This window comes from Pinus tabuliformis, chromosome 4_1 (assembly GCF_031772625.1).
Source record: "Pinus tabuliformis cultivar Carrire ecotype Pingquan chromosome 4_1, CPIR1, whole genome shotgun sequence".
NCBI lineage: Eukaryota > Viridiplantae > Streptophyta > Pinopsida > Pinales > Pinaceae > Pinus > Pinus tabuliformis.
This window is the reverse complement of record NC_142303.1, coordinates 955,756,764-955,828,852: the sequence shown is the minus strand read 5'-3', so window position 1 is coordinate 955,828,852 and position 72,089 is coordinate 955,756,764. Positions and strand designations below refer to the sequence as shown.

At 36.5% G+C, this 72,089-nt stretch overlaps 1 protein-coding gene and 1 long non-coding RNA gene across 9 annotated transcripts; both read right to left on the bottom strand.

Annotated features, from left to right (window-relative positions):
• Positions 1-13,165: 13,165 nt before the first annotated feature.
• Positions 13,166-14,776, bottom strand: LOC149179326 (uncharacterized). Its single transcript, XR_016258913.1, has 3 exons — positions 14,077-14,776; positions 13,893-13,988; positions 13,166-13,506 (listed from the first exon to the last, which is right to left on the bottom strand). It is a non-coding gene; the product is annotated as an uncharacterized LOC149179326 (long non-coding RNA).
• Positions 14,777-30,457: 15,681 nt separating this feature from the next.
• LOC149179325 (protein DETOXIFICATION 16-like) lies at positions 30,458-59,182 on the bottom strand. Of its 8 annotated transcripts, XR_016258264.1 has the most exons (11): positions 58,843-59,017; positions 58,090-58,458; positions 44,338-44,882; positions 44,025-44,111; positions 43,861-43,917; positions 43,511-43,749; positions 43,250-43,368; positions 31,722-31,808; positions 31,428-31,493; positions 30,897-30,979; positions 30,458-30,802 (listed from the first exon to the last, which is right to left on the bottom strand). XR_016258264.1 is itself a non-coding variant. In XM_089420595.1 (10 exons), exons 2-10 carry the CDS (start codon positions 58,408-58,410, stop codon positions 30,950-30,952), a joined length of 1,551 nt encoding a protein of 516 aa, XP_089276721.1. In that variant the 5' UTR covers positions 58,411-58,458; positions 59,024-59,182; the 3' UTR covers positions 30,458-30,949. The 8 variants fall into 8 exon arrangements, 7 of the variants coding, with proteins under 7 accessions (XP_089276721.1, XP_089276726.1, XP_089276720.1 ...); XM_089420595.1 differs by lacking the exon at positions 58,843-59,017 and adding an exon at positions 59,024-59,182 and having other exon boundaries at positions 30,458-30,979; XM_089420600.1 differs by lacking the exon at positions 58,843-59,017 and adding an exon at positions 59,024-59,180 and having other exon boundaries at positions 30,458-30,979; positions 58,090-58,355.
• Between the last annotated feature and the right edge of the window lie 12,907 nt (positions 59,183-72,089).

Sequence of the window (72,089 nt, the reverse complement as noted above, 5' to 3'; positions counted from 1 at the left end):
GATCAAGTTGCAGTATCAAGTTGCTGGAAGAAAAATACTTTGTTTTGACCTCCTTGGCCTTGGAAGGAACTATCTTGCTCAAAGGAGGATCCCTTGAAGAGAAGAATTAGGTTTTTTGTAGAAACTACAGGGATGAAGTTGCAGGGTCGAAGCTGGGGACAAAGTTGAAGCTGGAAGACTGGTTGAAGCAATATTGAGCCTTGTTGATTTGACATATTTGGAAGGACTTCTTGAAAGTTTTACTTAGTACTTGGAGGAGGAATTGGTCTAGGGTTTGGGTCTTAATTGTCTCATTTGAAGCAAATTCTATAAGAAAATATATTTTCTGGGTTTTCCCCTTGGAGGGGTTTTGCCCTGGCTTAAGAGCCTAATTTTTGTATCCACTGTCTTTACTATTTTTCTCTTGATAATTATTTGATGAAGAAGATATAATAAATAAAACACAAAAAGATAAATAAATTTCACAAACAATTATTAAGGTTAAGGAAAATCTGAATTAATCGCTTCCATACTGCATTTTCCAACAAGGTAGTGAAATGTTCTAAGGGTCGTAAATTTGTATCTAGAACTAGAAATTTGATCAAATTTATATTTTTGGAGAGCTCTTAATGAGAGAAGATGATTATGACCTTAAAAGGGAGGTTTCATATGGTTTAAGGAGGAATAAATTTGATATTCCTATTTCCTTAAGGTAGCCATGAGGATTGAGGTTGCAACAAAGAAAAGAAATGAGTCTTTAGTAAAGGAATTATGGATCAAGTTGTGTATATTGTCCTCTCATTATCTTAATTTTATATTTTCAATTTTTTATATAAATCTAGTGTGTTACAAATCAAATCTTTATCCTCTAATAGGTCAAATTCAACTATAAATATTATTTTGGAAGATAGATAAATTATGGCTTCATCCTTTATATACAATTTTCCCATATCATTGGTGATCTATTTATGTAGATCTCCTAAGTTTGGCTAAAGCCCATTTAAAAAGAAAGCTATACCATTTTCCTTGGAGTAGTTTGACTAATCCATTACAACTTCTACCACAAGGATGGGGTTGGAGATTTGTGCATTATTCAAACTCAAGAAATATTAGGTTTATACTATTAGAACCTCAACATGTTATCTTTGAGTCACACCTCTTTGAAAGAGGGACCTCAATCTATTGTTGGGTTGGATACAAAGACTAGTGTAATTGTGTTCTTTACAGGGGGGTCTTTCTAACCAAGGATTTGTTGCCAAGAGAGAGAGGTAGAAAAATATGGAATTTGGATGCTTGATGGGCCTGAGATATTCACTGAGTAGAAAGGATGAGAATATGAACACCCATAAGATTAATTCAGGTTGACTTAAAAGGCTAGGAATGATATCCTTACTAGTAAGCAGTAAAATAGGAGGAGGCATTGAGTTGGATGGAATCAAATAGGTCATATGTTTATGAAGAACATACCCAATAGAGGATAAAATATCACACGAGGAGCCTAGGAAGGATTATCATGCTACTTTCTTACCATTATTTTAAATACATGTGCTGGGAGGTAGAATAGACTAGTTTCATGGAGGAGAGGGAAGTTAATGGCTTAGATGGAGTAGAGGAGGCAACCATAAAGGCCTTGTCTAAGGTGGTGGTGTAGGTAGAGAATGCACCATAACTCCACATCTCTTGAAAAAATGGCAATATCATGTCTTAATAACATCTTTGAGTATTATCTCATAAGTCCATGTTAAAATTTTGGCCATAGTCAAAAAATGTTTAGCTTTGTGATAATAAAGGGTGGGCTTTGATCCACTAAATTGTTCATGGGTGACAAGTGAAGAGTGTATTTGTTGGGAATACTCTTAAACATTAAAAAATATTAGTCCTTGTGCCTCCCAGGCTACTATATTTTATTTTTCATGAATGTAATGGATGTTTGTGCTTAAACTTATACCATCTCCTTGCTATGTATTGTGAAGAATATGGGATGATGATACATATTGAAAGTTCTTGTATTATTGGATGCAAAGGACTATATATATTCTTTAGATTGCAGATCAATAAATCTATTAAGTTGATAAATCTACATAGATTTCCATGAATCCAACTATAATTCCTCATCATTAAAAAAATGTATCTTAGCTCCAATTCTAGAAAAAAGGTTAAATTAAAGAATCTAGTTTTAGTTGACCATTGAAGCTATGTCAATTTGTTGTGTTGTAATTTATTGTGATAAAATGCCCTTAATGGTCGTTAACTAATCATATATGAAATTAATGTGGGTATGATGATGTTTGTTGAAATTTATTAATTCCACCAAGAAAAGAAATATGTCTCTACAAACTAATTTGTGGCAGGTGAGTTTCTTATTCTCAATATTTCAAACCCTAAAGTGAATCCATCATTAGGAGAGATTTAGAAAGCTTCAAATTCCACCTCAATAAATGGATTTAATATATTAATAATCAATCAAATATACAATCTATTAATAATTCTATCAATTAAGTAGGTCATCCTAATTATAAAAAAATCCTCAACAGTTCATGGAAATGGGTTGTCATCATCCTTGAAAAATTATTTGAGAGGAGGCTAGGCTATTTTTTATGAGATGCACAATAGTTCTCCATGCTTCTTTTAGTTTTAGACCATTAGCACTACCGATGTTATTTGTAAATTTCTCAATTTCTAATGCTTCTCTTATTTTACTCTTGTAGTAATGTGGGATACTTGCCAACACTTTAGAATCCTTTATTCACATATGGTGATTGGTAGTATAGGAGTATTCAACAAAAATAAACTTCTTAATTCTTCCATCTTGAGTATCCACAATGTGTTCTTTTAACTTTATTTTGATTGAGTAACCAATTTCACCCATATATTTTTTTTCACAAAAGCATGGTATTGCCTAAATGTCTTGATGAAGCTTTGGTTCAATTAGATCCTTAGCTATATCCGACATATTTTAAAGGGAGTTCGCAAGGGAGAAAGTTTCTCTCATGTTCTTTTTCGTTAAAATATTGGCAATCTTGTCTATAGCACCATTGATGTAAGGAAGAGTAACCTTGAGAAAATAGTTATCTATACTTCAAACCTTAATTTTGTTACCCCATCCCTTCTAAATGGTTTCATTAATATGCTTTTCCTTATGTCCACTATTAATTGAGAATTTCTTGACATGTTCATCTTCTTGTTCCACATGGTATTTATCATAAACTCTTATGGCACAGGTTCCTAAGGTATTGATTATTCCAAAAAGAAATTGAGAGAAGCATTAGAAATCAAGAAATTTACAAACAACATCAACTATGGTGATGGTTTAAAGGTAAAATAAATATGGAGACCTATTGTGCAACTCATAAAATATAGCCTAGCCTCCTCACAAATAATATTTCAAGGATCAACCTATTTCTATGAATTGCTAAAAAAAATTAATCCTTAGGTTGACCTACTTCATTCATAAAATTATTGATGCATTATATGTTTGATTGATTAGTGATATTTTAAATCTATTTTTTCAAAAAAACTCTAAATCTTTCTAAGCTTCTCCTAATAATGAATTGGCTTTAAGTTAAACCTAGAGATTGAAAAACTAACCTACCGCATATTTCCTCCATTTGATAACTTAAAATATTGGAAAAATAAATATCATGTAATGTTCATAAACTCTAGAAAATAAAATTAGTGTGAATGATTAAAAAAATTAGAATTAAAATTAAAAAAAAAAATAAAAAAAAAAATCATCTTAACCTTTATATTATTTTTGTTTATATTATGTTTGCAAAAAGAGAAATGAGTTGCAAACTAGAACTCACAAGGGATGAGATGATGAGATGGATAACGTGATGACTATAATAATAATTATCTAAAATGAATAAAAATTTGAATCCAAACTATACAGATGAAAAATTATAACTTAATCTTTTAAGCATTGAAAGATTTGAACTCCATTTCATTTTTATCATTCTTAATAATTAATCAATGAGAAATTAAGATCAATCTTTATAAAACTAACTAGCACACCCCTTTAGGTTACATAATAAGTAACATTTTATGTAATTTAAAAAAATTGAAACTGCGTTATCATCCTCATGGTTAATTGCACCAAGAGAAAAAAGGTGCATCCTATGTAATTTTTGTATCTTAATTTTAAGTGACGTGTTGTAAATGGATCCAATATAGTACTTAAAATTTACATAAATAAATAACACGCTACTATGCATAAGATGTCGCCAATAATTTTTTTTGAGATGCGTAATATTTGTGCCTAATGTTGAGGTCACATGTCGCATGATCAACCTAATACGATATTTAAAATAAATAAATAAATAACACCTTATTATAAATAAGATATGGTTTATAAATCAAAATAAAATGCATAATGTAATACGAAGGAAAAAATAAATATCAATCACTAATTAATGTTTATATTCACATCATTCGGATCCATCTTAATTAAAATACTGCACACATTTCATCTCCATTTTTTTTTGTCTCTTGTACTTGTATGTCTCTAGAAAATTGTAAATATTTTATTTTACCACAGTAAGAGACAAAACTAGATATTATTATTCTTATTTTTAAATTAAGTGTTAATGTTGTTAATTATTAAAGAAAGGAAATGGTTTGAATATTAACAGACCTTGTAACTTCTCATAACAAGGAAGTTAGGAAAGACAGTTGCTAGAAACCCTAACTACCTCCCTAATTATGAATGCTCCAAAGAAAAGCCTGAGGGGAGGCAGGGAGCGGCGAGGAGGGAACCGTGCTGAGAGGTCACACGGGGATTAGCTAAGTTTGGTGGTGACCAGATAGCAACAACACTTGGTGCAAAACTTGCAGAAGACATTAGTCTTGTGGGCAAGCTTGGGGGGAGACTTGGACCTGATGGCAAGTCTCATGGTTGGGAAGATTGAAATGTTGCTAGTAATAAAAGTAGCATCTTCATTGAATTTTTATTCTTTATCAGGTTCACGTAAGTAACAACCCTAGAATAATCTGCTGACATAAACTGTTGTTGAATGTTAGATTTTGGTAATGAATAATTGTATTTAGTACCGTATAGGAATAATTTGTATCTTGTATGATATTGTGTATAATTTGTGACTTGTAATGATATTGTATATAATTTGTAACTTGTATTGATATTGTTAATCACTGAGAATAAATTGAACAAGAACATTCAGGGCATGTAGGTAGTTAATCCTACGTAAGAGCAGGGAACACCTAGATGCAGTCCCAGTATGTTAATTTGATTATGATCTTCTGTTACAAGTATAGGAAAAGAGAACTAAAACAAGCACCGCATGTCATACAGTAGATCCAAATGTGTATAGCATAATGAAGGAAGGTGTAAAGCTGCATAGTTTAGAATTTAAATGAAAAATCGAGATCGTAATCCTTCTCACACAACGAAAGGGAAAAACAGAGTAAAACTATATGAGAACACTATAGAAAACATTTAAAGATTAACTGTTCTAATTTCAATAAAAATTCCCTACAATCTCCTATTCTTAACATTGCCTGAGAACGGTATTATAAACCCAGAATTTGCATGTTATTACATCATACAGCCAAAGCATGAAAAACATGATTACCATGTGAGGCAAAAACCTGATGTGAAATAACAATAAAAGAAACCAACCACAGAGACCTACAAATTAAGTCGATAAATTCATCGAAAACAATAGGATTACATATCAAAATGATTGTTTCTCATATATATTATATATAAACTAACGACCCAGCTCAAAACAAAGAACTCGTAACTCAAATACTATGCAGATGATAGTCTAGAATGGAACAAGCATTCGGAACAGAGTCTTAGTTCTTTGCAATAACATTCCCACGCCTGCAAACTACCCGGCTCTGTGAGGGCATCACTACCTGAAGTCGAGCAGATAGAAATGGATTAACAAATCTACAAACAGAACTCCTTTAATTAACAAAGGACTAGAGGTAAATGAAGTAGCCGTAGCTATCATCCTTTTAAGGCCAGTTAATGGTACACCTGGAGGTGCCACAGAGAGAACTCAGATCTTCTTCCGAAATTTCCAAAACATATACGAACAAACCCTGAAATGTTTGCAGAAGAATAGAATGAGTAAAAACCCCAATGCTTTAAGGCTGTCACCGAAGGATTCACAACCATGAAAGTTTTGTTAAGATCATGCACTACTCAGACAGAGGTGTTCTTCTGTCTACATATGAAATCCCTATGATAAGCTGGAGACAAAACCCTCGCCCAGAATCTAAATAGCCTTTGGAATTGGAAAACCCTCGCCTAGAATCTAAATAGCCTTTGGAATTGGAAAACCCTCGCCCAAAAATCTAATTAGCATTTAAAAAGAACTAGAACCCTTGACAGTATACCCAACTAACTGAAAGCGCCAAGTAATAATCCAACCATGAAATTTCCTTTGCTACCTACATTCTTCAGGTGTGGTTAGCAAGAACTTACCTGATAACCAGTTGACGATAGAGCCGAGGCAAGGATCGCGAAGACCTTTGCCGAAAATTTAGTGCAATTCATGCCTGCCCCTGCAACACCTGCAACCTGAAACGGACAACAGAAAGTTAGAATGAAACAACAACAATGAACTCTAAAAAGAATGAAATCGTAGAGACTGTGACCTTACTCTCACCTAGACCTTGCTGCACTTGTGAAACGATACCGCCTATACCCGCCATGGCATCCTCAGCCCTCAGCAAACCCTTGTGAGATGAAACCCTGGTTGCAGAGCCGAGCTTGCCCCAAGCAAAACCCTGGCAGCAGTAGCGAGCATCGAGGAACAAGGTTGCATAATGAGACATTTCACCCGCAAGTAATGTGTAGAGGAATTCCATGACAAAGCACAACCGTTGGATCATCGACCAAGCCTCCACACCGTAGATGCAGCGATAGGAACGAGGGAAGCTAAATAGGTGGTGGGAAGCTGGATAAAGGGACGGAGCCTACTCATGCCACGTCTCCGTGGTAGAGCATTTCATTATTGTCGAATTAAAGAGTAAATCCATATGCAATACGACTAATCTAGAAGCGTAATACCAAAGTACAGGTGTAATTAAACTCTAACAAAAAATCAATAAAACTATGGTTGTATTGTTACGGTTCTGATAAGCCTTTGACCTGAATATTAAACTAACATAAGTCTAACGACTATGGAAATTAAAATGTAATCATGTTGTAATCGAACTATGTGATTAGTGGTAATTTTTTTTTATTTGATGTGGTTATGATAATGGAGGTGTGACAAGTGGTATCAAAGCCAAGGTTACCAAACTGGGGCCTCGGCGTTAAACTGGTAAGTACATTCAATTAGTGTTAACTCACTATTTTGTGCATGTTCAGAGACAGAGCAAAAGAGGAACATGAGAAGGACGGACATCACTCCACACATAAACATGGCAGGCCTAGGACCGACAACATTTCCTGAAACCAACCCTGAAGTATGGGTATAGTTAGGAGAAGAACCTCGCAACACTAATCCTACGATATTGGAGACGTTGCATGAATTAAAGAACGAGATGGCCCGACTACGAGCAGACAATGAAAGACTAATGTTGGAACAAGAAAAGATTATGAAAAGCATGTCTGATAAGCAGAATCAGCGTCAGCCGATTCCCAGTCCCGAACAAGGACATATGACAAGAGAACAAGAATAGCACACAGAGTATGTGGAAACAGAAGGGGGGGAAGAAAACCAAGAGGAAAAGTCAGATAATGCTTCCGAGCAACAAACACCAAAGAGGCAAAGGACAGAATTGCAAGGGTAGTTTCAAAAAATAAAACCGCCACTCTTCAACGGGGAGCTGGAGGAGGCAGCTGAAGCTTGGCTTATTAACATGAACAAATATTTTCAACTATACGAATATGACCACAACTTAAAAGCCCATTTGGCCATTTTCCAGCTACAAGGGAAGGCCACCTTATGGTGGGAGGAGGTCAAGACAGTACAAGGGGTAAGTGAACAAAATATAACCTGGGAAAAGTTTCAAAAATACTTTAAGGAAAGATATTTGACTGAACGATTTTACGACGAGAAGGCAAAAGAATTCCATGGCCTGCGGCTTTGACAGCAAACAATGGATGAGTTTATTACCTGATTTACCTCCTTACTTCGATATGTACCTTACATATGAGAAGAAAAGACAAAGGTACAACGGTTTGTCAGTAGTTTACCCTTGTCTATGAGAGAGCAAATTGAGTTCGATAACCGAAAAACGATGGATGAGGTCATACGAAAGGCCAGGATATGCTATCAACAAAGCAAGCAGAAAGGAGAAATTATGGGAAAGAAATGGACTGACAAGAAGGGCAATAAGTTTGCTATGGGCAATAAGGGAAATCGTGGCAATATCAACAAAGGATCTCCCAAGGGACAAATCAACAGAAATATGCATAGAAATCAGTCCAGATTTAGACCTTCCCATGAACCCAAACCCAGTGAGCAATCAGGCAGAACTGAAATCGAAGCGACAGCCAAACCTCCAGTACAATGTTGGGGATGTGGAGGGTCACATTATGTTAAGAACTGCCTTAACCGGAAATACACTAAATAGATTTCGCAGCTTCACGAAGCATCTATGGTAGGCGACGTAGCCCGGAGTATCCCGAAAATTAATGCTGCCCTTGAAGATCATCAGGCAGAATACCAGCCGACTATGGTAGAGTTTGAAGGTAAAATCTTTGATCATACTGTATCTGTTTTAATTGATCCTAGAGCTACGTTAAGTTATGTTAGTCCTAAGATAGTGGAGCAATGTAAATTAAAAACTGTCAATTTTAAAAACCCCTGGCTAGTACAGTTAGAAACAGGGGCAAAGAGACGTGTGTTGGCCAAGATCAATAATTGTCCTTTGGAAATAGCAAGTCAACCTTTGGTGGCAGATCTAAGCATACTTCTCCTAGGATCCTATGACATTTTGATAGGCATGGACTGGCTAGAAAAACGCTAGTCCATTATAAATTGTAAAACAAAAACTATCTGTTATAAGAATGAACAAGGAGACAAATAGGAAATGCAAGGCATCCTGAGATCATTACAATTACGGCCAATAACTGCCTCTCAACTAGCAAAGTGCATTAAGAAAAGATGTCAGATTTATGCTATTCAGGTTGGTTATGCCAATTCAAAGGACAAGTCTGTCACCCTGGAAAGTATCCCAGTGATTCTGAATTTCATAGATGTGTTCCCTGAAGAAATACCAGGACTACCACCCAAGAGAGACATAGATTTCACCATTGAACTGGTGCCAGGAGCAGCCCCGGTGTCCCGAGCTCCTTATCGAATGAGCACGCCAGAATTGACGGAACTAAAAATACAATTACAGGAGCTACTGGATAAAAACTACATCCACCCCAGTGTGTCGCCCTGGGGAGCCCCCGTGCTATTCGTCAAAAGGAAGGATGGAACCCCATGTATGTGTATGGACTATCGTCAACTCAATAAGTTGACTATAAAAAACAAGTACCCTTTGCCTCGCATAGATGAACTATTTGACCAAGTAAAAGGGGAAACGGTATTTTCAAAAATTGATTTACGATCCAGATACCACCAGATCAGAATCAAGGAGGAAGATATAGCTAAAACCACCTTTAGGACCCGTTATGGGCACTACGAGTTTGTAGTGTTACCATTTGGGCTAACCAATGCCCCCGCGACCTTTATGTGTCTAATGAACAATATATTTCATCAGTATTTAGATAAATTTGTGTTAATATTTATTGATGATATACTGATCTATTCTTGGAATATTGAAGAACATAAGGAACACCTCAGGATAGTGTTGCAGACTCTTCGGGAACATCAACTGTATGCTAAATTCAGAAAGTGTGATTTTTTCAAGGAACAAATTTAGTACTTAGGCCACATTATTACCAAGGATGGAATTGCAGTGGATCCAAAGAAGATAAATACCATAATGGAATGGTCAGTGCCAAAGGACGTAACTGATATAAGATCTTTCATGGGATTGGCAAGATACTATAGATGGTTTGTGGAAGGATTCTCTAGAGTGGCCTATTCTATTACCTCCCTACAGAAAAAGGGATTTTTTTTTTTAAATGGACAACGGAATGTCAAAAGAGTTTTGGGCAGCTTAAGCATCTGCTCACCACCGCGCCCATTTTAAGCATAGAAAATCCAAGTAAGGACTATGTGGTGTGTACAGATGCTAGCAATGAAGGGGTAGGTGGAGTATTAATGCAAGATGGGAAGGTAATCGCCTATGAGTCTAGGAAATTAAAGGAACACGAGCAGAAATATTCCGCTTATGCTTTAGAATTGACAGACGTCATTCACGCTTTAAAGATGTGGCATCACTATTTGATGGGTAAGAAGTTTCTGTTAATGACTGACCATCACAGTTTGACTAATTACTTCAATAAGCCTACTTTAAATTCTAGGCAGGCTCAGTGGGTAGATTTTCTAAGTGGATTTGATTTCGAGATCAAACATCTGAAGGGAAAAGAGAACCAAGTAGCAGATGCTTTAAGTCAAAAGGTACATTGTCTCTATGAAATTTCTTACAGTGAAGGGCAGGCTACCTTCGACGAATTAATTAAAAAAGTAGCGGAGCAGGACCAGAAATATCAGCAAATAGGACAACAAGCTCAAAACACAACCAGTCATGAATCTCAGCAAGGATATGTGATGGATTCTGTGGGTATGCTGAATTATAAGAAAAGACTATATGTACCCAACCAAAATAATATTAAAAATATGATTCTAGATGAATATCATAAAAGTCCCTATGTAGGACACCCTGGGTACCAAAAGCTAATTATAGCACTCCGAAAGGAGTACTATTGGCCCGGTATGAAAAAATATGTGGCAAAATATTTGACACGTTGCCTGGAATGTCAGCAAGTTAAAACAGAACATCAGCACCTTGTTGGGTTACTACAACCACTACCAATCTCGGAACGGAAGTGGGAGACCATCTCTCTGGATTTTATCACAGGACTACCCAAATCCAAAAAGCTAAATGACTCAATCATGGTGATGGTAGACAAATTAAGAAAATCAACAAATTTTATATTAGTACAGTCCACCTTCAAGGCGGTACAGATTGTCAATATCTTTATGCGAAATACTTTTAGGCTACATGGGCTGCCAAAAACTATAATTTATGACCGTGATGTAAAGTTTACATCAACATTCTGGAGAACCCTATTTGAAGGGTTAGGTACTCAATTAAATTTCAATACCGCCTATCATCCTCAAACAGACGGGCAGACAGAACGGGTGAATCAGGTAGTGGAAGATATGCTAAGAACATACGTAATGCAACAACCATCCAAATGGGAAGACTACTTGCACCTGGTTGAATTTGCTTATAATAATGGCTACCATACTTCCTTACAGATGAGCCCGTTTGAAGTGTTGTACAGACGTAAGTGCCGCACACCGTCTAGTTGGGGGGGACTAGAGGACAAGCTGATGTTGGGACTTGAAATGCTAAAAGAAATGGAAGAGATGGTTAAGAAGGTGTGTTCCAACTTAAAGGCGACCCAAGATAGGCAAAAGAATTTCGCTGATCGAAAAAGGAATTTCAGAGAATTCCAAGTAGGAGACCATGTATATGTGAGAGTACGAGCTAAGAAGAGTACGTTACAATGGAGCGGGTGTGCTAAGTTGGAACCCCGGTTTTGTGGTCCATTTCAAATTTTGGCAAGGGTCGGGCCAGTGGCATACCAACTCGCCTTACCAAGCCATATTCGGGTCCACAATGTTTTCCATGTGTCAGCATTGAAAAGATATGTTTATGATCCTAAGCACATAATCAGTTGGCTAGATATACAAGTAAGAAAGTTTCTTAGGTAAGCCAAATAAATTTTTATGATGAAAAACTGATTCAAATTACTGTTTTGTTTTAGGTCGAGCCACTGATTATAATCGATCGAAGAGAAGTAATGTTGTAGAAACGAGCTATCACCTAGGTTAAAGTGCAATGGTAGCACTTTGTGCCAGATGAGGCCACCTGGGAGGATGAACAACTCATGAAAGAAGCATTTCCAGGGTTGTTTGCGGCTGGAAAACATTGGGACAATGTTTGATTTCAGGGAGGGGAGATGTAATGTCCCCAAAAAACTATAAATAATTTATTTTACCACAGTAAGAAACAAAACTAGATATTATTATTCTTATTTTTGAATTAAGTGTTTATGTTGTTAATTATTAAAGAAAGGAAATGGTTTGAATATTAACAGACCTTGTAACTTCTCATACAAGGAAGTTAGGAAAGGCAGTTGCCAGAAACCCTAACTACCTCCCTGATTATGAATGGTCCAAAGAAAAGCCTGAGGGGAGGCAGGGAGGGGCGAGGAGGGAACCGTGCTGAGAGGTCAGACGGGAGATTAGCTAAGTCTGGTGGTGACCAGATAGCAACAACACTTGGTGCAAAACTTGCAGAAGACATTAGTCTTGTGAGCAAGCTTGGGGGGAGACTTGGACCTGATGGAAAGTCTCATGGTTGGGAGGATTGAAATATTGCAAGTAATAAAAGTAACATCTTCAGTTGAATTTTTATTCTTTATCAGGTTCAGGTAAGTAACAACCCTAGAATAATCTGTTGACATAAACTGTTATTGAATGTTAGATTCTGGTAATGAATAACTGTATTTAGTACCGTACAGGAATAATTTGTATCTTGTATGATACTGTGTATAATTTGTGACTTGTAATGATATTGTATATAATTTGTAACTTGTATTGATACTGTTAATTACTGAGATTAAATTGAACAAGAACATTCAGGACATGTAGGTAGCTAATCCTATGTCAGAGCATGGAACACCTAGATGCGGTCCCGGTAGGTTAATTTGATTATGATCTTCTGTTACAAGTATAGGAAAAGAGAACTAAAACAAGCACCGCATGTCATACAGTAGATCCAAATGTGCATAACATAATGAAGGAAGGCGTAAAACTGCATAGTTTAGAATTTAACTGAAAAATCGAGACTGTAATACTTCTCACACAGTGAAAGGGAATTATAAACCTAGAATTTGCATGTTGTTACATCATACAGCCGAAGCATGAAAAACACGATTACCATGCGAGGCAAAAACCTGATGTGAAATAACAATAAAAGAAACCAACCACAGAGACCTACAAATTAAGTTGATAAATTCATCAAAAACAGCAGGATTCCATATCAAAATGAGTGTTTCTCATATATATTATATATAAACCAACGACCCAGTTCAAAACAAAGAACTCGTAACTCAAATACTATGCATATGATAGTCTAGAATGGAACAAGCGTTCGGAACAGAGTCTTAGTCTTTTGCAATAACATTCCCACGCTTGCAGACTACCCAGCTTTGTGAGGGCATCACTACCCGAAGTCGAGCAAGCGGAAATGGAGTAACAAATCTACAAACAGAACTCCTTTAATTAACAAAGGACTAGAGGTAAATGAAGTAGTCGTAGCTACCAGCCTTTTAAGGCCAGTTAATGGTACACCTGGAGGTGCCACAGAGAGAACTCAGATCTTCTTCCAGACTTTCCAGAACATAAACGAACAAACCTTGAAACATTTGCAGAAGAATAGAATGAGTAAAAATGCTAATGCTTTAAGGTTATCACTGAAGGATTCACAAACATGTAAGTTCTGTTAAGATCATGCACTACTCAGACAGAGGTGTTCTTCTGTCTACATATGAAATCCCTATGATAAGCAGGAGACAAAACCCTCGCCCAGAATCTAAATAGCCTTTGGAATTGGAAAACCCTTGCCCATAATCTAAATAGCCTTTGGAATTGGAAAACCCTCGCCCAAAAATCTAATAAGCATTTAAAAAGAACTCGAACCCTTGACAGTATGCCCAACTAACTGAAAGTGCCAAGTAATAATCCAACCATGAAATTTCCTTTACTACCTACATTCTTCAGGGGCGGTTAGCAAGAACTTACCTGATAACTAGTTGACGATAAAGCCGAGGCAAGGATCGTGAAGCCCTCCGCGAAAAACTCAGTGCAACTCATGCCTGCCCCTACAACACCTGCAACCTGAAACGGACAGCAGAAAGTTAGAATGAAACAATGGCAATGAACTCTAAAAAGAATGAAATCGTAGAGACTGTGACCTTACTCTCACCTAGACCTTGTTGCACCTGTGAAAAGATACCGCTTATACCCACCATGGCATCCTCAGCCCTCAGCAAACCTTTGTGAGATGAAACCCTAGTTGCAGAGCCGAGCTTGCTTGAAGCTAAATCTTGGCAGCAGCAGCGAGCATCGAGGAACAGGGGCGCGTAATGAGACACTTCACCCGCAAGTAATGCGGAGAGGAATTCCAGGACAAAGCACAACTGTCGGATCATGGACCAAGCCTCCACACCATAGATGCAGCGATAGGAATGAGGGATGTTGAACAGCGGGTGGGAAGCTGGATGAAGGGACGAAGCCTGCTCATGCCACGTCTCCATGGTAGAACATTTCATTATTGCCTAATTAAAGAGTAAATCCATATGCAGTACGACTAATCCAGAAGCATAATACCAAAGTACAGGTGTAATTAAACTCTGACATAAAATCAATAAAACTATGGTTGTATTGTTACGGTTCTGATAAGCCATTGACCTGAATATTAAACTAACATAAGTCTAATGACTGTGGCAATTAAAATGTAATCATGTTGTAATCGAACTATGTGATTAGTGGTAATTTTTTTTTTATTTGATGCGGTTATGATAATGGAGGTGTGACAGTACTTAATTGATTAGAAGTTAAAATAGATAAATAATGGAATGATTTAATGCATAATTAAATATTCTTTAAAGGTGTTTTTGGCTTCTTTTTTTTTATTGTACTAGAGGGAGTATTTGGTAGATTATGATTAAAACATAAAAATTATTAATTAAATATTTAAGGGAAAATTTCATCTTTTATAAAATTGATTGTTTATTAAAAAATGATTGTTGAACCAAGAAGCTCATTCTACAATCCAGTATGAGGGGATGTGTAATTATGTGTGTGCTCAATTTGGAGTTGACATTTGTCCCTCTTAAAATAAAAATAAAATATTCTCAAAATAGAAAAGCAATATAACATAATTTCATATATAGTAATTAAAAAAGGAAAAAAAGTGTGAATAAGATGTGGGTAATCAATAAAATATTTTAATAACTATTAATATTTATGTATAGTTAAAAATATATTAATAAGAAAAAAAAATTAATGTGTCTAGATGTACATGTTATGTAAAATATTTTAATGTCAATTATATATTGTTTTATAAAAATTATATATATAAATTATATAAAACTATATAGCTTTCAAAAATATAATTTATGCAATAAATAATTTCATATTATATTTTGCACTCTAAAAAAGTTGCACTTAAAAAATTTTGATTCCTCCCCACTCACGATGAATCTATACTGATTTATTAAGAGGCTAATATTTTCCTCTTTGCTAATATTTAAATATATATGGCAAATAAGATAAGCTTATCATACATACGTTTTTTTTCCAAAAATAAATAAATAAATAAATACTCCAACAAGATTGAAATTTATATAATGTATTGTGTAATGGATTCTTACCTAAATTCATATATATATATATATATAGCATTGAGATTAAAATCTAGCCTAATAAAATTATCACTAACCCATAACCCAATTAAGTTACATTCTCTTCACATTTTACCAGTGAAATTTTTCATAATAATAATAGATAGGTCATGAATTTTCTTAATTTATAGAATTTATTTAATTTAAAAATATATATATATAATTTTTTTATATAACAAAATATATTTATATATATATATATATATAATGCTTACGATAGATTTGAAAAAAATATAATTTGACGTGTAATTAAAAGTTACTTAGAAAAATTTTAAATTAATATAAAAAATATAGACCTTTATAATGATAATTCATAATAAAGTTTTTTACTAAATTTTGTTTAATTTTGAAACGAATGGTAACTTTATAAAGTTCTTTACTAAATTTTGTTTAATTTTGAAAAGAATGGTAACTTTCCTCAAAATTTGTAGAATGTATCACATAATTTTTTTCTTACCAAAAGTGACATATATACAAAGTGTATTAAGACTTAAATCTAGGTTAATTATAATAATTTCTTATCAATCTATTTTGAATTAAATTTAATTAATTAAATAATTTAATAATTTTTATTATTATGTTTAGAGATGCATTCTACAACTGAGTATGAAAGAGATGTGTAAGTTTGTCCATCCTAACAAATAAATTAACATCAACTTAAATAAATAAAAAATGAAAATACAACAAATAAATTAATGTCGCCTTACATAAATAAATAAGATGAGAATAATTATATAAATAAAAAAACAATTCATATAACAATTATAAACCTTTCATCAAATTTTACAGTGTTAAAAGAATGTTTGCACCTTAAAATATTTGATCCTTGACGAGGCATGGTAGACCCAAAATTAGACAAATCTAAGTTGGTTTATAATAAAAAACACAATTTTTATTTTTTATTTGTTTATTTTAAATATATTTATTTATTTGAATTATAATAAAATATTAAAATTAGTTATCTATACATTTTTGAATAAAATATGATTGAATATATTGTTAAAGCATTAAGTTGTTTAATGTTAAAATCACCAATTCAAAATCTAAGGGTAATCTCACTTATCTGACGAATAAAAAAAATCAAAACTTATTAAATATGTGAGAAGAAAAAAAAAAAACAAAATGGATAAACTAGCCTAACTAAAAAAGTTAAATGTTCAAACTTAAAACAACAATGATGCAAAGAAGAAAGACAATTGTGGGAATAAAAAATTAATAAAAATTCAAATTTAGAGTAATCTTTTAATAACACATATAATCACAAATACCCATTTTAAATAACTTGATAAATTTAATTATAATCTTTCATTAAATAGTAATAATAAAAAATATTCTTTTAATTAAATCTATATATATATATATATATATATATATATATATATATATAATTTAAAACTCATTTTCAATAAAATAAAAGGCATAGTCTAACTTATAAACTAAATAGTTTTTTCATAGACAATGCAATTTCAAATAAGATTGTGATTTTTTGTTGTTTAAAATATATTTATGAATGCATAAATAGATTCAACACTCTGAAAAAAAATTTAAAACATAACAAAAAAATATAATGAAAAATACCATTTCATCTATTAATTAAGCTATATAAAAAACAAAATAAATTTCAACATAAATATATAAATTAAATAATTCTGTAGTTATACATTAAGATTAAAAACTTAATTTATACCATTATTCTTTTAATCTCAACTTACTTTCCTTATATATGATTGTATGTAAGAATTTCCCGAGCAACATATTTCACAAATTTTGATATTTTATTATTAAAAAAATTATAGTAGGTTTAAAAGTATTTTTAAAATAAAAAATTAGTAAAGTTGAGAAAGATATTAATTTTTGATGCAGCATTCAAATAGTTTTTTACACGTGGCAGCTTGATTTTGGTTACTTCAAAACAAGATGAAGCTTGATTTTGGTTTTGGGAACTTCATCGTTCTGAATTCTCTCCACTGGATTGATGCTTTGTGTATTTGAACAGTTAAAACTTTGTAATAAAAGGATTTCACTTTCCATGTACTGTTATATCAAGTAAAGTAATTGTGTTAGTGTTAATTTTGCCAACTTGTCATTCCAGTTGTTTAAGACCACTTTTTGAAATGGAAAATCTCATCGCATATGTTTAAGGACTGTGAATAACTACAGTGTATGGATATAGGAAGGTTTGTGAAGAGAGTCAAAGAGTTCTCTTCATCCACTCACAAAATGACTTTTTACTCTTATTTGCAATGGTGTCGATCTGCGACGATATTCTCCATTTAACAAATTGATATTGCATTTGTGCACCATGATGATTCTTTTGGTGTGGGCTTCTTAGAAAATGTCATAAGGAAATCTTCCATATAATATATGGTTGAATAAAACACCCACAAATGCCTTTTCCCTTAAAGATGTGAAGCATGTGAGACACATCTTAGCATATGTGAAGGCCGCAAAAGATTACTTGTATGGCAGGATAGTGTGAAAATTTACTCCATCCATCTAGGCCGAAAACTTTATTGATCATCTTGCTTTAATTGCACACATTTGTCATAGCACAAGATGTTAAACACTACATATTTTGATGCACCCAATTACTAGATTCATAATAGCTCTCTTGAGCCTTCCAAGGCCTCCCAACAACTTCGCTTGCTTTACTTCCTTGTCTAGGGCTAGAAGGTGACCTAGTAGACCCTTCTTCCAACAACTTTGATCCTTCTTCAGTGAATAGAGAATTTCAACCTTGACGTGGCAAACCCTAACCTTCCTTCTTCGCACGTGTGAGATAGAATTAGCCCATAAACTTCTTCCTTCATCCTCTTACTTCATCGCTAGCCTTTTTCTGCTCCTTCACTTGAATGAGATGAGAAGTGAATGTGTCTAAAGGAAGTCCAGTTCCCTCCTTTATATAGGCTTCTTAAGGTGGACGTGTCTCCTCAAAATAGGCCAACTTCTTAGTTGTTGGGCCAACTTGGTCTTGAAGGGTGTTTTGACACTTCTAATTACAAAAATATTTTCTTTACAAGTTACAATGTGCCCGAAGGAGTCTTCAACTTATGACAATGAATCTTTTGACTTCTTAACCTAGGAAAAACCCTAGAAGCACGCAATGGGTGCTTGACCTATAAAATAAAAGACCTTGAGCAAGAAACCCATGCTCCAAAAATAACAATAATAATTTTTCTTTCATTTTACAAAATACAAAAATCAAAAGTACATTTCATATTTATGAAGATCGAACCTAGTTACACATTTTTCAACACTCCCTCTTAACTAGGGAGATATTCATAACTGGTATATGGACATTCTCAATGTGAAGAGATCTCATAAGAAGGGTCAGATTGGCAACCCATCTCTTTAGAATCATAACAACCATCATTGTCACATAGCAAGGCCTTGACTAATAGCTCTATCTCTCCACAAGGTCAAAGCATAATGTTGGCCAGACCAATGATTTATAGACACCATCATCATTGTCTCTCAAGGCACATACCTCACCCAGGTGTTCACAGAGTATGTCCTTCTTGGACAATTCTTATCTTGGATAGCTAGTCCTCAAAGAATATCAGTCCTCCACTACCCTTATCTTAGATTCCCTACCTCATCCTCAAATAGTCTCGAATGTCAGAGGTTTACCCAATCCTCCATTTTGTCTTCCCAAGTGAAGACAAGAATGATGTGTCTATCTCTCCCTCTCAACTTAGAGAGGATATATCAACTAGACCAAGCTTGTCTCTCAAATACACAAGCTTCTTGTTAAGAAGATATTTTGTCAATATGTCAGTTACCTTCTCATCGGTGGAGATATATTGTAGCTACAACACACCATCTTGTAGTAGCTTCTGAATGCAGTGATACTTGTTATTTATATGCTTTGTCTTTCCATGAAAAACAGGTCTTCAGACAATCTTATACAACTGGTGTTATCACATTGTATCACTGTAGGGCCCATTGGCCCTTCAAACAAGTTAGACAACAACTTCCTCAACCAACCCGCTTCTCTACTTATTTCACATGTTGCAATATATTCAGCCTCAACACTACTTAAAGCAACTGATTCTTGATTCTTACTCATCCATGAGACCATGGAGGATCCAAAACTAAAGAATCCTCCTATAGTGCTTCTTCCATCCTATTCACTTCCTCCCCATTCAGAATTTGTATATCCAATCAAGTGGACATCATTCCTCCTATCATTTTTCAGGCAATAGTGGATTGTTCCTTGCAAATATCTCATAATGTGTTTGGTTTTTATCCAATGATCATGCTTCGAATCAACTTGGAATTGATTGAGAATATTTACTGCAAAACATATGTCTGGTCGAGTATTCACCAAGTACATTAATGAGTTAATCAATTGTCTATACCTGGTTGGATCCACTAGGCTCGATTCAGAACTCCTTAGTCTTTTCAAGTTTGTGATCGTCGGGGTTGTTATTGGTTTGTAATCCATCATATCAAACCTCTTCAACATCTCGATCACATACTTCCCTTGGCCTAGATAGATCTCGTCAAGTCCCTGCCAAACTTCTAGTCCCAAGTAGTAGTGCATCAGCCCAAGATCCTTCATATCGAATTATGTTGCTAGCTACTTCTTGCATTCTTGGATTTGACCTTCTACACTTGTTAAGAGAAGATCATCCACATTTAGAAGAATGATTATGTAACATCCCTCGTTAAAAATCCATGTAAATATAAAATATAAGACCACGGTCATGGGACACGTATTTCAAGCTGAATGGTGGGCAAAACATTCTAGTGGGTGTTCATTCGGTTATTATGGCTAAAGAAAAATGGCAAAGGCATTGGAAAGGCAAAGAGACATTATTTGGCATTTATTTATGAAAATAATGGAAATTAGGAGAAAAGGAAGGTGAAAGGTCACAGGTTGCATGTGAGGAGGAAACTGAAGGAAAATAATGGAAAATGAAGAAAATAGAGGCCTCATTAATAAAAAAGGTTTATGAGGATCAGTGGCAAGCTTTTGCTCAATTTTTTTGCTCAGCGTTGGATCAAGAAAGGCAACGAAGGCAAAGAGGAAGCAGAGATCAAGCAAGGAAGAGAAGGATCAAACAACTATAGCAGGATTCTTTGCAGGTATCAATTTGCATGTGTGATTTCCTTGCTAGATTTGGCATGCATGGTATTGCATGTGGTTCTTTCCTGTTATGGCATGGGTTTTGCAAGGTGTGACAGTGTTTTCAACCTAGCCTTGCCATTTTCAGATAGCCATGGTGTGATGGGGTTCTCATGTTTTGGTTGAGCTGGATTTCCAAATGGATTCGAAGCTTGGTGAGGTGGATATGCGAAAGGAATTACACATGGCCTAGTGATCCCTGAACTAGACTGTGGATTGTGATAAAGCCACTGGCCTAGTGACCCCTAAACCAGACTGTGGGTTGTGGTAAAGCCAGATATTGTGTGCCTCGGTGGGCCTAGGAATCCTCGATTGGTGAATGATGAGATATACGGTAAAGCCTAGAGTTGGTTTCCCTTGATTAGGCCTAGGAATCCTTGTCGGTGAATGGCAGGATATAATGTAAATCCTAGAGGGTAGTGTCTATGTTTAGGGCCTAGTGATCCCTGGATCGGACTGTGGATTACGGTAAAGCCTAGGAGACTAGGAGACAGGAAAATTCCTCACGGTGTAGGTGGCGAAATCCGGTGGCATCCATGCTTGTTTGGGCCTAGTGATCTAGTGGAAATCATCTTAAAGCGTGTTATTACATGTTTATTGTTTGGCTTAATGATTCAGGATGGATTGTGGTAAAAGATGGTTTCTATTGATGAGGGTGAGTTGGTTTAGCCTCGAGATGCCCCAGTTGGTTATTTTGGTTTGAATTCCACATTCATGCTTGGAATATGGCATGGGGGTGAATGGCTAAAGAGAGATTTGGCTCAACCATTCTATGGTTGGGTGGAACGTGGCAGTCCCACCCCGGGTTGGATTTTGCATTCATTAATAAGAGGTTCTTTCCTTGACATCTTGTGTGTAAATGTAATCGTTTATATGTGGATTCTATCGCTGATGTATCCTTGATATTTTTTTTGTTATTATGTTGGTTATAAGCATGTTTTATGACACTGATGATGTGTGGCTCTCCTCATGTTTCTATTTGTAAATGAATGAACAATGTATCTATGACCTAATAGATGATAATGCAGTTAATGATATAAGAGAACAATGCTTCTTAGCGATTCTCAGATAACTATGAGACCCCTATGCTTAAATCAGTTGTTTACACCTGTAGATTACATATTCGTGATATGTTTTATGAAATGCTTGTCATGGCTAGTAGGGGTCCAGTTAAAGGCTTGTTCAAGTGATTGCATTTGTATTGTCATTCCCTTGTTATATTTCTATTATGAAGGTGTCATTTAATTCTGGGCAGTGACCTAGGCTCTGCACCTGAAAAAGTGGCTCAAATCCCAAGGACACTGTCACAACACTGAGAAAAATAGTCTATGGACACTGGCATACCATGTTGTGGGAGCGTCCAGAGCCTTTTGGATGCATGCATGCCCATATCATGGGAGAATTTGGGGGTTAATTGGTCTAAAAATTCAGTGGGACGCAGGGGTTGGTTACCTGAGAGGTTGGAATGGTTCCTGAGAGTCCTATTGCTGATGTGGAAGGTCTTTGTAGTGTGTTTCAGTCAATTTCACTTCCTTAAGGTCACCTAGAAGGTTGAATCTCCTCATAGTAGTCTCTTGTCACATGTTTACCCTGGTTGACCGATTAGATGGGTAGATGTGGGAGGAGGGTGTTACAGATTACAGGCTCATCCTTCACGACCTTGATATAGAGATTCAGATCAACATAATTCTTTGTAAAGCCAAATATTTGTAGGTATGCATCCATCCTAGCATACCATGCCCTTGGTGCTTGCTTAAGACCATATAATGCCTTCAACTTGCAAACATAAGCCTCTCTATCTTTGACTTCAAATCCCAAGGTTTGATCTACATAGACTTCATCATTAATTGTGCCATTCGGGAATGCAATCTTGACATCCATTTGATGTAGATTTCATCCCATTGATGTTGCCAAAGAGACCAGTGAGCGTATAGTTGTATACCTTGTTGTTGGAGGAAATGTCTCTTCATAATCGATGCCTTCTTGTTGAGAGAAGCCCCTAGCCACAAATCTTATCGTCTACTTGTCAATACTTCCATCCACAACATGTTTAATCTATAAAGCCACTTGGAAGTTACCCCAAACTTATCTTCGGGCCTAGGTACGATCTCTCGTACCCCATTCTTCATTATCGATTGGTATTCTTTATTCATGGCATCTTTCCATTCTTGATGATTGATAACTTCTTCAAAAGTGGATGGTTCTACTTCTATTAACTTTGTCATGTATGTTGCATACCCTAAATATCTTTTGGGCTTCTTTCTTTCTCTAAATGTGCCTTTAGCTACTCCATGACCTTCTACATCTAATAGAGTAGATTTCAACCAGTTGGGTCTCTTTCTAGTCTCGAGGATTACCACAGGTTGTATAGGTTCATTGTGTAGTGGCCCCGCTCTAGTTGACTGACAGTGATATGACATTAACATTTATTTAGCCCTAAGGCCCACATTTTATTCTTTGAGGACTTTAGGTTGAGGATCCAGACACATGACTCTATTATTAGTGGTTGTGATGTTTATGTATGTTCTCCATTGATATTATGATGAAGATAACATTAATTGTCATGTATGTTATATATTGGTATTATGATTATTGTAGCATTAATGGTTATGCATGTTCTCTATTGATATTATGATGATTGTAGCCTAAATGGTTATGTTTGGTCTCTATTGAATTTGTGATGATGATAGCAGTAAAGGATATGTCTACTCTCTATTCAAATCATGATGATGATAACTTTGATGGATAGGTATGTTTTCTATTTATGTTACGATGTCGATAGCTTTGATGGATATGTATGTTTCCATTGATGTTATGATGATGATAACCATGATGGATGTGTCCCCTATGTTACCTACTTGTATTAGTTCTGGTTCACAATGAACAATGATGTGAATGACTAGGTGATATTGATGATGCTATTATGACAATGATTAACACAGAGAAACCTTGTTACTATTGATTATTGAGTATGGCAGGAAACCACCAAAGGCACTCGCATATGACGAGTTGACGACACCTAGTTTGATGAAAATTTATATTTGTCTTTGAAATTCTAAGTCAATTTTTGAAACCTACTATATATGTTTATCTATATTATGATGATATGTTAGTGGTTGCAGGCACATATTAGTTGCTTGGGTGAATGAATCACATATGGGTAATGGGGTTATACAAATGGATGGAACTGCATGGGAGGGGTGGGACAGTGTCCCTGATCTCACCCCACTAGCACTCCTGACGTGACTTGGGCTGGAAAGGTTGAAACACCATCGCCATGAAGATCACGACGTCATGGGGGTAGGTCCCAAAGTTGTGTCGCTCATGAGGATTTTACTAGGGGGCGCGCATCAAGGCAGATTCCTTGATCCCTCACACCATTAGTCCCACTATAGTAGGCAACATAAGAGATGATAGTGGTCTTTGTCGTTGCACCTATACTTTCCCCTCGTAGCCACTGAATGCTTGAAGGGCAAGTGGCGTGGCACCCTTGGAACTTCAAGGGAATTTTTTGAAGGGCACGACTAACTTGGCACCCTTGGCATCACAAATAAACTGTTAGGCGTGACATCCTTGGAACTTCAAGGGAAGTTCTTGAAGGGCACGACCAAACTTGGCACCCTTGGAATCATTAAAAATAAATAAATATAATCAAGATATGAAACCAGGTAAATTCACATCAAGGGTAAATGATGTTAGAAACCAAGGTAATTAAATCAAGAATAAAACTTGGGTTAAGGGGATCATAGGAAGAAATAAAATATTTTACCTTAAAAACTCTACCTTTCCCATGTTGGAACATATTAGGTAGATAATGCAGTTTAATTAGGTAAAAAGGGGAAAGATGGACATAAATTTAAGGATACATATTAATCCTAAAATAGTTAAACCTCATTAAGAGAAGTGGATGGAGAATTAAAATAATATTAATAAATTAAATTATAGAGAAATTTAGAGAACCTCCATGTGGCAACAACCAACATAAGAATATCCATTTAAGAGATAACTTGAGTTAAATTAGGGAGTAGATAGGGGATCAAATCTTGACTTATCAATTGACTTTAGTAATGAACACAAATTAAGGAGTAAAAAGGGGGATCAAGAGATAGTTAGTAGAAGAAGAAATAGGAATCTTGTTTAGGTGCGGAAAAATATTAGTTTTAAATTAAAATTTAAGTAAATAATTTTGGAGACCCTTGATGAGATAGTGACACATGGGTGGGTGAATAATCAAACTATTGGATTATCAAAAATAATTAATTATGCATGAAATTCCAAGTGTTACCTATGGGAATCCTATAAAAGAAGGGGCAGACCATGGGAGAAGGGACTTTCTTTTACCCTATTGTTGGATGGATGAGACTATGTCAGAGTAGTGACTACGAGCTATAGTGAGTTTGGTGAGGTAGAGGACTTTAGAGAGGGGACTCTTGAGCCAAGGAGTGCTCTCCTCTACCAGCTAATACATTCCTCCATTGTACAACCCCATTGCAGCTCGGGGGTCTGCAGGGAAGGAGAGTACCCAAGGAGTAGGCTGGGAGGTCAACCGGTGGGTCATTGCATTCAAATTAAGCACGACGACATTCAACACTTGGAGGTGACTGACAACAAAGGAGGGAAAATAACGGCAAGTCAAGTTTGAACCTCGTCTCCTGGTGAATGATACCTATGTTGTTATAATATTCTTTTGTATGACTTCATTATGGTTTTTTAGTTAATAACATGTAATTAGATGATATGTTCAATGAATTGAAATTCAAGAAAGTTTTATATAATGCTTAATAAGTTTTGAGTTCCTAATGTTATTTTCTTATGGTTGTATTTTTAGTATTTAAATTTTTTTTTATAGGGTTGGTCCCTACACATTGGGACCTTCATCTTCATGATTTGATTATTCTTCCTCCCTAGTAACTTCCTCTTCAAATACCTAAAGTTCTTCATCAAGAGTCCATAGGAAGATCCTTTGATTTCTTGAATGCAATACTTTCATCAAATATCACATCTTAACTAACTTCTACTCGGTGTCCTTTTATATAGATCCTCTAGGCCTTGGAAGAATTACTGTAGCCAACAAATTTCCCCTTCCTGCTTGATGGATCCAATTTCTTTCTCTTGTCCTTTGGTATATGAATATAGACAGGACAACCAAAAATTCGAAGATGATCCACGCTTGGTTTCTTCATAGTGAATGCTAGCCTCCTCACAAATAATATTTCAAGAAACAACATACTTCTATGAATTGTTGAGAATTTTTTATCCTTAGGTTGACCCACTTCATTGATAGAATTATTGATGCATTATATGTTTGATTGGTTATTGATATTTTTAAGCCATTTGTCACAAAGAACCCTAAATCTTTCTAAGCCTCTCATAATGATGGACTTGCTTTAGGGTTCAAAACCTAGAGAATGAGAAACTAACCTACCACATATTTCCTCCATTTGATAAGCTAAAATGTTGGAAAAATAAATGTCACGTAATGTTCATAAATTCTAAAAAATAAAATTGGCGTTAATGATTAAAAAAATTAAAATTAAATTTAAAAAATTAGCAAAGATCCATCTTAACCTTTATCTTATATTTGCAAGAAGAGAAATGAAATGCAAACTAAAGCTCACAAGGGATGAGATGGTAACCTGATACCTATAATGTTAATTATGAATAAAAATTTAGATCCAAACCATAAATATGAAAGATTGTAACTTGATCTTTTAAACATTGAAAGGTTTGAGCCTCCATTTTTTATTTTTATCCTTCTTAATACTTAATCAATAGAGATTAAGATAAATCTTTATAGAACTAACCAGCACACCCGTGGTAGCTTACATAATAATTAAACTTTTATGTAATTTAAAAAAATTCAAATTAAATTATCATCTTCATTATCAATTGCACCAAAGAGGAAAAAGTGCTTCATACGTAATTTTTGTGCCTTAATTTGAAGTGACGTGGTATAAATGGCCCTAATATAATACTTAATAAATAAATAAATAATACTCCACTATAGATAAGATGTGACTAATAATTTTTTTCCAAGGGATGTGTAATGTTTGTGCCTAATTTTGAAGTCATATGTGATATAATCGACTTAATTTAATATTTAAAATAAATAAATAAATAATATTTTAAATATGTCTTATCAATCAAACTAACTAATAAACCACATTAAAAATATTAATGTGTTTGATAGACTTCATAAATATAACCAAATTGTTTATTGCTCATATATAAATGAAAGTTATAAATAATAATGAACAACTTATCATGGAGGAACTTATTAAAATTGAAATAATCTCAAATCCCTTGAAAATTAGTGGACGGGAGCCATGTGACATGAATATAATTGTTTAAACACGTGGCATGAATATAATTTTTAAAATATATTAAAAGTGAATGCAACCTAACAAACTCTGTAACACTTATAAGCATTCAAACCAAGCATATGCTGAGCATATTCCCTTGAGAATCAATCTAGACCTTTAATTAAAAAAAAAGTCAACATATCCTCAAGCACCTTAAGTTGAAATAAAAAGCCTTCGGAAAAAATGCATAACGTAATGAGAAATAAAAGAATATAAAGCACTAATTAATGTTCATATTCACATCATCTACATCCATCTTAATTAGATATCTTTTAACTACAAACACATTTCATCTTAATTTCTCTTTTATATCTCTTAGTGCTTAATTGACTAAAAGTTAAAATAAATATATAATGGTATAATTTATTGCATAGCTCAATATTCCTTAAAGGTGTTTTGGGCTAACTAATATTTTATTTCTACTAAAGAGTGTATTTGCTAGATTATGATTAAAACATAAAAAATCTTTAAGGAAAACATCATCTTTTATAAAATCGATTCTTTATTAAGAAGCTAACTTTTTTTTACCAATGTTTAGATGTATATATGGCAATTGAGCTGCCCTAAAATTCTAATTTTTTACTCAAAAAGATTAAAATTTATGAAATATATTGTATAATGGATTCTTATTAATGTACTGAGATTAAAACTTAGTGTATATATATATATATATAAAATGTAAGTTCATATATATATAATGTATTGAGATTAAAACCTAGTATAATTATGGTAAACTTTAATGAAGTTATCACTAACCCAAAGCTGAATTAAGTTCCATTCTCTTCACATTTTACTAGAACAATAGGAGATTTTTTTTAATTTCAGATTAAAATTTTACATAATGATAATATATAGTTCATGAATTTTCTTAATTTATTGAATTTATTTGATTTTGAAAAATAATATAATTCTTTTATAAATTTTTTTTCTTAATTTAAAAAAAATTATAATTTACTAATTTTTTTTTTAAATTAATAAAAAAAAATTATAATTTGTTAATTATATTTTTTTTTAATTAATAAACAAATTATTAACTTTAATTTTTAAATTAATAAATTTTGTTTACTTTGGAAAAAAAATGTAACTTTGTTTTATAATAAAGTTCAAAATTTGTAAGATATATTGTATAAAGAAACTTTACCTAAAGTGACATGGGATTAAAATTTAGGTTAAGTATACTAACTTCTAATTAATTTTTATTTTTAAGAATTAAATTAATTAATTAAATTATTTATCAAAATTAATTATTTATAATAAAAAATAATTTTTTAATTTTTGTTTATTTATTTTAAATCTATTTATTTATTTGTTTTATAATAAAATCTTTTTTATTTTTAAGAATTAAATTAATTAATTAAATTATTTATCAAAATTAATTATTTATAATAAAAAAATAATTTTTTAATTTTTATTTATTTATTTTAAATCTATTTATTTATTTGTTTTATAATAAAATCTTTTTTATTTTTAAGAATTAAATTAATCAAATAAATTATTTATCAAAATTAATTATTTATAATAAAAAAATAATTTTTTAATTTTTATTTATTTATTTTAAATCTATTTATTTATTTGTTTTATAATAAAATCTTTTTTATTTTTAAGAATTAAATTAAATTATTTATCAAAATTAATTATTTATAATAAAAAAATAATTTTTTAATTTTTATTTATTTATTTTAAATATATTTATTTATTTGTTTTATAATAAAATCTTAAAATCAGTGAGTTGTAAAATTTTGAATAAATGATGATAGAATATATTGTTAAAGCATTGTTAATGTTAAAATCACTAATTTAAAATTCATGGATAGTCTTATTTATTTAAAAAAATCAAAACTTATGAAATATATATAGGAAGAAAAAAAATCAAAATGAATAAACTAGAAATGTTTATATTTAGAATAATAATGATGCAAGTAACTGAATAAATTTAATTATAATTTTTCATTAAATAATTAATAATAAAAATATTTTTTTAATTAAATTTATAATATTCATAATAAGAAAATATAAAATTTAATTAATTTTTTTTTTTTTAAATGCTTAATTTAATTTAGAAATGAAATAGTTTTTTCATTGAAAATGTGACAATACAATTTTCAACAATATTGTAATTTTTTGTTGTTTAAAATATATTTATGAATGCATAGATAGATTTCACACTCTCAAAAACCTATGGAACTTAAATTCTATAAATTAAACTCAAATTCAAGTTTTTAAAAATTTTTGCTAGATTTTGGTTAAAATTAACCAAAAAAGAAAAAACACTGTGAAAAAAATTATAAATTATATATAATTGTCAACCGCTGGTAGTTTGACTTGCAGTCGACCATCGATTGTAGTGATCTCTAGCATCCAATGAATTTCGAGCGGTTAAATGCTCAGAAGATAAACCTCCAAATGAACCCGAAATATCTCAAAGCAACAGTTAATGCCACTCATCGGGTCCGAATGGTTAAGTATCGAGAGGGCATGTTATCGGCCCGAAATTGGCTCAGGATCGTCGGATCTACAATGGATAGATCACACGGTTTTCGGTCCATCAAGTTCACTGACGATTAACCCTAATCCGGACCCGAAATTGTTTAGATTGGTGGTTCAGGCTTTTCATCGGGTCCATAAGAACTTATAAGGCGCCGGCTAGTTGGTAACCCGAAATCAGTTCTTAACCGTTAGATCTGCAAAGGCCGGATCGATCGGTTTTCTAGCTACTTTGTAAACCCAAGTTTAAGGCTTGTTTTAAGTCTTTTATTGTTGCACTATGGGCCATAGGATTTGTGGTCCCTCAACTTCAAAGGCTGTCGGGTTCGTGACCCGAAACTTTTGTCTTTGAGTGGTTCCGAAAAGACTTTAAAACCCCTTGTTTCTTCTATTTCGGGTTAAGAAGGTAGGTTCTTCAATGTTGCTTTGCTTGCTAGTTAAGTGAGTTAATCCTTGGGTAGGTTTTATTGAATTTGGTAAGGGGTTGTGCTGTCGTTCATAACCCCCTACTTTTTGTACATTATGTAATTTTCTCCATTAATAAAAGGTACCACTCTTACTAGATTAAAAACAAAATATATATGTAACAACATATTTCACAAATTTTAATATTTTATTATTAAAAAAATTATAATACTTTTTAAAAACTAATTTTAAAAGTAGAGTTGAAAAAGATATTAAAGTTTTGATGCAGAGTTCAAATGGTTTTTTACACGTGGCAACTTGATTTTGGTTACATCAAAACAAGATGAAGCATCACACCCTGGTTTTGGGAACTTCATCGTTCTGAATTCTCCCCACTAGATTGATGCTTCTCATTTGGACTCCAAGGAATTCAAGTCTTTACGCGAGCTTTGTCTATTTGAACAGTCAAAACTTTGTCATAAAAGGATTTCACTTTCCACGCAAGGTTATATCAGGTAATTGTGTTGTAAATTGATAGCTTTTATATATGAATTTTGCCGTTCCCAAACTTGTCATTCCAGTTGTTTAAGACCACTTCCAGCAACCACTTGAAGAAACGGAAAATCTCATAGCATTGTTTTCAAGGACTGTAAATAACAACGGTATATAGATATAAGAAGGTTTGTGAAGAGAGTCAAAGAGCTGTCTTTATCCACCCACAAAAGGACTTTCTACTCTTATTTGCAATGGTGCCGATCTGCAAGGATACTCTCCATTTAACAAATCAATTTTGCATTTATGCACCATGATTCTTTTGCCGCAGGATTCATAGAAAACGTCACAAGGAAATCTTCCAGGGAATATCTGGTTGAATAAAACACCCACAAATGCCTTTCCCCTTAAAGATGTGAAGCAGGTGAGACACATTTTAGCATATGTGAAGGCAGCAAAAGATTACCTTGTATGGCAGGATAGTCTGAAAATTGACTCCAGCCATCTAGGCCGAAAACTTTATTGCTCATCCTGCTTGATTGAACACATCTGTCACAGCACAAGATGTTAAATACTGCATATTTTGATGCACCCAATTACTAGATTCATAATAGTCCTCTTTAATATAGCCTTCACTGTTTCTGCTCTGTCCTACTACAGATACCCATAAAAGAGAAAATGATAAGAAGAGAAAACCGTAGTCCTGAAATTCTTGTATTGGACAACTCTAAGGCCTTAACAGAAACCAGGATGCTAAAACAGTATATTTGGTGTATGTCATTGCAAATTGTAACATTCAATCTGCCTTCAGATTTAGAGGGACAGTTTTGTATGGCATATTGTTTTTTTTTTCGGGTAAGGAATATGTGTTCATTCTTAATCCAAGTAGTGCACTTCACCCATTCTTGGCCTCAATAATACTCGATTAGTTAGTCTTGAAACCTAGGAAAGAGATTTCTTTTCAAATGCTCAAACTTGATACCTAAAAGATACATACCTCTATTATATTATCAGTAACAGTTGGCAATGCTGATGTATAAACTCTAGCACTTGCCTTTTTTGCCTGGTCATAAGACAACAGAGTCTTAAGCATCCATTCTCATAGACAGATATATTAAATATATAAAAAAATTCTATTCATTTTTAACTTTCTGCTTTTAATCGTCTCCAATCGTTCCTGCGAGCTACAGATTAAATTCCATTGGCTTATGTATGCTTTTATCATATAAGTTGTGTGTTTAGTTCGTATTTCTTCAGTTTTTGGAGGTGCAAGGATATTGAAGCAATTTACCTGCTCTTCCCAATTTGTACAAAACGTTATTATAGACAGTAAAATTGTTTGTGTAAATAGCCCACAAATAGCTCCTGCCCAAAGTCCCTGAAACATCCAACAAAATCAGGAATCAGATATAACGCACACACAGAAACAAGAATTTTCTTCTATTTATAGATCAGCGTTCTAGCTTTTCAACCTACTGAGAGACAAGTGCTTTTGCTACAGTCGCTGGCAAGCCCTGAAATTGTTAAACCAGCCCTTCAATTTCAGAGGCCAGAGGCCGTAAGCCTGATTGTAAAACATTCTCCTGATAATAAAATTCTTGCCTGTGGATATTTCTCGACAAATTGTCAAGATTTTACCACAAAATCTGGGGTGTCTTATTTCTTTCAGTCATTATGATGAAAACCAATAATTGGTATCAGAGCCAGCTTGAAGAGATCTAGCCACGTAGAAAGAGGTTGCACGCAGCTGCACAGAGCACAGATTCAACTATGTGAGGAAGAAAGCAACTGTGCGTGAGTCCTCAGGCGCGCAGAGGGAGAGCCTGAGCAAAATCTGTGGCAGCAGAGTGGTAGTTTTTCTGCTGTTGTGAAGGCCAGCCTATGTATGAAAGTGGTCGTTGGGTGGAAGGGCCAGAAGCCGCAAACGTGGAGGAGCCCGTGACAAGTTTCCAAGCCACACCCACTGGATAAAGTTACGTCAAGCAGAGACTCGAACAGAAAAGCCAACCTTCGAATGGGGCCGCTGGGTCGAACACATACTCAAGTAGAAGCCATCGAGTGAGACCAAGTGGGGAGCCGCAGATCTTAGAGGAGATTTGAGTGCAGGCTGCTAACTTCAAGTTGCACCGAAGAGAATTTTTTTCCTATTAGCATAACAAAGGCGAGTTATGTAGTGGAAACATACCACAGCCGGAATGAAATCGGGTCTGAGTCCTATTGAGAAGCTGCAAGCAAGAAACTAGGTACACTTATGTTTTTTTTGAATGAATGAAACTCTGGAGTTTGTTAAAAAAAAGTTAACCCTAATTTCTAAAAAATATATATATATATATATAAACCAAGCCTGAAATGAGAATTTTGGGGCTTTGAAAAATGTAGTTTCTAACAGGATTTCAAAACCAGATTTAAGGTTTGTGAGGTTGGGTGTGTATGTATTTTTTTAATTGTGTTGAGGACAATGGCAAAGGTGACAAATATTAAATTAAAAGTTAGAAATTTTTTATGGAAAAACAACTTTGAATTGTGGAAACTTAAAATAAGGGATTTGCTAGTACAACAAGGGTTCCAAAAGGCATTCAAAGGCAGCTTGAACAAACCCGCAACAATAACCGATGAAGAGTGGGAGACCTAGATACTAGAGCCTTCAGTACAATTCGGTTATGCCTCGCTGATGATATCTTCTTTAACATCATTGAAGAAATAACAGTAGCAGGCTTGTGGATCAACTTAGAAGGCATTCATATGATGAAGTCATAACAAATCAGATCTACTTGACGAAGTGGCTATACAAGCTGAAAATGAAAGAAGGTACGAAAATTGTAGATCACTTGAATGTGTTTAATACTCTTATTTGCCAATTGGATAGTATGGATGTTAAAATCAATGGTGAAGATAAGGCAGTTACATTGTTGTGTTCATTGCTTGAATCATGGGATCATTTAGTAACCTCCATTAAACTAAAACTCTTGAATTTGATTATGTTGTTGGAGCTTTGTTGTTTATGAGGAGGAAATCAAGTATTGAAACCTCCACACCAAAAGCAATGGTGGCTAGAGGTTAGTCCAAGGAAAGAGGAGAAAAGTCGCAAGATACATCAAGATCAAATTCCAAAGGCAAAAAAAGTAAAATAACATGTTGATACTATAACAAGATTGGGTATCTCAAGAAGGATTGTTGGAAGAGACAAGAATCCAAGGATGACTCCAAAAATGAGGCAAATCCGGTTAAATCAAGCTCAAGTATAATTAACAAAGTTTTATCTATTAATATTGCTCCTCAATACAATAAAGATTGGTTGTTAGATTATGGTGTTTCTCGTCATTTATGTCCACACAAAAATTTGTTTTCTTCATATGAAATTTTTGATGGTGGAATTGTTCTTATGGAAAATAACATTTCTTGTAAGATTGTTGGGGTGGGATGTATCAAAATTAAAATGTTTGATGGTATTATAAGAATATGAACATATGCTAAGATGTGCCTATTACACTAAAGAAGAATTCAATTTCTTTGGGAGCTTTGGATTCTAGAGGCCATAATTTTACAAGTCAAGATAGAGTATTGAAAGTGTCCAAGGGCACTTTAGTGGTCATGAAGGCTACTAAGACAACAAACATTTACAAGTTGGATGAATGTACTCAGATCAACGAAGAAGGGGTGCCATCTGAGGAGTTGGCTGAATCCACTCGTTTATGGCATCAACAACTGAGTATTGATGAACCGCAAATAACTTCCAAATTTGAAATCTCTGAATTTGAATTTTTGCAAACATTGTATCTTTGGAAAGCATTGTAGACAAAAGTTTAAAGCAGACAATCATGTTAGTAAAGGAATTCTTGATTATATTCATTCTGATGTTTGGGGACCATCCCTACTATTTCTTTTGGAGGATCGTCATATTTTGTAACATTTATAGATGATTTCTCTAGAAAAGTGTGGGTTTATGTTTTGAAAAGAAAATTTGATGTGTTTAATACATTTAAACAATTTAGATTAATGGTAGAAAAGAAAACTAGCAAAACAATCGAGTATAAGAATGGATAACAAAGGAAAGTTCACTTTAGAATTCGAAAAGTATTGCAAAGAAGCTGGGATCATAAAACAAAACCCCCTATATGTACTCCCTAGTGAAATGGCATAGCAGAATGTATGAACAAGATTTTTCTAGAAAGAGAAAGAAGCATGCTAAGCATTGCCGATTTGCAACAAGAGTTGTGGGCAGAAACAACCATTACTGTTTGTTATCTTGTGAATTGATCACCATCGATCACAATAAATTATAAAATCGGTGAAGAGGTTTGGACGGTTCATCCATGTGATTATTCAAATTTAAAAACTTCTGGTTGTGAAGTTTACACACTTACTCCTAAGAATCCGTGTTCTAAATTAGACCCTAGATCAAAGAAATATATCTTTGTTGCTGATGATGATGTTGCTAAGGGATATAAATTGTGGGATCCTACTACGCACAAAATCATCATCAACAAAGACATGATATTTGATGAATCTCCTCTCATTAATTCAAATAATGTAGAAGATGTTTTGAAATGTGAATGGGTATAGAAACAAGTATTATTACATCAACAAATTCAGTTGGAAACCCAACCATCTATAGACACAAGGAAGCAAGAGGAATCTTCTGATGATAAAGAAGTTGCAAGTGCGAAAAACATTTAGGAAAATGTGCAAATTCCATAGCCAACACCGAGAAGATCTACATGGCAAAAAAATCCTCCTGAAAGGTATACCGATTTTACTTCCTCTATTGATTTGGATATTGACGAGAGGGGACCTTCTTGTTATTAGGAAGCAATAGGTGATATCAATAATGCCAAATGAAAGGTGACAATGAAAGAAGAAATGAATACTTTAGAGAAGAATAGAACTTGGGACCTGGCAAAACTTCTTAAAGATAGAAAGATTCTTGGATGTAAATGAGTGTACAAATTGAAGAAAGGAGTTGATAGTAATGTTGAAAGGTATAAAGTTAGGTTGGTCACAAAAGGTTACTCTCAGATGAAAGGTATAAATTTCCATGAAACCTTTTCGCTAGTCATTAAGCTTGTATATGTTAATTTTGTGTGGGCACTAGTTGCTTTGCTTGATTTTGAGTTAGAGCAATTATATGTGAAAGCAACATTTCTACATGGATATTTGGGCAAGGAGATATACATGGAAAAACTAGAAGGTTTTGTGCAACATCGCAAAAAAAAGATTAGTTTGCAAGCTCAAGAAATCAGTGTATGGCCTGAAGTAGTCACCCAAGAAGTGGTATGAGAAGTTTGATTCCTTCATGATGAGCCAAATCTATGCTAGAAATGAGTATGACCATTGTATGTACTTCAAAAGTTTGAATGGTGTATTCATTATCTTAATATTACACGTTGACAATATTCCTGTTATAAGCAAAAGCATTGACAGGGTCAACAAATTGAAGGTTTTGATAGCTACAACCTTTGATATGAAATATCTAGGAGCAACAAAGCAAATCTTGGACATTGAAATACATAGCGACAGAAAAAATAGTAAGCTCAAGTTTTCACAACAGAAGTATGTTGATAAAGTACTTGTAAAATTCAGAATGAATATGTGAAACCTATAAATATCCCTTTGGCTTCACATTTTAAGCTTTATTTAGGTTTGTGTCCTAGTAGTAAGGAATAAAATGATTATATGTCTCATGTACCTTATGCTAATGCAATAGGAAGTTTGATGTATGTGATGGGATGTACCAGACTAGATATTTCACGTGTAGTGGGTGTTTTTAACAAGTAAGTGGAAAATCCGAGAAAAGAACATTGGAATGTAGTGAAATGGGTGCTTCTGTATCGTAGAGGCACCAATAATTATTGCATTACATTTAATGGTTGTAATGATTATGTCCATAGCTATGTTGATTCAGATTTTGTAGGTGATTTGAACAAGAGGAGGTCAACTTTAGGTTATGTCTTTACTCTTGTACGGGGGAGTGTAATGTGCTCTTCAAATTAAATTGCCCAAGGAAGTATGTAGTAGCCTATTTAACCCCATAGGCTATAGTCATCTAGAAAGGGGGAAATCATTATTTGATGTTACTTAGGTAACTTTAGATAATAATAGCTAATTTGAGGCAAATGGAGGGAAACTTGTTAGCCACTCAAAATTGAAATTAGGAGGGGAAAACCCCGAAGGGAATCTATAAAAAAGAGAGAGAAGATTCGTTATGATCATCATGGATTGTTATACCTTTTGATTTTGGGTTGAGGCTCTTGGAGGGTTTTAAGACCCCTTTTTCTAATTGGTTTCAGTTGTGAAATATTCCACCCTTGCCAATCTCTCCACCATTCTTTGCTATAGGACCGAATTATGATTGGAGGATCATCTTTTTGAGGCAAGGAAGAGGTTGGAATCTTAGTTTTTGAGGAAACAAGGGTTGGACTAATCATTATGAGGCAGCGAGTCATATTTTGTGGCAAGCAAAGGCTAGACTCTCAATTCTCTATGGTCGTGAGGGTTGGAATCAACCCTGTAAGGCATCAGACCATTGTTCTGAGGCAGCGAGGAGGTTGGAAATCAATTCTTTGTGGCAGAGAGGTTGGAGAATCCTCTGAGATAACGGAGGTTGTTATTCCCCTTCTTTCTGAGATAGCGGGGGGTTGTATCTAGCTTGTTGAGGTAGTGAGAGGCCAATACTGACCAACCTAAGGTAGTGGCCAATTGAGGATCAATTTCTTGTGGTAGTGGATGATCAAGAGGCTATCTTTGAGGCCGCAAGTAACAGGAGGGGTTACAAACATGACGTTGCAAGGGTTTAAGGGGTGTCGGCTAACTAGGATATGAAGCAACTAGGGAAATTAATATTGCGGTGCAGCTAGCGAGGCCATCTGGTGTAATTTGTGATAACAGGTTGAGACAGGACCCTAATCTGTGATGTTCAACTACAGTCTAGTAAGCTATGTTTATGCTGTTATTTGTGGATCTTTGTAAGTTTATAATTGCTTGTTGAATCAACCCTAGTTTATAAACGATTGTTTGTGGAATCAACTAATTGCTTAAAGTCTTCACACTATTGTGTATCCAATTAAGAGCATCGATGTTTCATAGATTAATGAGTACTGTAATGTTGTTATGAAATACAATTCTTTCTTGTATTCATTGAAAACCCTAGCTCAAAATTGCATCCCAATGGCAATCTCCCCAAGAGGAATGTTACAGTGGTATCAGAGCTATGCATCTTGCTAGCTTGTGAGCATATGATCTTTGGATGCTCTTGGAGAATAGGGAAAATGTTATAGTCAAGAAAAAGAAGGGCACCCACAATTTAGTCATAGAAGATAGAGAAGAGTAGCCACCATAAATTAACCCCATTGACAGCTTGGGGGAGCTAGGAAGAGGGTAGCAAATAGCCCAATTGATGGCAGAAGGGAAACAACAGATGGCACAAGGACCCATTCATTTTTGTCTAGCACACAGACACGAGGTGACCCAGTGGTTTGTATGGGATCCTCGTATCAGTGTGTAGATGCCTCTACAATGGACATATATGGATTGCTTGAGGGCAAGCAATCTTGCGGTGGGAGGACTTGTAATGTCCCCATTTTTCAGTTTTCTCTATAGTATAGATGGATTTCCATGGTACGTGATGGCTACGTCACAGGAGCAGGATTCTGTCCTCAAGGGTCCCAGAGGGGGTTTTTAGGAGTTTTATGGGGTCTGACGATGTTCGCTTATTATTTTTTGTAGCATCAGATGTGTTCTAGCCACAGAATTTGGTGGAGAGTCTAGAATACATGAGATCTCCAAAACCCATACAGTGTTTCTGGAAATTCCACCTAAAGATGACTTAATTAGATTATTAACCAATTTTTTTAATGTTTCCTAAGTCTAAACTTAGGAAAATTGGTTAATTAATCAAAATTAATTAAGTCAAGGTGAGAATTCTCTAGAAACTCACATGGATCGATCCAGAAATGATCTGAGCCATCGATTAAAATTTAATCTTGGTCGTTGGAGTCCCAACATGAAGATAAAAGAAGGGATCGATGTGGTGATGGAGAACACACCAAAGTCACTTGGAGAGTTCGATTTCCTAAAGTAGCAACAGTCAGTTGTCGGAGAGTTCAATTTTCAATGAGGAAGCAGAGACAGTGAGGGGTAGAGACAGTGATCCTGAGGAAGTTTTCTAGATCTGGAGAGGCATCAACAAGGAGGTTGAGTTATTCCCAGTGAGATAGCGCAGAGGACTGTGCAGTTGTTTCAGAAAAGCAATTCAATTTGGTTGGAGGAAAAATCGATTCAGCTTCCAAAGGCTGGGAAAGCCTTCCAGAGGGCTAGAGAATCAGTTTCCTCAGCAGAGACAAGAAAAGCGACTTCATTAGAGGCATTTATGGGCTTAGACATCCAAGGGTCTACGCAGAGGGTCCAAGAGGACGAATTTTCAGAAGGGAAGTTGTGTCAAGGTTGCTTGTGGAAGAAGGGAAATTGCCTTAAATAAATTTGGCCAAATTTTCTTGCTGTGGATTGCCAGTTTTAGGCATCCAAATTGTATTCAAAATTTCACTGCTGCTTAATAATAAAAACCCTCACTGTTGCATTGATTTTCCCAAGTTGGGTTTTTCCGAGGACATTTGTCCAAAAATAACAATGTCATTTTTTATTATGTGTGTGTCTAGATTTTCTCAGTTTCCAGCGCTATTTTCTTCCGTAGTTTTATTTGTGAAGGCTGCAGCATGATTTATTTGATGTTTGCCATAGCAAATAAGTTGTTAAAATAATTAACAATTTGAAAAATAAATTCCAGTTGCAACTATAGGATTTTAGTTTTTAAATTTTCACATCACTTGGCATATTCCATCATTAGGATCATTTCCGCACAACTTGTTTTGGTTTCGTTGCATTCCGATAATTCTTATAAAATGAGTTTATTATAGAGCATAACTAATTACGCTTAAGGTGGCATTCCTAGAGGAATATTTGATGGAACACCTTAGTATAATAACTCGTTGGAACTGGAACAAGAAGATATACAGGATGGGATGTTGAGAAGTGACTTCCAGCGGCCAGAGGAAGTATGGTGGGCAATTGATCATTTTCCCAAATTAAAAAGTGACTTTAATTAGTCACTTAATTAAATAAAAGAAAAGAGAAAAGATTAATTAAGGGGAAAGGGCCAAAAGTGACTTAAGTAAATTAGAAATAAATTAAAGTCACTTAAGATGAAGTTAAAGAGGAGATTCTAGAATAATAATAAAATAATAAAATAAAATACTTTTAGAAAATTGAGATCTATCTATCGGGTGTTTTGAAGGAGAACGAAAAATTCATTTGGGACATCTTGGATTTATGTATCTCTATTTGTGAGATTTTTTGAGAACTTGGTTCTCGGGATTCAGGTAGCCCTCGGATGGAAACCCTCGAGTGATTTAGTGAGAGTGGGCGAGAACCCATCTCTTCCCTTAGTGAATTCATTCAAAATTCACAGGTGCATTCATCAGATCAATTGTTATAAGGGTCGATGTGGCATTATTGTAGATCTCTTTGGGGCCATCACCTCAGCCATATTCCTGTTTCTTGTACCAACATATTTCCATATTAAATAAAATAAGGTTGAGATTCTCTACATGTTTATCTTGTTTATTCTTCGGTCGCAAATTATATTTTCCAGTTTTGGTTGTTAAGTCTTATGGTTCAATCTGCGTAAATTGTTTGTCAAATTGATGGTGTAAATTTTTGAAGCAATATCCATAGTAATCAACAAATTTATAACTTGGTATATTATAGCCTACTCAATCCAAGATAACTTCGCCTCTTTGCTAGTCTCGCTTTAGTTGGCTTGATGTAGCATTTTCTTGCTCTCACTACCAAATATTGTGCTCCACTAAATCCCAACTTGTGCCAATCAAAATTGTATCTCTCCTTTGGCTCAAACCTCCTATTAAAGAGATCAAACCCTACTCAAGCGAAATCCTTGATCTCAACGGTTGAGATTAGATCTCACTTTACTGAGATCAACGACTATGACTTAATCTATCATTGACTTTTCTTTTTTAATAAAAAGGTAACCAACATTTAAATTAAATTGTCATCTAAAGTCTTGACTTAGGAAATCCATTAATTAATTGTCGCGGGGGATAATTAAGGGGACTTGTTGCATGTCATGGCACCTGATCCATGCAAAATCACCTTTCAAGCTACGATATTAACATTTTTTTCCTCAAGAGTTTAGGAGTGGCCACCCTATTAGGGTTTTAATCCTCAAGAAATCAGGGGTGTCCTATGGGTGACTAGAATGTGGGGGAAGGCACTAGCATTCAGTTGTGTAGTGGAGGTGATGCATCTCTAGAGAATTGTGTACTCTTAGCTTGTTTTTGGCTTTTTGTCAATGGTGGATAAATTTGTGGTGTATCAGCTCTGTGGTGATTTTGTTCCCTAGGATCGCATCGCTATAATGCAAGAGAGTTTTTGCTAGATCTACTATTGCAAGAGAGGATGTGCTATATCTATTTCGACTATGATCATTATCTCCTTGTATATTTCGACGACAATCATTATTTGCTTGTATATTTCGATTATGATAATTATCTACTTGTTTATTGACATTGATTATGGTAAGGCTTCAACACTAGTTGCACCCTGTGTGTACCAACACTGATGGGGGTACTGGAAGCTAAAGGTTGAGCGGTGGACCACAATGGCTAGCATACTCACAAGATTGGATCTATTAGTGTATTGTTCTCTTGTGGTGGCTCAAAAGCATTGCCTCATTTACGATCGGTTGTTGCTAACTGTACATCCAGCTTTTGTGTGTGGATTGGTGGTTGGTTTTGCTGGTTCTCCTCCAGCTTTGGCCCTAGTTAGATTTTGGTGTCCTTTGTCTATGCCCTAGCCCTTGCATGGGATCCTAGGTTTTGTATCCAGCTCTTTGTATATGGCCTTAGGAGTATGCCATTCCCATACCCTCTATCCATTGTTATTAGGGGATTGATTATCTTCAGATGCATGCTGTTCCCTTGCATGTGGTTGGTGCTTTGTAAAAGAACAATTTCTTTGGTTTTGTTGCTTGCTCCTCTAGGGATACCTGTTGATAGCTTGCTTGTGCCTGTGAATGTTTGTTTTTTTAATGAAGTTTAAAGGAAGCATTTTCATAAAAAACAAAAGACAAGTATACCTAAAACTGTTGCTTCCCCTTTTAATTAACTATGGAATAGAAAAGGCATATCCATTAAGTCCTGGAGTAAAGAGGAATTAAATCTGCTGAATGAGAATCTTACTGGGAATTAAATCTGCTTACTGAGGAAGTAATATTAATGAGAATTTTGAATCTCTCCGAACCTCCACCATGTCTTTTATGATTGTGCTTTTGCTTGCTGCAAAAATTTTGAGAAAGATATTATCTGGTTCATTTCTTCAAATTGGCATCTTAAAATTGGAAGTGGCATCTACCGGTGTGGTATTGGACAACTAAAGCAAAAATTGTTCATTCTCCATTTCTTTCAAACCTTCAGTTTATGTTTACTATAAGGTTGCACATCATGGAAAAAAAGAAATGATTATCCTTCATGGGACAGTAGAGAGCTCCGTAACTTTGAGTTAAAAGGCATGGTTTCCTTTCTTGTTTTATAGGTATTTATCTGTAAGGACATGGATGAAGATGGACTAGAAATCTTTTGTTAGGCCTTGGTTGTTCAAGGACTGACATTTCAAGACTCCTCAAAAGACCAGTTTGGGATGGTTTTAACACTCTGGCATCAAGATCAATTGAAGCTAGATTAGGATGTTGAAGAAAATTAAAATGAGTTAACAGATGACAATGGCCAATTTCAGGGTGCATTCTGAATAGTCAATTTGGAAGAGAAACAACCTGAATCAGATTGTGGACCCTCCCCTTATTGGCAATAGAACCTAGACAAAGAACCCATTGGAGCAGATATATACCATAGAATACAGGGGTTGGAAATGAGACTCACATTTTTGATCCAGAAAAATAATTTGAATATTTAAACTTGGAGTTTCTCCTTCAGATATTCTCTTTCAAGACTGTTATAATGGAATGACAGTTGTTGTATAACAGCCCCCCGGGTTGGATTTTTTGTTCAGTTTCTGTACATGGACTTTGTAATGTTGATGTCATGAGTCTTTTAATGTTGATGACATGGTTGATTCTGCTAGCTATTAGAATTGTTACTCAAAATAGCTACTAGTTCTGTAACCTGTTTTGAGATCATTGATAATGCTGGATTTATGTATTGGCAGATGATAGTTTTGCAGCTTGCTCCTATCTTTGTACTGTTATTACTCATAGCTCTGAATGATCGTACTAGTGGAGTCAGATAATAGTTTTTCTCCTATCTTTGTACTGTTATTACTCATAGCTCTGAATGATCGTACTAGTGGAGTCAGATATTAATATTTTGACTGCTACTAGAGGGTCAGCATTTGATATTTATCCATCTCATCTCCTAGATTTTTTGTTATTTCCCTTTTCAAACAAGAAAAAATCAAATCATCCAGGCATATTAGTTGTCAGTTCTATGTGGGATCTTAAGCATCTATTTCAGAGACCCTTCTCAATGATGAGGAGCAACGGTTTTAGGCGGGAGGTGAAATATCAACAAATGTGTAATATATTATATCTATGGGCTATGAGAAAATGGAAATTTGATAAACATTGCAAGAACCACAGTATAAAACTAATGTTTCATTTGTTCTCCCATTCTTCTAAAGCATGAATTTGCTCATCTGAAAAGAGTTGAAAATTTGATTAAAAGTTGCCATCCATACCCTACTCCATATTTAAAGGACAAATTCAGTATCTTAAAATCAAGGAGAGAGATAACTGACCCTGGCACCAACATGTAGTACAAAGGCCAAAATGACAGCTACAGGAATTCCAACCACATAGAATGCCCCAAAATTTGCATAGGCACCCAACTCTTGCCATCCGCATCCTCTAGCAATACCTGGGGAAGTACTGAAGTTTCAGAAAAGTTGAAAACATGACCTCTGAAGGTGTGTTTCTGTTTTTAGAGAGATTACTTTTCTATCTAAACGATTCAAACATCATTTCCAGCTCTGATGAAATCTATGAGAAAGGTTATCTACCTGATAGAACAGCTTGAATGGCATCCAAAAGTGTTGAGGGCGCAAGCAGCGGCATCATCCCTGAAATGTAGTCAACTACCTCTACTTCATTGCTATAAACATAGCCCCATACATTTCTAACAGCCAATAAAATAGACCCTATCATGAGGGCCTCCATGGCTGCCATACAAACCCCAACACACACTGATAACTGGGCAGTGCGTGAGCGTCCAGCTCCTAGTTCATTGGAAACTCGTGTACTGCATTGCAAAAATGTTAATATGGAAAATAGACTAGAATACAATATTGGCAGCTTAATATCCTTGAAGATTTCTTTATTTTAAAGAGGATTTTGAATCAGTTGTACCAACCTTATAGCAGCACCCAGGCCAAAGGGGATCATATATGTAAGTGAAACAGTGCTAAGACTGCAAAGAATTAAAAGTGAGCTGTGAGAAAATAAAGTAACTACTGGCTCTAGAAAAGCAGTTGTCGTTATCTGCTTAATGTTTAGGAAATTTGTCAAATGACATACCAGATGGAGATAATGGAGATCTCAAGTTCAGGCTTAGGCAACAAACCGGAGAGGAGAACAAGCATTTCATAAGACCAGAACTCCAAGCTATTGACAAACATAGAAATATTAATTTAGGAACAGAATATAATAGCATAATTAACAATATCGAGTGTAGTATAATACATAAATTGATTCCTAATGGAGATTATTTCAAAAATTTGAACACGCTGAAGAAGAAGAACAAGAAAAATGGTACATGAGATTGAAAAAATGTCTAATTTCTTTTAATCAACCAAATTCTGCAGCCAAAGAGAAAAGGTTCATAATATACCAAAGCATTAATGCAGACGGGATAGCAAGCTTAAGAAAGTGTGTAATATCATATAAAGCTTCCCTTGAGAAGGATGTCCATGTCGTCTTGCATGCAGGGGAAAATATAACATAAAGTGATAGAATTGCCACATTCAGCCAATTGGAAATGCTGTTTGCCAGTGCAGCTCCTTTATTACCTAATCCAACTTTGAATACCAATGCCCAACAAACAGGGACATGAAAACAAAGAGTTATTGAACTGCTTAACATCATCGGTAAGACAACACCTTGTGATTGAAGAAATTTCACAAGGGGTTGAAGAACCGCAGAAGCAAACAAGCTAGGAATCGACCATCTTGCAAATTTCCCTGCTTCAAAAGATATTAAAGGGTCTTGGTCAAGGGCTACAAGAAGGTGTCCCATATATGCCCATAACACAGCAATTGGTATGCTCACGCAAAAGAGAACAAAAATTCCTCTCTGCAGTTGAATCCCAAGCAAATGATATTGCTTTGCTCCATATGCCTGTCCACAAAGTGTCTCCAATGCACCTGCCATCCCCATCTGTTCATAGACACGAGTAACAAAAGGATATCTGATCAGTCTAACGTTGAGGACTATTGAAATTTGAAAGATCCATTTCTCACTTCCAACCTAATGAAGTGTATTAACTTACATATCATTCTCCAAACAAAATATTGAACCTGATAAGCTTGTATTTAAAGCAACCATAGAGTTAAAACTGTATTAAGAACCACTTTTAACTGACAAGTGAATTGAGATGGATTTCATGCACACTTTTATGCAGGTTACCTTAGGAGCCTGTCAAGCATACGGCTATGTGCTAAACGTAATGTTTAGAAAAACTCCTTTTTTATGCCTCTATAAATGATTTTTCAACGATGCAGGGGCATCTAATTTGTGAAAGAAATATTAATGTTATTACTAGTTGCGCATGTAAAATGTAAAAGTATTGTTAACCTATCCTCATAGATAAGGAATAATAAGTGAGTAATCCAAGTGCAAGTTCCTGTATGTACCACTAGTGGTAAAAAAACGAAAGAATTTGTTTGAGAGCTTATCTCAAGGAGGTGGAATAGATGGGATTGCTAGTGCATAAGGGAACACCTCCATGTTAGTTTTCTAAAGTAGAAAAATTGTTAGAGAATCTTATCAATAAGGATTTTATATACATGGCCTTGTACTTCTTTTGTAATTATAATACAAATTTTAGATTTTTCTTCTATGTAGTTAAGAAACAAAGGAAATATTGGAATATTATAATTATTTCCGTTAATGAATCTAGAAGCTCTAGATCTAGTTTCCTTATGGACTCATAGTTTCAATAACCCATGATATTTGTTGTGATGAAACTTATATAAAGACTTGTGAACTCTATTTTCAATGGCTTCAAATGGCCAGGCTCAGCTTAAATGGCCAAGGATACAACGATGAAGTTGTGATGAGCTGTAGCTCATCCATGTGGTTGTTTTATTGTTATTGGTTAATATTTCTATCTTGCATCATTTTTAATCCTAACAACTGGTATTAGACTGTAGGATGTTTTGAGAGAGAGATTGCAAAAATTTTGAGCTAGAGAAGTTGTTTTCCCGTTGTGTCTGTGCAGGAGGAATATATTGTTGCTAGTTGCAGATGGTTCAGATCTTAGAAGAAAGCTGAATATTGTTGTGTTTTACAGGTGGTGCTAAGATCATGAAGGTGTTGCAGAAGTTTCTGTTCACGTCTGCTTCTATAGAGATCAGATCTATGATTGTGAGAAACAAGCGTGGATATGCTAGATTCTACATGCACAACTAATGATAACATTCATATTTTTTTCACAAATTAAATGCCCCTATATGGTTGAAAAATCATTTATAGAGGCACCAAAAAGGAGCTTTTCTAAACCTTACATTTAGCACATCTTTCTTTTGGCTTCTTTGTCCCTGATGATGTGTGGAGTGTACACCCAAGTAGGACACCACTTTTGCTCACACACCGTTTATATACAGAAGCAATATCCAGCCAAAATGTAGTGCTTTGTTTAATTGTTGGAGTTTCCCATTTGGCTAAAATCCAGTCCAGAGACTAACAGTATAAATATCTAGAGATGTTTGCAAACTTACTGGAGAAATCTCAGCTCGAAACAAATTCACGAGATCATGATCTGTGCTATTCAAAATTCAGAAGAGATTAAAGGGTCGACTCTTAGATCATGACAATAAGTCGTGTCATTATCATTAAAGAAGTTGTGTAGCTAGAAATTATCATTTGGACTTGCGTTTATTATTGCCATAAACCCTAGCCGAGAATAGAGAATTCACTTGTGAGTGTGTGGCTTTAGATCCATAGAGCGCATGAAATTGATCCGTGAAATGTAGTAGTGGATTCTGAATGAAGAGGAGATCACAGAGGTCGTGGAGTGAGTGCTTGTTTATGTTGGTGAAATAGAAGAAAAAGAGGAAAGAACTACACACATTCAGTTAATATTGACCAAGAAAACACCATAACTAACTGGAAACCAAACACACAAATAGACACAGGATTTACGTGGTAAAACCTCGACAATGTGTCAAGGAAACATCCACGGGGCAAGGGATTGGAATGTATTATTCAGCAATGATTCTCTTCACTTACATTTCATGGGCATTCACTAGTTTTATATCATCGACCTCCGTTACATAACTGACAATTCGGTATAAAACTGAATAATTACATTTTACCCAAAATTACTAATTCGTTGTCAAACTAACAAACTCCACCTTGACAACAATTTTCCTAATCCCTTGCCCATGCCCATTCATCATCTTTTCTGCAAGCCAAGAGAAGCTAAACACCACCGCAGCTTCTCTATTGTAACTGGCTTTGTGAACATGTCTGCACAATTCTCTCGCGTATGGACCTTTTGAAGAGCTACTTTTCTGCCATCGATCACATGTCTCAGAAAATGATACCTTACATCAATGTGCTTGGTTCTGCTGTGATAAGCAGGATTTGTAGCCAAGTGAATAGCGCTTTGACTGTCACAAAGTACATTCACTTTCTCTTGCGTCCTTCCAATCTCATCGAGCAGACCCTTTAACCAGATTGCTTCTTTACTGGCATCTGAAGCAGTTATATATTCAGCTTCGGTAGTGGACAACGCAACTGTTTCTTGAAGCTTTGACATCCAACTAATTGCTCCACCTGCAAGAGTAAAGACATAACCTGTAGTAGATCTTCTTTTGTCCAAATCACCTGCATAGTCAGCATCTACATATCTGCAGACTGATCCTTCACTACCATTAAAGACGATGCAATGGTCACTTGTGCCTCTTAGATATCGAAGCACCCATTTCACTGCTTGCCAATGTTCTTTACCTGGATTTGCCATGAACCTGTTGACAACCCCAACTGCATGTGAAATGTCAGGTCTTGTAGATACCATCGCATACATTAAGTTGCCTACAACATTTGCATATGGTACATGAGACATATATTGCTTTTCTTCATCAGCTCTAGGACTCAAAACCGAAGAAAGCTTAAAATGGGAAGTAAGTGGAACATTAACAGGTTCCACATTGTTCATAGAGAACTTTTCAAGTACTTTCTCCACATACTTCTGCTGTGATAACCAAAGCTTACCATTTTTCCTGTCTCTATGTATCTCCATGCCCAAGATATGTTTTGCTGCTCCAAGATCCTTCATATCAAACGTCCTAGAGAGTTGAGCCTTTAACCTGTTGATCTCTTCCATGCTTTTGCTTGCAATAAGCATATCGTCAACATACAAAGCTAAGATAATGAATATGCCATTGAAACTTTTGAAGTACACACAATGATCATACTCACTTCTTATAAAGTTCTGGCTCACCATGAAGGAATCAAACTTCTTGTACCATTGTCTAGGAGACTGCCTCAGACCATACAATGATTTCCTGAGCTTGCAAACTAATCTTCTGCTGCGACCTCGTACAAAACCTTCTGGTTGTTCCATATATATCTCTTCGTTCAAATCACCATGTAGAAAAGCTATTTTAACATCTAACTGTTCTAACTCAAGATTAAGCAACGCAGTTAGTGCCAACACAGTACGTATAGAAACAAGTTTTACAACTGGAGAAAAAATCTCATGAAAGTCTATACCTTCAACCTGAGAATACCCTTTTGCTACCAGTCGTGCCTTATACCTTTCGATACTTCCATCAACTTTCCGTTTGAGCTTGAAGACCCATTTACATCCAACAACACTTCTCCCTTCAGGAAGCTCTAGAAGATCCCAGGTATTGTTCTTGGCTAAGGAGTCCATTTCTTCTTCCATAGCCATTTTCCATTTCTCGCTATCTGTATCATCTACTGCTTCCAAGTTCCTGATAACAAGAGGGTTCCCCATCTTTAGTAATCAAAGCAAAAGATGAAGCAGAATCTTCATACCTTTTGGGAGTTTTCCTTTCCCTTGTAGACCTTCTCAGAGCGACTGGTTGCTGAACTGGTTCAGAAACTTGCACTGGTTCAGAAGCTTCAATGGCTTCCTTTGTGTCTTCAACACCTTTTTCTCCAGAAGTCTCTCCTTCCTTTCGACTGTTACCGAAAGGTCTAGCCTCCAATTGAACTTGTTGATTCGGCGATACCTGTTCCTGTTCAATTCTTTCAACACTTGATTTTAACAGAGAGGATTCATCAAATGTTACATCTCTACTAATGACTATCTTTCGCAATGTAGAATCCCACAACCTATATTCTTTCACTGCATAGTCATACCCAACAAAGACATAACATTTCGACTTTGGATCTAATTTTGAACGCTGATTTTTCGGAATATGAGAATAAGCATCACAGCCAAATATCCTCAAATGTGAATAGTCACAAGACTGACCTGTCCAAACTTCTTCAGGAATTTTACAATCAATTGCTACTGAAGGTGATCTATTAACTAAATAACAAGCAGTAGATACTGCTTCTGCCCACAACTCCTTTTGCAAGTTAGCATTGCTGATCATGCTTCTGGCTCTTTCCATAAGAGTCCGATTCATACGCTCAGCAACACCATTTTGCTGAGTATAAACAGCAGTTTTGTGTCTAACAATTCCCTCATCCTTATAGTATTGTTCAAATTCAACTGAAGTGAACTCACCACCATTGTCAGTTCTTAGACATTTAATAGATTTGCCTGTTCTTTTCTCTACCATTACTTTAAATTGTTTAAAGACATTTAATACATCAGCTTTCCTTTTTAGCATATAGACCCAAACTTTACGGGAGTAATCATCAATGAACGTTAAAAAATACAATGCACCTCCATATGACACAACAGGGGATGGCCCCCACAGATCAGAATGAATATAGTCTAAAACATCTTTACTATTATGATTTCCAACTTTAAATCTCTGTTTACACTGTTTTGCATACACACAATGTTTACAGAAATCTAACTTCAAGGATTTCAGACCGGGAAGAGATTTACGTTTCATCAGTATATGAAGACCTTTCTCGCTCATATGACCCAATCGCTGATGCCACAGACGAGTACCTGCTTCTTCCTTTTCTGACGCAACCGCTGCTTCACTGACCTGAGTACTTCCTTTTAACCTGTAAAGATTTCCGACCTTTTCTGCCTTCATAACCACAAGGGCTCCTTTAAAGACTTTCAAGACACCATCCTGACCTGTAAACTTATAACCATCTGAATCCAACACTCCCAAAGAAATCAAATTTTTCTTCAAATCAGGTACATGTCTAACACTAGTTAATGTCCTAACTGTGTTATCATACATCTTAATCCTGATATCTCCCATCCCAACAGTCTGACATGACACATTGTTACCCATAAACACAAAACTACCGTTTACATTTTTATACGAAGTAAACCAATTTCTATGTGGGCACATGTGATGCAAAGCACTAGAGTCTAACAGCCAGCTATCTAAACCCTGAGAGACATTACATTCAGGTGAAGTTTCATCTATCATACATAATTCTTCAGCAGATAAAACTTCGTCTATCATACCTGAATCGACCTGATTCGCTTCGTTCTTCGGGTTTTCGGATTCCTTTCGTTTCCAACAGTCCTTCTTCAAGTGTCCAATTTTATCGCAGTTCCAACATTTTGCCTTACACTTCTTTCCCTTCGATTTCGATCTGGAAGACCCCCTTGGTTTTTCTCCTCTTTCCTTTGAGCGTCCTCTAGCAACCATGGATTCTGATGCAGCTGTTTCAGTGCTGGATTTCCTTCGTACTTCTTCAGACAGGAGAGCTCCCACGACTGATTCAAACTTCAAAGAATCAGTAGTGCTGAAGCTGATTGAAGTTACGAAGTGATCCCACGATTCAGGCAGAGAACACAGCAAGGTTATGGCTTTATCTTCTTCCTGTATTTTGACTTCCATATCTGTTAATTGACATATTAGTGTATTAAAAACATTCAAATGTTCTGCAACGTTTGAACCTTCTTTCATTCGAAGACTGTATAACTGTCTTTTCAGATAAATTCTGTTGGTTAATGACTTTGTCATATAGAGTTTTTCAAGTTTTTCCCACAATCCTGACGCCGTAGTCTCTTCAACAATATTGAAGAGAACTTCATCCGCTAGGCATAACCGGATGGTACTGAGAACTCGGGCATCCAAGTCCTCCCAGTCTGAAGTAGTCATGGTTGCAGGTTTCTTAGTTGCCCCATCCAATGCCTTGTGCAACCCTTGTTGCACAAGCAGATCCCTAACCTTCAGTTTCCAAAGAGCAAAATTGCTCTTTCCAGTGAATTTCTCCACCTCGAATTTCGCATTCGACATCTTGGCCATTTTATTTTTCTCCTAGGGTCTCAGTCTTCTAGCTATCCTTTTCTTAAAAAAAAAACTTTGTTTCCCTTTTTCTTAAAAAAAACTGTCTCCCTTTCTTAAAAAAACTGAGCCCTCTTTTTTAAACAAACAAATTTTACAAATTTCTTTCTTGCAAACCCCTTTGTTATGTTTTTTTCTTTTAACAAACAAAGAAAAAACCCTTCCTTTTTTTTTCTCCAAAAAACCACAACTTGACTTGATTTCAATCTTCAGTCTTTGTTTAAAAAGAAAAAAAAAAAAAATTCTGCGGAAAATAAACAATTCTGGAAACTCTGATCAATACCCAGATTTAACAGTGACTCGGCCTGCCTTCAATGGCTCTGGCATGCAAGTCCTCATGCAGACTCTGCCTGGTTCTAGCAGGCAGCACGCAGGCACCTCAACGCGACGGCTTCAGCAACGATTCCAGCAGGTCCACGCAGAGCAGAGAACAGCTCTTCACGCAGGTCACACGGTTCCTTCACGCAGAAAACGCCCAGCAGGTCCACGCAGATCTCAGGGAGGTCGACGCAGGTCTCAACGCCTCCTTCACGCAGCAAATCCGCAGTTTGATTCAGTTTGATTCCCTCACGCAGGTACAGAAAACCTCACGCAGGTCTTCTCAGGTCGCCTTTCACGCCTCGCCGGTCTTCACATAGCTAAGAACCAACCGCCACGCAGCAATGAAATGCCTCACGCAGATCTCAGGGAGGTCTTGATTCCTTCTTCACGCAGACAGCATCAATTCTTCACGCCGGGTCTTCACACGGCTTCTCACGCGGACAGGCTCTTTCACGGAAAAAAAACGCCTCACAACTGATACAGCTTCACGCCCAATCGCTCGGCCCTCGGAGCTCTGATACCATTTGTTGGTGAAATAGAAGAAAAAGAGGAAAGAACTACACACATTCAGTTAATATTGACCAAGAAAACACCATAACTAACTGGAAACCAAACACACAAATAGACACAGGATTTACATGGTAAAACCTCGACAATGTGTCAAGGAAACATCCACGGGGCAAGGGATTGGAATGTATTATTCAGCAATGATTCTCTTCACTTACATTTCATGGGCATTCACTAGTTTTATATCATCGACCTCCGTTACATAACTAACAATTCGGTATAAAACTGAATAATTACATTTTACCCAAAATTACTAATTCGTTGTCAAACTAACAGTTTACTCGCAACTATTCATTGTGTGGTAAAGGTAGCCGCATATCCAAGGTTGAAGCCACAGATCAAAGGAAGCACCATTGGCTAAAGGTGCCGCAAAAGTTAACCTCCGCCGCAAGGATTTGAAGGTAGATCAAAGCAGCTTGAAATTAGCACCAGACAAATCAGTGGTGGTTTGGATTCCAGTGTCGGTTTCAATGTTCATTCTCCGAATTTTTCTTGAGCTCAACTTTGTGGGGTTTGGAGAAATATAAATGGATTTTTGGAAGATATTGTAATGGACACGTACGATCTAATTCTTAAGCAAGATCTGGACCATAGGCATTATATCCAAAATTGTATCATTATTCAGAGTTAGTGTGGAAGCTGAAAGGAATGAAATCTATCAACATTGGGGAGTAACCTTGTTAACAATTATATTTTTTTCCTATTCGCTCGTGTATTGGGTACATGGTAAGGTTAATATTGATGTTGTTGTAAAGTATTCAAAGGTTAATATTGATGTTGTTGTAAAACATTTAAATATTGATGTTGTTATAAAACATTTAAATATTTATTGTACTTGAGTTGAAATGATGTAATATTGTAGGGGGTTTATGATCATTTGTATTTATATTTCAAAGTTTTTGGTCCAAGTTGTAAAACTTACCTTTAGGTAAGTTTAGTTTCCCAAGTTTGTGTGAGCTCTATTATTTAGGCATACATGTTGTAGAGCAATTGCCCATAGAGTCATGAACCACTTGAATAGGTACGAGGGTGGCATGTGTACTTATATGCTACCTTGATTGTCAGGCCCACGAGTTGAAGCGGGCGTGCTTACGTGCGATGAGCGCCTGTGCAGATCGACTTGGGCACATTATGCGACAACGAGTGGACATTCGGTTAAACGCGACCAAGTTAAGTCGGGCGTGCCAATGTGCAACGGACACCCTTACTACATGACTCGGGCAAATGTCTGATGAGAACGTGTCGGTTAAAGGCGACGGGCGAGACCGGCGAGCACCCAGTGAGACGTGCAGAGGTTGTTCGACGGTGGAGGGCGACACGGGTGACCCGTGACCAGGACATGTGACGAGTTGGACGAAGTGCGACAAAGGCTGAGTTTATAGACCGGTTGGGTGTGCGACGATGGGTAGGTCGACGTAATAAAGAGCATGGGGCTACGTGTTGAGGTGTGTAGGCCAACGTGCGGAAGGTTGGGCCGACCATGGAGAAGGTCGAACAGACATGACGGTTGGGTGGCCCTCGACCCATATATATTAGAGAAGTGTGCGAGCACTTGGAGGCATAAGGAGATCCACGAACTTGCTCTGAACTTCGTAAGGATATGGGAAGAGCAAAGGAGGCATAAGGAGGTTGATATTTCTGGACAAGTTGTAGGCAGACCAACGGGCGCAGAACGGATAGTGTTACAGGGCACGAATAGAACTACGGGCAGAGTTGCAGGGAGTGGGCGGGCGACCTGACCCGAGGGTGTTGCACGACGCGGGCGGGTGTGCAGACCCGACCCGAGGGCGTCGTAGGGCGTGGGGGACTCGACCCGGTGGGCGCCCGACTTGAGGGCGTAGGCGCAGAGTTGGGCGGGCAACCCGACCCGAGGGCGTCCAGACCCAAGGTGACACGAACTCGTGCGCAGTGAATGGTGCGGACGGTGCAACGTGAGGTTTGGGCACGACAGGGTGTGCGACCAGGCAGCCAAATGATGGAAGTACCGATGCAACAGTTGAACTGCAGAAATTCTTCAAAGGCAAGAAAACTTGGGGTTTCCTCATAACTCGTGTGGGCAAGAGGCAACTGCAAGATTGTGACACGACACTTGGATAGATGTGACTGATTAAGATACAACACATCGACACCAACATCATGGACAACATGTTGCATATATGATGGAGACTACTTCATGGACTTGGGCATGACTTACATTACATTTGGATAGAGATGGGATGGATTCTTGATCGAGTTGATGTTGTGACAGGATGCTGGAGAAATGACTGACGATGGCATGAGGAGGTGCATTCTCATGGTTTGAGCGTTACAGTTGGATTGGTCATTCGACTAGTTCGAGTCATGGGGGCTATAACAGTGCACTGAGATATGTTTGAGTTGAGTTGGAGTATCATGGCAGCAGTTCACATGATGACGATATATGATGAGTCGACACGATATATGTTGCAGTGATAGCATGTGGAGATTGCGATGGATGTGGTTGACGACCATAGATTGAGGAGACTGTCCCGTTCATGGAGTCATGAGCCTTGATGGTTTGTGCGATGATGGAGCAGAGGTGGACAACATGGACATTTTGGAGATGTTGGAGCTAGCAACACTTTGCAATGATGTGATGGAGTTGTCGAGGACGAAAACCTTATTTAGAGTGGGGGAGGATGTCAGGCCCACGAGTTGAAGCGGGTGTGCTCAAGTGCGATGAGCGCCCGTGTGGACCGACTCGGGCACATTATGCGACGACAGGTGGATATTCAATTAAACGCGACCAAGTTAAGTCGAGCACACTCATGTGCGACGGGCGCCCATACTACATGACTTGGGGTGATGAGAGCGCGTCGGTTAAAGGTGACGGGTGGGCGTGCGCCCATAGTGGTGAACGAGACTGACGAGTGTCCAGTGAGACGTGCGGAGGTAGTGTAATGGTGGAGGGCAACGCAAGCAACCCACGACCCGAATGTGTGACGAGTTGGCTGAAGTGCGACGGAGGCCGAGTTTATACATTGGCTGGGCGTGCGACGATGGGTAGGCTAACATAATAAAGAGTGTGGGCCGACGTGTTGAACGAATGGGTCGACGTGTTGAGGTGTGTAGGCCGACGTGCAAAAGGTTGGGCCGACTATGGAGAAGGTCGAACAGACGCGACGGTTGGGTGGCACCTGACCCATATATATTGGAGAAGTGTGCGAGCACTTGGAGGCATAAGGAAATCAAAGAACTTGCTCTGAACTTCATAAGGATGTGGGATGAGCAAGGGAGGCATAAGGAGGTTGAGATTTCTGGACAAGTTTCAAGCAAATCGATGGGCACATAATGGACAGTGTTGCAGGGCGCAGACAAAACTATGGGCGGATTTGCAGGGCATGGGCGGGGACCCAACCCGAGGGCATCGCAGGGCGCGAGTAGGCGTGTAGACTTGACCCGGTGGGCGACCCAACCTGAGGGCATCACGGGGCATGGGCGACACGACCCAAGGGCGTCGCAGGGCGTGGGCGACCCGACCCGAGGGCGCAGGCACAGAGTTGGGTGGGTGGCCCGACTCGAGGGCGACACGAACTCGTGTGCAGTGAACGATGCAGATAGTGCGACGTGAGGTTTGGGCACAACAGGGCGTGCGACCGGGCAGCCAAATGACGGAAGTGTTGGTGTGACGGTTGAATTGCAGAGATTGTTCTAAGGCAAGGAAACTTGGGGTTTCCTCATAACTCGTGTGGGCAAGAGGCAACCGGGTAGCTGCAAGATTGTGACACGATACTTGGTATATTTGTGCAGGCCAAGGAAGTTGGTAGCACATGACTGTTGTAAACTTGTAATTGTAAGATATTGTACATTACAATTGTATATATATTTGGGCAAACTTTACGGGAGTTGCCCCTCCCAAGTATATGTGCATTATACTTGTATGGTTTATGATTTTCGTTGCATAATAATGATGATGAATTGTAATTGAAGTAAATGTTATTCTGCTGCATTGTTAACACTTGAAGAATTGGAAAATTGGCTAAGTGTTGGAGTTAGGCGTAGTCCATACACTCTAGTATTGGTGAAAAAAAAAGTGTAGTCACCAAAAAAAGTGTAGTGGTGCCGCAGCCGCTATACGTGGTTGAAAGAGTACCACAAGTATAGGGTCGTGACATTGATGGTGTCAAAGATGTCGAATCTTCAATTAAGGGGAAATGTACGAAGTAATTCTAGAATGTGAGATGGTTGGGAACAAGTTATGGTTAAGGAAGAATCTAACATGTTAATCAACCATGTGCATGAAATGATTTCTTAGAGAACTGGAGCAAGGGGAATGTACAAAGTAATTCTGGAATGTGAGGTGGTTGGGACCAAGTTATGGTTAAGGAAGAATCTAACATGTTAATCAACGATATGGGTGAAATGATTTCTTAAAGAATTAGAGCACTGGTAAGTACAACAGTTGGCACGATATAGGGCAAAGTGATTTCTTTTCATATGGACATCAATGATTAGATTTTGTAGGTACAAAAGGAAAGAGCAAGCAAGCCAAAGGATGGAAAACTTAAAAATGAGAACATGACTTAGATCAAGACGACAAATCAACAAGTAGAAGATTGGACATGAAGATAAACATTAAATGAGAGTATTGTAAATTCTTAGAGGTATTAATTAAGAAAGAGTGTTCCAATATTATAACTATTTCCACTAATGGATTTAAAAAGTTCTTGATCTAATTTTGTTATGGGCCTACTGTTTTGGTAACCCAATGTATGTTGTAATAAAGAATATATAAAGAAGCCAGAACTATACCGCCCCTCAAAATTATATCATTTAAATAAGCAGAGAGTATATCTCTTTGGACCTAATCAATTAATTTTGGGGACCTAAACCATTTTTACAGATTATATATATATATATATATATAAAAGAGACTTATTTCATTATAAAAATTTTATCAGTTAAGTTATTCATCTCTGTCCTGTCAGCGACATCAGGTTGTTTTTTATAATTCATGATTGGGAGCTGCTTCCTGTCTTCGAGGTTATGCTCCTGTTAACATTCTCGCTCCATTCTCTATGCTGATAAGGAGTTGGTCTGTTTTGGCTTCCTGCATTAGTGCCAGAGGCCTGGTGGGAAGGGATTGTAGAGATTCCTTAATAAATTCTGCTGATTGCTGGGGGATCGAGGGTGCAGAGCAAGTTCTGCTCTTCTCGGGTCAGTGAACGCTGAGTAACGACTCTAACACGAAGTCCCTAGATGTCTTCACGGGTCAGCTTTCCATGTCTAGATAACACTAATCTAACCGACCATTCGAGATTCTCAACTGTTGCATTTGCTGCTGTGAGAAAGACTGTTGGCTGAGCGCCTTGGTATCATATGTTGCAAATCTACAGAGGAAGATGAGAATGGATTAACTGGCCTAGCTTTTTGTTATCATAAGTTGTAAATCTAAGCTCACTGGGGCGTAGAGTAGACAGCAATAAGGTGTTGTAAATTTATGTCCACATGCGTAGAGCATAAGGTGAACTGGCAGTAACAGGGTGTTCTGTTAAGGTGTTATGTGGTGAAAATGTCACTGGTTAGAAATTTTGGTGGGTTAAAATCTAGCCATGCTCAGGGCTGGTGTGGTCCAGGCAGGGTGTGATCCTCTGGTGATTTCGATGTGGTGAAAAGGTCACCCTTCCAAATTTGGTGGGCAAAAATCGAAACATGGTGGGCAAAAATCCAGCCATGCTAAGGGCTGGTGTGGCCCAAACAGAGTGTAATCCCCTCTCTGGTATAATTTGTGCGATATTATCTAATTCCCAAAATCCTTGATAACCCAGCAGTGTCACAGTTGCCCTGACCACCAGCGATAACGGACCAGCCTTATCTAACAATGGTTTGCTTTACTGTTCATTACAATCTTTCCTATACCTTGGTGTGCTTACAGTTACACTAATGAAAGAGCAAAAACCACAAAAATAAGACAATGGTTTACTTTACCGTTCATTACAATCCCTCCTGTGTTTTGGGTTTTTGAACAAACTAAACCTCATAGATTAGTACACTGTAGAACACCAAATGCTAGCAAAGTAGACAACAATAGCAAAAGTTTGTAATCATACCAACACATGTAACCCGGTAACATTTGTAAAAGAAGTGGCCATAGAAACACTGGAAAGTGCAAGCTCTCCCAGATGCCCCACCATAATAACAGATATCACGCTCAAGCAATACTGAAGCAGATTCACTGCAATCATAGGTCCTGCTATCCAGCACAGCTTTTTGACTTCTTGCCATACAATCCTTGCAGTGACTTTCACATCATCAGAAGGCTCTACTTCATAAATACCAGACTTGTGTTCGTCCCCAGACGCGGAAAGCAACGCATCTGTGTCATTGCCATGAACCTGAGTTAAACCAGGTTTCTCCATGCCACTTTCCATGAAATATGCTCTACCAACGTAGGAATATGAACTTGAAAGAATCCGAAACTGTTTCAGGTTCAAAATTTTATATTAGAGCCTGTGCACACAATGGAAATTGTTTCCTACTTATTTTATGACAATAGTTGTGGCCCTGATGATTAGCCCATGCTTAATGATACTCCTCTTGAATCGTGAGGAAAATAAGTGGCAGAGCCATATAGATAAATAAACACAGGTGGAGACCAGTACTTATCAAAATAGCTTGTCTACGTACAAAAACACGTTTTCCAGAAAACACCAGCCTCAAATAATCCAGAGTCAAAAAGGGGACACAGTTTTGAATATCAAAATAGCTTGTCTACGTACAAATTCCAGAAAACACCAGCCTCAAATAATCCAGAGTCAAAAAGGGGACACAGTTTTGAATATCAAAATAGCTTGTCTACGTACAAAAACACGTTTTCCAGAAAACACCAGCCTCAAATAATCCAGAGTCAAAAAGGGGACACAGTTTTGAAGAAATGTTCTCATTCTGCGGATGAATTTTACCAGTCTAGATTTATCTAGACAAAGAAAGCAAAGTGTAAGGATAGACACTGTTGAAGAATATCTGAGGCTGTGTTTTACTAACCTAGATCCAATCTAGATCCATTTAACTTCAGATTTATCTACTGTGTAATGACAGAGTCTCATTTTAATAAGAATGACTTCAGATTTATCTACACTGTTGGAATGACTTCAGATTATCGACAGTTTAAGGACAGATAGCTGGTATGAATGATATCTTTATTATACGACTGAACTTTACCAACTTAAATCTATCTAACTCTAAATTTGTGAAATATAAAAAACAATTAAATCAATTAAATATCATGTTAGTTTCTTTTTAAAATTATCTTTAATCATTTTATACTTAAATGTTTTCTAATTAAATCAATTAAATATCATGTTAGTTTCTTTTTAAAATTATCTTTAATCATTTTATACTTAAATGTTTTCTATTAAAAAAATTTAGATTAAAAAATTCTTATTAACATACAAATAAAAATAGAGCATCTAAATAGGTTAATCATGACTCTATATTCATTTTACTTAAATGTTTTCTATTAAAAAAATTTAGATTAAAAAATTCTTATTAACATACAAATAAAAATAGAGCATCTAAATAGGTTAATCATGACTCTATAAATAATTATTTGCAAGCTAATTATTTGTATTTATTTACTATAAAAATATGCATTTCTTTACTTATTAACATAGAATATAAATATAAATAAAGCATTTAAATAGGTTAATGATGACGGTATAAATAATTATTTGCAACTTAATTATTTGTATTTATATATTATAAAATTGTGTGTTTTTTTACTTATTAACATAGAATAAAAATAAAAATAAAACGATTGTAAGTTAATTATATATATATATATTATAAAATGTATTTTTTTTTCATTTCACATAAATAAAAATATTTTATAAATTTTAATTTAAAAAGACATTTGTCAACTTTACTTTGAATATTGAGGAAATCACACATTGTCAAATTTCCTCACACATTGTCAAATATAGAATGTGCCAATAAAAATTATGTTACTTTTTGTTAAATAGAGACACATTTAATTGACTTTATTTAAACCAGTATAGGTGAATTAAATAGTATATATTGCATTTGGAATTGATCAATTTATGAAAGATACTATGAGTTTTGTAGTAGATGAGAAGATAACTCCTAATCAAGTTATTAAGGAATCTCTCTGTCCTCATAATAGGAGAGTATAGGTGAGGAAATTATCTACAAAAGTATAATATTATAAATAGTATGAATTTATGAGGTGTACACCAGTTCATTTGAGTAGGGTTTGAGTGTCCAAATGAAACTAAACTTCTTCACACAATGACGTGCAGAGATTAAAGATGGAACTTTTGAAAGAAATAAATTTAATCGGAAAGAGTGTACGAATGAAATTAAACTTCACACAGTCGCACCAACAACATCTCCCCCCCTCAGAGCATAAAAGAATTTGACCGTCTTTTGGGTTCAGAGTTCGATCCCCAGCGCAGTGAAGTGAAGTAAAATGAAATGAAAGATATCCTTGCTGTCTGTTCCTGACTTTGCATAACCCTCGAGAGCCGTGAGCTGCAAAGCTTCCTCCTTTTCCGCGTCGGCTTCTTTAAAACAGCTGACTGATTTTTCCAGGTGGCGTCAATCGCACCAATAACATCTCATTGAAGGTAAATTATTCAACCTAATTTTATATAATATATACAAGAGTTGACACATACATCATTCCATTGATTATTAGCCCAAAGATATCCTACGATTAATGATGTGTGCAATTTTGTGACGCTGTTGTTTTGAATGGAATCCAAGTCCCGCTGAAAGCGAAATTTATGATTTTTTTGTGAAGTAACAAAAGCCAAATTACGAAAGTCTTAAATATGTAGACATATTTACACGTCCCACTACCTTTAAGCAACACTAATTTAGATGTCAATGGTGGATTTCCAGCCACAAGTTCAACTCACCTCGCAACCCACGATAAATCTTTTGCAGCACTGTCAAAGATTTTGACACCACTGTGAGGCTCTTTCGCCTTTTGCGTTCCTTAAAACTTTTTGAATTAATTTTGAATGTCCTTGCATGCATCCTTTGAATAAGACAATGGTGCACTCCTATTTTTTTTTAAGGACACAGAGGCCGCGCGAGATCTTTATTATTTTTAGTTTTTTGATGTGATGGTGGCAAAATAAAAATATGTAGTGGTAGTGTCAGGGCCTCGCACCCATGTTCCAATCGGGTGCACGAGTGGTCCAAGGGCAGAACCAATGTAGAGAGTTGACGAGGGAAGTGGAGTGATACAACCCAACAAGTGGACCCGGTGACTCAATGGGTGTTGGAATTTAAGGTTCTCGGGTGAGGGTTGTTTTCTGACTTGAGTAACCCCAAGGGGTGTTGCATTATTGTAGCTAGGTATGGGTGTGACCTGAGCAGGTGAGGGTTGCTACACAATACTTTGTATATTTGATAGATATGAAATATTTGCGGGGTATTAGGTTATGAACCGTCTCGTGAAAACAAAAGATTGCACTCTATTCCTGTTTCTGATTATTGATGCAAGTTAATGTGTTGATGATAATGATGTGAAGAATTGTTGATGACGAAATTGTGAAGGTGTACTTAGGTTTTGGATTAAGACAAAAAAGTTTGTGTTACTATATAACTTAATCAAAACATTATTCAAGTGAAGTGTAGTCTGAGTGAAGTAAAATCAAGTTGGCCTTGCCATCAATGAGAAATACATTGACACCACGTGCCTAGGGATCACTCAAAGTACCTAACGGGGAATCCTCTAGAGTCGTGACAGGTGGTATCATAGCATGCTCTTCATCACACAGGTGGTATATCAGGGTAGTGATATTAGGAGCCCTTTATCATTCAGTGGGAGTTGAGATTGAAGAGAGATTTTGAGTAAACCATCCTTCTTGTGATCAGGTTTAGCGGGATCTTTAACAAAGCAGATAGAGTGTGAGAGTTTGGTATGAGGTGGTACAGTGATATATGGGAAGGAAAGATAGCAACATGATTTTTTCAATAGATGTGGTGACCGATTGAGATGGTAAATTCTTAGTAGGGAGGTAGTAGTATTGACCAAAGGTGTCCCAAGTTACTGGACATGGTCATTGTTGTTGAGGAGTGTGTGGGACAGATGATTGATGTTATGCAACAACATGATGTGGAGTCAAACTATTTTAGATGAGGTATGAAAATTATGAGGGTGGCCTTTAATCAAGCCATTGTAGAAGTCTAGGGAGTTGTAGATGTGATTGTGCAATTCAAGGATGAGGCATGGGCTAACAGGTTGAAACACTTGGAGAGTCAGGTGACTTCTCTCATTAGCTTGACTTGGAATTTCGCCGACTAGATTGTAGTTTTAGAAAATTTGTTGGATAGAGAGCATCCAATGCATCGATGAAAGTGAAGATTAAGAAATCAAAGTCGTTTGATAGGACAAGGAATGTTGAGGTGCTTTGGAACCTCTGTTGGGACATGGAACAATTCTTGGATTAGATAAGCAACAATTCAAATGAGACGAAGGTAAATGCCAAAACTATGTTTCTAACAAGGACAACCATGTTGCGGTGGAGAACTTGAATAGAAGATTGGAAAACAGGTTGCATCATTGAGAGGATCACTACGTGGGAAGAGATGAAGATTACTTTGTATGCACAAATTGGCTTGAGAAACCAAGCATGGATTGCTAGAAATCACCTTATGACATTGAAGCATATAGGGAGCATTCAAACGTACATCAAGGATAGGCCTTATGTTGGAGATCAAGGATATGTCAGATGGAGCTCAGTTGTATCACTCTATGAATGGATTACAAGCATGGGAAAAGACTAATTTGAGGTGACATAATGTGTAGAATATTGTAGAAGTTGTCATTGTGACAAAGCGACTTTTAGACTTTCAGAGTGAGGGAAAGTTTGGGAATAAGGATAGTGATGATGGACATGGTGATAGGGAAAGAAGAAGAGGGATAAAGGGAAGGCCAAGGCTTCTAAAGAAGTGAGTCAAAGGCAGATGCAACGAGGGAGAAGAAGCTACCTTTGTGTTGGATATGTGCGAATGAGAAATTGTCAAAGAGCTATCCTTTAAAGTAAAAGTTGACTGATTTGGAGCAAAAAGAGAAGCCATCAGTAGGAGTGATGCAAATTTTCATCGTAGATGTGAGGCAGTATGCTTCTAAATAGGATGAGAGTAGTACACAACTCAATTTTTTGAGTGTAGATATCAATGGGAGACATGTGTTGGCAATGGTAGGTACTAGCTCTACACACAACTTCATGAGGGAAGATGTGGCTAGACAACTTGGGTTAATGATCAGAGCAACTCAAGCATCCTTCAAAGCTACTAAATCTAGGGATATGAGAGTGATTGGGACAATTGATGATGTTCCTATTCGACTTGGAGATTGGCAGGGGAGGATGAGCTTTACCATTTTGCAACTTGATGATTATGAGTTGGTTCTAGGATAGGAGTTTATGAGAGAATAAAAGGAAATTTCAATACCTCATATGGATTGTCTATACATAGTATTATGATCAGATCCAACTTCAGTACAAAACCTAAGGGGAGATACAGGTTTCGAGAGCTAGAATGAATTCTATTTGTGTGGTTGACACAGTAGATCATAAGTTAGATGGATTTGTTGCTATACATATGAGTATAGATCATGTAGAGTTTTTTCTTTCACAACATACACAGATCTTAGTAGCCTTGATAGATAAAGTTATAGGAGAGACACCAAAACCCGAGCAAAGATTTTCAAAGGGGATGAGGATGCTTGCTTATTCCATAAGAGAGACCATGGACACACCATTTATCCAGAAGAGTGGTCAGGGAGGAGATGTGCCTTGGTATATACAAGCCACGAAAGAGATTGGCTCATCCAAAAATACCCTTGGAGAGAGAGAGTGGCCCAATGATCCATAATTGGAAAGAATCATTGAGGAGGCAAGAGGAAGAATCAAGTCCCATATTATTTTTTTGATGTACATGACACAAAGGTATGGAGGAGTTCTTACAAGAGGACAATTTATCAATGGGGATAAAGGAGGTGGTCAGGGTGACTGCCTCACCTCATATTCACATTAAACCATGAGTAGATGGCTTGCTATTATAGTTGGGTGGAAAGTCATATGATGGGGTGCCTAAGGGTACCTTTCTTCTTAGTAGAGCAAGATGATCATGTTAGGAGCTTGACAATACTGAGAGGCGGGAGGGGTTATGACAATACAAGGCTCAATAATAGTATACATGGTATTTGCAGCATATATATAACACTATAATAAACCAGTTGCATAGTATATGAGTATCTAAACAATACTTTGTCCAACAACCCTATGCTCTACACCCTTAGCTTCTCTGCAACTCAATCCATTATTGCACAACACTTTGACCCATAGATAAATCACACAACCATTCAATACTAATAACAACATACAAAATATGTAGTGGCATACTTGTCCATACGCACACATCATTCTGATTATGGCCATCGTGATCAACGCCTAAACACACTGCATACTTATGATTGCTAGCTTAAACCATACACACCAATCACACTCACAACAACCACAAACTATATGTTATTGGTATTTCATTTAGCTTCAGATTACTTATTAGCCAACCTCTGGTCAATCCAACGCACACAATTTAAACTAATTTTCCCATTCGACCACAATAATGATGCATTAGCTCCATTCCATTATTTCTAATCAATTTGAACTTGATCAGCATGGATCACGTCAAGTCGTTGCAGACTAGATCAATAATTTCCATTTGCACCAAAAACTATGTGCAAATTTGTTGGTTTTAGCCCGTGGTTTTTATTGTGTGAGCACAAGCCATGAATTTTCACCTATAGGTAGTGTCACAAGGATATAAAGGCAAGCTAGGGCAGATTGTCGTGGGGATACAAAGGAAATCCTGCACAGTTTATGCAAGTGTCATGGGGATGAAGAAGCAAGCCATAACAGATGTTGTCAACATTAAATTCTTCACTCAGATATGCAATTCTTGCTTCAAGCCACTTGCAAACACCAAGCCAAAGACTTTTAACACTAGAACACCTTTGTCATACATCATATCACCATGCACACACATCCACAATTGTTGACATCAATTCCAACACAAGATGATTCATTGTTATCATTAATGCCAACACCATGTTGCCAACAATCTCCCCCTTTAGCATTGATGGCATCACCATGGCCACATCACCAAACTCGTGTTCATTCACTTATGATTGGCTGGCTCATTCTCCACCAGTGGTTGGTCACACTCTTCCCCTTTGACATTAATGGAAAAGGGTGACCAAGTCTTGTTGAAACACCATGTTGACACCAACGTGTTGATACAAATTATTTTCTGATGACATAATAAGCTATACCACACCTGCAAATAGATATGATAAACCATGAAGAATATTTGCTTACACTTGTATCTTCTGCAACCAATGGACATCAATGACAATAAGGCCAACAATGACCTTCCTCTTGTTGAACATGCTCCCCTTGAACATGCGTTAGGATATCCACAACCAACTCTTCAAAGTTGTTATTTAGTAACTCTCCATATTGTTTCTCTTCTTGAAGCCTCCTTGCAACATTCAAGAGACTACACAAGCTAGACCAAAGGCTCCACACAACCCATGACCAATGATGCACAATGAGCCATACCAACAATATCAATGATATGAAATGCAACTACAGGGTTTAATCATGAAATACAAGGCTATACTTTGATACCCGAAGGGCCATACATGGTTGAGATACGAATCTCTTCTATGCATGCCTAACATAAGTATTACTCAACTAACAGACCAAATGTTGAAAGCAACAATAGTACATGGCTAGATCTTGCACTCAAGGGTGCATACATGGCCGAGATAAATAATTTCTTCAATGCATGCCTAATATAAATGTGTTTTCACGCATAATTACAATATATGCATCTACTACAAAAGTGAGTGAAAGCATCATGAAAAATAACATGCAACCCTTGAAACCCTAATTGCATGCACAACTCCCCATGAGCTCATGTACCTTTCAAACTCTCTTGTTGATCTTGCAGATTTGATCTTGCATTTAGGTTCTTGATCACACGATGTTGTTGTTGCAACTTGAATTCATGCCTTCTTCATGCTTCCATGTTGCTACAATACACTCCCCCTGAGTCCAAGTAGGCCTCACATTGCTAATCTATAGTAATTTCTGAATATAAATGAAAGTAATGGACTACAATGGGGACTATATTCTCCTACTTCACTACTTGTTTCTGTTTCTTCTTCCACACTTTGGTAGGTTACTTTCTAGTATTAGAATTCTCCTCTAATTTTTTTGCTAGGTCTACTTTGGATAAGTTGTTCCCTTTTATTGATTTTCCTCAAGAAACGAGACAACTTACAATCTCTAGCCATGTGACCAAGATTGTCACAAGTATAACATCTCACATGACCAATATATGAGTCTAGAGGATCATACCCTTTGTTGTTCAAATTAGAGCTCTGCTTTGCATTAACCATGCTTCTACTCCATGCACGAGATCTGCAATCAACTGCATTGTGGCCAAACAAATTACATGAAAAACAATAACCATGAATTGAAATTGTATACTTGAATATTGTTGCTCTCATTGGCTATCTAAACTATTGCATATTCTACTAATTAGATATGAACATGCTACTTCTACAACTGGTAGCTACATGTCCATAATTATGACAGGTATAACATTCAATCTCATCCATCAAGGGAGCAAAGGGGTTTTGAGTCCTTTGAAATCTTCCAGATATACTATAGTCCTCTCTTAGAGCGAATGGTCTTCTAATCATAGATGCTCCTCTTGGTACATTTCTCAGTTGTTGGTTCTATTGTTGCTTTCTTCCTTTTCTTCTCCCACTGCTACCATTTTCGACTATAGGATTTTTAGGTTATGCATTGTTGTTTCCACCTGCCTGTGAGTTGGACTCTCCATTTTTAAATCCAAGAACATATCTATTCAAGGGATATCTTTAACTACTAAGTGTGTTTCCCAAGAGCTTGGTGCTCTTCTCCAGCTTCAACTAATTGTCTCTCTTCAAGCTCCTTCCTCAATGCGAAAATTTTAGCATCCAACTTTTCCCAAAGCTCCTCTATTTCCTTTTGTTGGTTGCACATCACATCTTCAACTCTCTTCACTTCCTCCAAGTTAATCTTCGGGCTGATGATATCTTCTCCGAGCTCATTCTCCTTCTCATCAAAGATCTGCAATATTGTTCCTTGATCACTATTCACATTTTTAGCCTTTCTATTTCAACAATAAGCTTCTCTATTACAACCATGGTTGAGTCATGTTCAACCTCAAGAAGCATCAATCTATCACATTCATTATCCTCTTGACTATTTGACTCAACAAGGCTAACATCAAATCCATCTAAAGCATAACTAAGAAATGGCTCATCATTATTCATACCTTCAGATCTACCTTGTTGCTTCACATTTGGTTCACCTGAACCTTCATTTTCTAATTTATTCTCTTTATGATCAATTGTTGAACTCGTTGGTGAACCTTAATATTACAACAAGAATGTTGCAACTCCCAAGGGATCTTGAATTTAATTGTTAACTGAGGGTTCCGTTGTTGCTGCGATCAACACCCTCCAAAATTTTTCCCACACGTGAATTTTGGAGCCTATTGAGGATCTTATGGTTTGTCGCTCTATGGTTACTCCATTATCGTTTGATGTTTTGCCCCCAAGTCTTCTTCCTAGTTTCAAAAGTCACTTGCACACACATACTCAGTGTTCGACAATTTCATGAGAACACTTCCTTATGCAAGTTTGAACAGGCATAGCACCATCCATTAAGACAATTCCTGTGCGATGTTCAACTCATGTTGACAGTTAGTGCACACTTTCATTGACAGTCTCCCCTACTTTGATTGTGATTGTACTTTTATTACTATGAGTTTTCTCATCTGTCGCTTTTGCAGACCGTTACTTTCACAAGTGCCAATTTCATGTTTACGACTGTCACTTTTGCTCACTTTCACATTAATAAGTGTTGTTTTCATGATATCTTTGCTCTGACACATCACTTTCAAGGTTGTTTGCATTTTTCAAGTGTCATCTTCATGTTTTCCTCATGTCGCAGGGGTCACTTTTGCTCACTTTCACTTTAATAAGTGTCGTTTTCATGTTATCTTCGCTCTGGCATGTGTCGCTTTCAAAGTCATTTTCATTTTGTGAGTGTCATCTTCATGCTTTCCTCCTATTGCAAGTGAAACTTTCATTGTTTTCACTCTTGTGTGTGTCACACCTTTGCATATCATCAAAGTTAGTTCAGGAACACCCTTTTGCATTACATGGTCGAATATATCATTGCAATATGCGCTATAAACATTCTTACAACTAAGCACACCTTTTGGTCATAGTCATCACTCATCTTGTAACTTGTGCTCTAAGTGTTGTAATGTGTTGTTTCAACTGTTGCACTTAGAAATAAGTGTCGCTTGGTTGTCGTTTCAAGGTGTGAATAATGTTCATAAGTCTTGTGCTTTCTTTTAGCTTATATTGATGGAATTTATGTGTGTGGTCCATGTTTGAGTCGTGTTAGGATGAATTTCTTTATCATACTCTAATAATCCCACATTTATCCATTTCAAGAGCTCTTCTTGGTCCTCTTCAATGCAAGTTGTAGAGGCATTAGCCTTCTTACTAGGTAATGAGCGCAACCTATTCATGAGCCCCATTGACGAATCTTTTCCTTCCATACTTGTGCATTAAGTCTTTTGTAAGGTATCCTCCCTCTAAGAGTGCATTATTACTTTTGTGAATAAGTGATCTAGCCTTTTCTCCCTCAGTGAAAAAGAACACTTCAGAAGAACAAGGACCTTCTCGCCTCTAAAAAGTGCACTCTAGACAAACAAGGACCTTCTTGCACTCAAAAGCGCACTCTGAGAGAATGAGTGCAATTTGGGACTACGAGCGCACTCCTTTGGCACAAAGAACTGTGCCCTCCTTGAGCGCATGGTGCACTCACGAAGCATGAAGCTTCCTTCTCCTCCTTGAGTGCATGGAGCACTCACGAAGCACGAAACCTTAGATCACATGGCATAGTGACAAATCACACAGGTTCATCCTTCCCTTTGAGCGTATGGTGCAGCCATGAAGCCTGAAGCCTTCACTCGAGTGCACTCCTTTAGCACGAAGAACTGCACCCTTTTTGAGCACATGAGTGCATCCTGAAGGCTTGAGCATTTCTTGTACATCTCTTCGACATGCGCTCTTGTGCCCTCCCTGAGCACATGAGAACACTTCGCAGGATTGAATGTGTTCCCTTCATCCCTTCGACATGCACCAATGCACCCTCCTTGTCCTTGAGTGCTTGAGTGAACCTTGAAGGCCTTAAGGCCTGAGCCTCATCCTTCGTTTATCAGGAGTGCGCCCCTATGCCCTCTTAGTCTCTTTGAGCGCATGAGCGCACCTTGAAGGCTTGAAGGCCTAAAGACTCATCCTTTGTCTCTTCAGAGTGCACCCTTGCACCCCTTGAGCTCTCTCTCTCTTGCTTGAGCACATAAGTGCACCTTAAAGGCCTCTTGTGAGCCTTTATGAGTTTGACTACGCCCTCTTAATCAAGCCGCCTTCTTTTAAGCCTCTCATAAGCCTATCATGAGTGATCATTCCATGAGCTAGGTAGTGATAGAATAGATGTATTTAAGACTAATTTTGTTTTTTCATTGATGATCTTCATTAGTAGGAATACTATCTTAACATGAAAAGGTGATGCTCAAGGAAGACAGTAAGAAGATGAACAAAGATTACATGTAGGGAAGAAGCACAAAGAAGAACAATCATGAAGACATGAAGTATATCATGGTCCAAGCCAGAAAGAAGACATTGCATGATGACTCAAATGATTTTGATATTGATTAAATACCCTTTGGAGGGTGAAGATAAGAAGAAAAGATCTTCCATGAAGATGAAGCATATATCATATTTATCATCAAGAATGCAAGATGAAGCAACAAGGAAGACAACTTGGCATTGCCACCTCATCATGAAGTCCATGTCATCATTGTCAAGTTGTAACTTGTACAAGTGTCATCATAGTGGTCAATGTATGTCCATGTGTCATGCCACATCATCACGTGGAATGTAATGATGTATTCTCAAGAAGAGGACAAAATGTAATGTGTGCATGTCAAGGAGTGATATGTGGAACATGAAGAGTCACTCAGTCATATATGGACAAAATGTCTTTAGGAGAAGTCCAAAAGTCATTTAGAAGTTCAAGGGTTGCATAGAAGTCCAAATGTCATAATTGAAGTCCAAGAGTAATGAGGGTAACGCAAGCGCCATGGGGATATGAAAGGCCACCCCCCTTGTTATAAAAGCAACCTCATTACTCAATAAAGGGGCTTTTGGAGGCTTATTCTTTGGAGAGCTAGTCTTGGCTTCTTTACTTGGCATAGGAGAGAAAACTATTCTTTGGATAAGCAAGAAGTGACTTAATGTTCCACTATTGGAACTAGTGTCTCATTATTGTAACTGTTCACTTGGATCTTTCGCCTAATTGAAGCTCTAATGAGCCAACACATTTTCATGCATGTATCACAAATATTTTAGGACTATTCTTAGGAGGTTGACGGAAAATGTTGTGTTCATATGTACTGGAGAAATTGAACTAGTTCGGTGGCTTTGGTACTCATCTTGTTGAATGTGTGTTGTATTCGCTTTAACATTGTTAGGTGAACTATTTTTCTAACAAATATTTTTATGCTCTCATGTGTCTCTCTTAGGTTAATACTATTACTTTCCTTCTAGAGGCTCACTTTTATCTCTCCCCTCGTGAAAGTCTCCTTTTACACATTGCAATTGGCGTTTCACAATGTCAGCTTACTTGCTTATTCAAGGTTTATGTATATAATCCCTTATGTTATTTGTTGAAACCAAGATGAACATTTGTGTTATGGTGGTCGAGTTGATACTCCGGATGGGGCACCTACTCCAAACAATGTGAGGTCTAATTGAGATTTCACATCGGGGAGACTCCCTGTATGTTGGAGGTATCCAACACCGTCAACATTTTGGCACTAGAAGGAAGGCTAGATGACAAGTTGTGCCCATTGAGTCTGTTTTGAATCTCTTATCTTAAATGGCTTTGTTCCAAATCATAATCCCAAGATGTTTTTCTAAGGAGATTTATTTTACCATCCCTACAGAAATCATTCATAACTTGTCTCAATTTAAGTTTGATGGTGAGAGTGAAATAACTATCCTTGAACACTTATTTCAATTTATGAATCTTTACCTCTCTAATGGAATATATTGTAAAGATGTCATGGCCAGGTTGTTCACCCTCACATTTGAAGGTCAAGTTAAGAAATGGTGTCATATGTTACCTACTGCTTCTATCTATTCACTCAAGCAACTTGTTAAGTAGCTTCGTGAAGCCTTTGACAGGTATGATTATCAAGATGTATGTGATGGAATTGATTTTCTTAGAAAGGAACCTAATGAATCTGCAAAGGACTTTCTCAATCAGTTTCGTCACCTTTGTTGTGAATTTCCCTAGGGAGTTATCGATTCAGATATCTACTCTCTTTGAGATATTTTGAACCCCCAGATGATTCTCTCCCCCCAACATTTGCAAACCATGGGATACCTTAATCTTCCAAGGAGGGACCTATTATTCTTTTTGTTCCTTGTCCTCCATTTCCAGTACCAATCTGGGTGCCCCCTGATGATGATGTTAAAGTTTAGAAATTTTAAAATCAAACTATTGATATGTCCATTCAACCTGCATCCAATTTTTATGATCTAAATCCTATGGGGGATAATGTGGAATGGTTTATTAATTCCATGGATCCCAAAGTGAAAGTTGATCCCTCAGATTTTTGAGATCATATTAATGTACATAAGTCCAATCTTGAATCTTATCCAAATGAAAACTCGATTGTCTCTAGGGATACTCTGAAACCTCTACCACCTATATTTGATGATTCCTTGTTTCACGATCCGCTTGTTTCACCTACTTCAACTCATAATGATGTTCAACCTATTGTTTCAAGTAGTAATCAAGAATGAGTTAGTTGTATTTCACATGTAGAGGAGAAAAGTGTTGAAGATATGCCTTATCTTTCCTCCCTCTTT

Bases quoted from the DNA above. Each gene is read 5' to 3' on its own strand.
- LOC149179325 (XM_089420594.1), bottom strand. From the start codon at position 58,923: ATGAGAACATTTCTTCAAAACTGTGTCCCCTTTTTGACTCTGGATTAT. The intron at 44,883-58,089 runs GTATGATTACAA...GTCTATGAACAG, and splicing joins TTACCGGGTTACATGTGTTG to ATGGGGATGGCAGGTGCATT. The intron at 31,809-43,249 runs GTCAGTTATCTC...TGGATGTTTCAG, and splicing joins TACTACATGTTGGTGCCAGG to GGACTTTGGGCAGGAGCTAT.